Raw genomic sequence first — 52,655 nt, 5'->3', positions numbered from 1 at the left:
TATTACATTTAAGTGTTATAAGACAAATCGTCGAGTTACATTAAATTTATTTGCCTCCCTTGTGCCATTAATTTTGTAGCCATCTTTATACCTGCTCTAGATCGCCATCCTGTTCTTTCATATCAGTTCGTTGCAACGTCAGGTTAGAGAAGTTAGTAACGATATCGGTCGTGACTCGTCTTCCGCATAGAGCGCACCTCGCTTTGTCCGCTCACGAGGCCGCCGCCGGTCGGACCGTATCAATTGTGCGACGCGGCAGCGACACATACGCGAGGGCACAGCGCGGGCTTAGAAGAGCATGTGGCAGCGCAGGTTGGAGTTGGCTATTCCGTGGTGTGCGCGGTGAGGTCGACCACCGGCGTCGCGCTGCCCAGCGCGGCCGGAGGGTCGCTGGCGGGGAGGGACAGTAGATGTTAGGCCTCCAGAAAAATTAGAGCTGTCGGCTTTGGTTCCAGGTTTGATTTCTTTGCTTCGACGACTAAAAACTCGATCTCCTGTAAATAATTAATACACAATTTTACAAATACCATTTTACGCTTTTGTTAAGACATTAAAGAAATAATACAAAAGTGACATTAATTTATTTTCAAATATTCTTATAAGTATTAATTCCAACAAGGTTAAGTTATTACAATTAAATTGTGATTATAAAAATTCTATGTAAGTGAGCTAAGTTATGCAAATGAGATATACCGGTTTCTCTCTCTGAGCGAAGGACTCCGCTATAAGCCGGGCCACGTCCTGATGCTGCATGCCTTCCACCCGGCGCCCATCCACCGCCAGTATCAGTTGGCCCACCTCCAGGCCCCCAGCCTCGTACGCTGCACCGTGCTCCTGCAACATTCTTACATTGATGGAAGAAAATAATATACAGGACGTTACCACGACACGGATTTGCATTCGAATACAACAAAACGAGCACTTACCGTGGGTTTCTGAGACCAAATCTCCGCTTAAGACATTGTTATCTCTGTATTGTAAAAGATAATGAAAGGAATGACGATATGTTTTATGCACAGACTTGCTGACGCCGGCGACCCCATCCGCTCGAAAGTAAAAAAAAAAAACTTAAAGAGTAGTCTATGTGTTCTTCGGGCTATACTCTACCTCTATGCTAAATTTCATCGAGAACCATACAGCTGTTCTGGAGATACCTTCAAGCAAACATCCGTCCATCTATCTAAACATTCTCATCGCATTTATAATATTAGTAAGATAATGGTATCAGAAACCCACGGTTAAACTATCATCATGTAATGGAATAACAAACCTAATTACCGAAATACCATTATCGAAATTAATAAAATAATATTTTAATGATTTGCCGACTGATGTGAGGAGAAAAAACAATGAATAATTGTTGGACCTAGATTAACCGCAAAAGAAATATGCAACTAGCTAGGTAGGTATCCTAAATCCGCCAACAGTGGGAGAGGCGAGACTAAAAAAGTCTAAAAGCTACAGTCCAATAATTTCGCCGTCGAAACTTGAACGTCTCTATGCGTACGTTTTTGAAAAGTTTTACTTATTGCAAACCCACATGTATATTGATTATTCTCGGCAGTGGATGTTTTGTATTGGCGCCGCCCTCTATCGCGATCCCGAGTATCGGTTTAGTCTTCTTAACGGTGATGTGCAGGTTGCCGTGGTGGTCAGACACCACGCGCGCCGCGCGGCTCTCCTCGAGTTGCGTCTCACCGTGCGCCAGACGCTGCATCGACTGGTGCCGGCGCATGCCCGCGCGCTCCTCCGACCCCGCGCCGCCTTCTTCCTTCATGTCGAAACTTCTCGACAACTTATGGGCCAACTCCTGCAACAGTTACAACACAAGTCAAACCGTGATCAATCCAACCCCACACAGGGAGCACTTAGTGTTAAAATGTAAAACGAACTTAAAATGTAGCTTCACCGAGCGTCGGCCGTACCCGCGGAATGGGATTTGTTCGATTGCTGTGGCCTAACAACTAACTGTACCACATCCATACTATTTTGTTTGGCTACATATCTAATTACAGCGAGATTTGATTCAGCCTCTACTCGTCACAATCGAGTGCTCTAAGAACAATTGCAGAGGGTGTAGCTTGGCAGCGGGGAGGGCGGGGGAGCTGGGGCACGGCCGGCGCTGGCGGTGGCCTTGCGCCTTCGGTTACATCATGTAAGTGATCTGTAGTCGAGTGTGTCGACGAGCTGTAAGTGAGATGTGCGCTGGAGGCTGGAATCATGCGTATCGATCACTCGGTGGCGTGGTACAAAGGTATTCGATACAAGTGTACAACATGTTATGGATAGTCGGTAACCCAACCTTTTGAACAAACTGGACAGGTTATATAATAAGAACAGAAAAATATGACGCAAATTAAAAATTTACAAACGTAAACGTAACTATTTTACACATATACATAATATATGAAAAATAAAGTACCTAAACATAATTGTTTTTAATTCAATAAAATGCAATTACGTCAACATGCACTAAATTTTGAAAGTCCTATGAATTGCCTGGGATATTGAAAGATACGATTCGCGATGAATCTTATGATTATTACATCTAAAGAAGATATATTTTAACTAAATCCATCATGCAACATGTTAGCTCGATCCAATTCAGACACTTTACTTCTACACGCTAATGAAGTAAACCGTTACGACTAAATTTTGACGTGTGCTATCTACCTCTTAATAAAATGAAAAGAGAAATTTTGAAAATAATTAAGCTGTTCAAAACAAAACAAAATCAAGGTGCGCCCGTAACTGATGTGAGAAAACATACAATAAGTACAATGGAGACTATAAACACCAAGCAATCGTTTCCTTCGAAGCGCAATATATCCAATTGAAATAAATTGTAAAAAAATATGTTTTTTTGATAAAAGAAACATCGTGCAAAAGTAATAATTTTCAATGTGCTAGGACAGTTCGGTCGATCCGTCGGCGTGAGGCCGGGTCACTTACTAGAGGTCGTCCCCAGTACCACGACTTTACTTTCTGCGTCCAGCCACCGAGTGATGAGCGCAGGCCCTCGAGATAGCCGCACTGAAACATCACTCTCACTCAGCACCACAACAACTGCGACACTGCGCCTCTGCGCCTCTACACCACTCACTATCTCCTAACACCAAGTTACAATATCTCCAACGCAAGCCAATCTACTTGATTATAAATTATTTCATACCCAAAATGGTCTCAAAATGTTACTAAAACTATTTCAGTCAATTTATTTTTTTATATGGAAATTAGCAATCTATAGCTTGCTTTCTAAATCTCCTGGTTCTGCGTTCTTGCAAAGCTTTTGTCAAACATTCTATTTGGTACTTACGATAGACTTAAACTAAAATACGTCATTATTTACTAGAGTCATGAATTCATATGATTACGCTCTGGCTTACACAATAAATTTAAAATGTTTTTCTTTTGTACATACCTGATCCTATGGTGGTAAAAGCAAGCATGTAACAAAATAGATAAAAATTACACAATTAAAATTATGGCTATTGAAAGATTAGTTGATGGAAATCGGCTAGAAATAATGAGAAATATGCCTTATTTAGCCTTATAATAATGGAAACCTAATGTAACATAATAACAAACACACTTTCCTCGGTTAATTGCATTGTTTTTGGTTTGCAAAATTGATCTTAATTGTGTTTAATTTTTAAAATACAAAAATAAAGTATAAAAATGTATAATGACAGTGCCACCTATGGTTATATAACTATAACCGCGGGAAACTACTGCCCAAACACCAGATATTTTTAAATTCTTGTTATTCTCATTGAAAAAATAAAAATAACAATATGTAAAAATATGCTGGTATTCGTGAGTGGAAACTCATGGCACAGGCTGTGCTTCGAGATCATTATGCCTTTCAATTGTGGCGATAATCTCTCAATAGCATCGAGAGCGTCCGCCCGCTGCGTCTTGTTAGTGTGCTATAAATAAGAAGATAATCTTGGCTATCTCGCGCTCCCGCCCTTGATATACCGACTACAAACGCTCAAACTAACAATCACAACACTGAGAAAAGAAACAAGCTTTTGCTATATCATTATAACTAAGTATAGGCGAAGACCACATAGATTGGGACAAAGACAGCTAGATGAGTGGTCGTTGCCAAAAAATACACTACCGGTATAAAGATAGAAAGCGTAGTAGTAAGTAAATTGATATAAATATGAGTAAACTCAATTTATTTTGAATACGAACCACTATAAGGTTGCAAAAAGTCATAACGCCGTTCAATTGTGACCTCGTATAGCATATAGCTTAAGGTTATTCATGTAAAAAAAACAGACGTCTCGATCTCCAACCTAAACATGACCTGCCTTACTGAGCCCAAAATAATATTTAAAAATGAATATTAATATTCACATAAGTAGTAACATAATGTCTTCATCAAAATATGATTCATCATTCCGTTATGATTACGACATATAATTAACATGAACATCAGTGAGCGAATATTGTCGGCATCTATTTTCAAAGTACTCGTGAATTACGCTCATAACACATGACGAACTACCGTAACAGTAATCGCTTCGCAAAAGTCTCTAATTGATATTTTTCGGCACGTGAAGTTTGATCTGGTTTATAATTAAAACCCCGCAATTCATTAACTTAGCGGTTATAGTAGAAAGAAACACAGCTTAGGTTACATTGACATGTTTTCTAAGGGCACATTACCGGCGTGAATTCACGGCACCAAGTCATGTCCACCATATTCGCAGGATGTTCACATTACACTATTTAGATGTCCAAAGTTATTCTTAAGCATTGGAAAAAACAATATAGTGGATGATAGCATAATTCTTAATATCAATAACTATTAAAAAAAAAAATAGACTGGCACAAGGCCGTGAATTTGGATGAGATATCCGGGAACGGGGCACTAACCCTTTGTCGCGGAACACAATACCGACTCTGATCGGAGAGCAAGACGTAAACGAGCGCCAACACACGCGAACCCTGTGAAAACCATCCACATTCACCTTCACGTATGTTTTCGACACTAATGTGGAGCCGCCATAAGAATGAAAGGCGTAAGTTTATGGGAAAATTGTCACCTTCACCAACAAGCACAGCGAAGTTTATATTAGGAAACGTCAGCTTCTGGTACAATAAACCTGGATTACGGGTTTTTTAACTCTTTCGAACTTTCTTTTGCTATAATTAAAAAAATATTGCTCCAGTTATTTTGATCAAAATACAACCGTTAATAAATGGTTTAAATTAAAAAAAATCAATTTATCCCAACACGACAATTATTACACAGAGCGTGTATAGTTTCGTAAAGACTTTCAAATCGTACGTTTAGGTATAATCGTGTTATCCGTGTAGTTGTTTAGCCGCGAAAGTTTCAGATAGGAAAGAAATGGCCGCCTGATAAATGGCTAGATCGGGGCGCGATATCGGTTTCACTTTTACCGAGACCGAAGCGGCGCGGCGCGGCGTGTGCACGCCTCACTGATATCTGTAAAAACACTAATTAATCACCTACTTTCCGCAATGCAAGAAATCGTGACTATTTCTAACTTTGTTTTAAGATTTGTTAGACCAACTTTAAAGATTCCTGCAAGGCTTAAACATGCAAACTAAATAAAAATTACTAGCACATACAAAAGTTATTAGAGGATAAGAACATTCAGAGGATTACATTTGTAGGAAGAACCTTAAAAAACTTCACCGTATGTGTAACTCTGTGTTTATGTTAGACGCTTTTAACTTTCAAACTTTTTCGCTCACCTACGTATAATTTCCACCGTTTGCAAGAGAAACAATAATAATATTTCATAGTTGTAGCAATACCGTATATAGTAATATAGTTGTAGCAGTATTCCGTATCGAAGGTCATAAATCACAACAAAATTTACATTTAAACTTATTACAATCTTACATAAGTTTATTGAAATCTTTCTATTTATCTACAGTAGATAATTATTGTGGGTTTCATCTCAAACAAAACCTTATTTTCTTTCGACTTATACTTTCTGAAAAAAACAATAGTGTTTTTGTATTGAAGTTTTGTCAGTGCAAATCCATGTTAACACACTCAAAATGCTTACAGCACACGTCGTTACCTGGCGTGACACACAATACTTCTCACTTTCGGACAATGATCCTTTTTTAAGTGGATTCATGCAACGATTACGTAAAGTTAACAATGTCCGTTTCGGCGACGCGGTTTTGTAAAGTAGCTCATGTTATCTAATACTTCAACATTTTTATCGTTTGACATTTTTATGTTGTACGATATAGCTTGAGTTTAAAGTAAAAAATATAAAGATGGTTCATGTAGTTCTATTATAACTAATATATTCTTAGAACTTGTAGTACAACAGTGACCGTTCTTATTATTCCGACATATTTTATTTAAAACTTTAGTTTTAAATTAAAATTTTATATGTTATGTTAAGACAATCATAAAAAGATCTCTCTGTCCGTTTTATTTCGCGTAATAATATGGTACTTATGTGATTTAAATAGACATAACAAAGGTTTTAATTCAATAATAGAAGTTCAAAATTGGCCCAGAAGCAGGTTGTTGTGTCAATTTGAAAAAACCAAAGTGCTTTTGGTGCATGTGGTTCGATTCCGGTTTATCGTGTCGGCCATAGATGTCCACCGGGCCGTGGGAACTAACGGATTGGGGTTATTAATACCGTATACAATATTCAACATCCATATCCATTCTCTCTCTTTGGATAAGAAATTTAATTTCGTTGTCGTGACTCGTAATTTTCGATTGAACCGTAGATACGTTTCATACGTTTATGTCGACTTGTCTTTACCGAATCGAGACCATTTGAAATCGAGCAATAACGACCCGTACCAGAAGGTTATAGGAATTAAAATGGTCTGCAGCTGTAATTTTAATCATTTATATGGACCCCACGCTACTCGTAGGCATTGATACTAGGCCAGTTGCAAATCTGACATCTGTCTGGGTCCGCAAATTGTTTATATAACCGCTTGCTTTCGCAGTCGGTACAGTCGTAAGTTTATAAATACATACGCAAAACTTAAAAGGCCAAAAACCGTATTCATACTCTTGCGGCAACTTTCTCCAAATTCTATGTTTACGTAGTATAAGTAATACAAATAATCGAAGTAAGCCTTTTTCAAATATTAATATTTATTTAATTCCATACATCTCATGGATTCGTCGATATTCCTAATAATACTCTTGGTCATTAACAACTTGTAGGACAGATTGAAATTCAGTACGTTGATGCAGCAGATTTTTTAAAACTAAACTATTATGTTAATTTTTGGATGATCTAATTTTAATTTTTTATGCATTCTTTATCATAACTAAATAGTGTATGATTATTATTAGAGTGTTTAATCCAACAAACTTTGTTGTTTCAAAAACTATATGGAATTATAATAAATATGACGTTGAAGTAGCTGCAGTATACTGCTGATAAAATGAGTTCATGGATCTCGAAAAAACCTTGGTTTAGTATAATTTACTATCATGATGAACTCGATTTGCAAAGGACCAGTCTGAGTGCGCAGGCGCATGCTACACTACTCGACTCGCCTCAGTGCTCATGCTGTGTTCTGTCTCGCCTCTCTCCGGTCAGTTTGACTCCAAGAGTCATAGAGTGCGCACGTGTTTGTTGCGTTTTATCTTTATAAATCATTAATACATTTGTTTACAAATAAGAATAAGTGTGACTTTTATACAGAAGAGAGATTGAGTGGTGAGTACAGTATTAAATAACTAAATCCAAGCACATAAATTTCATATAACATGCAAGTTGACATCAATTTAGGCCCAAACAATGATTTGAGGTCTCCGTTTTTGTTTTTATGTTATTGAACGTATGTTTTGCTTATTTATTACAGACATTTTTCTTGCTAGATTTGTGAATCGATTGAAATAAGATATCATTTTAACCTCAAAAACCATTAATAGCAGGTGCCGGTATGATTTAGGTAAATCTAAGTGTTAAAACAACACCCTAATCATGCAGATGAATGTTCATTATAATTGAATATTTGGCTTTTGGATACATAGAAAATGTTAATGGAACTTAATATTTTGATTTTGGTCTCTTGCACAATCAACTAATCAACATTGTTACTTTTAAAAAAAGAACACCACTAATTCAAGTTCACTACAACAACGTACCTACATACATAACGATTCGGCGATTTGTTTATTGTTTGTTCACAATTTTACACAATTGTCGGTAGATAAAGTGATTGTTATCTTGCAATTTATTGCAAATGATAAATTGCGGTTTCTAGATAACAAATTGAAAAGAGTTAAGATTTCCTGTATTTGACTGTATAAAAATATTTTCATTTATTCCAAACAAATTGGAATGGACAAATTAATACATAAACGTTCAATTATATGACACTGAACAAGTTATTTAATAGAAATATCCATCTTTAAATATAAATGTAGTAAAATCTTATGAACTTGTTCAGTGTAAATAGAATTGATGTCAAAGAACTCCATTGTACCTATACCTCAAGAGATCTGTAAAGAAAGCGGTTTATCGCGGAGATTAATACTGACCCTTAGGGTCAGCGAGGCGCACGAACAAGAAGAGATTACATCGGACCTCTAGCTAATGATCTCTACTTTGCGAAAACGGACAGCAGCTTTTATAGACGCTTTTACATTCAACCAAACTGGTTGTAATTTAATGGACTTGTTTTTGTTATAACGTTGTCTATAGCGGTGAAGATAGGAACGGTACATATTAGTAATTTTCCCACCACGATAAATTAAGTATTCTTGTTGTCTGAAAATTACACATACTACAATATTAATAGGGAATACCATTACCTAAGTTGATTATTCTCTCAACATCTTTAAAATACATTACTTGGAATATATCCTCTCTCATTAAGGGATGCAGGTTCCATCTTCATCTAGAATGTACCTCTAAAAAGCTTCAGCAATAAACTGTGCAAGAGCCATGTTATGTCTGTAACTAAACCTGTGCAAGTGCCTTAGAAGACAAAGCTATCATCATAAACTGACTGCAACTAATCAAAGTTGCAATATTCCCCGTTTTCTTCTAAATGACAGACCAATCTAGTTGTCTATAAGTCTCTTCCTACCACAGACATGTCTCAAATAGCAACCTGCTCCCTATTTTCAGAACATGGCAATACGCTCTGGCTTGTAATTGAGCTTGCACAAATTTTTTAAGTAGAAAATTCTTATCAGCAGATTTAAGCATTTACAAAAAATAAGCTGCAGATTTAACAAATTATATTCCAAATATTGTATGCAGTATGTAAATTAACTATGATGCAAAGCACCATACACTAAAAAGCAATAAGTATTGAGCAATGAGTAGACAAGGTGACCGTTGGCGGTGAAACACACAAACATGTTTCATATCATCCATCGCTAACATTTTAATTGTAGAGGCGTAGTAAACAATGAGTAAAGGAAAATCTCGACGTCTACCTTTGAGTCACCGACCGGTGAAGCGAATGCTCAATTTCTATTGCCCGAAGATTAGCATTCAATAAAGCGTTAGCGGAGAAAAATTTAATTCTTAAGCCAGTTCCATTCAAAGCTAATTATTCCTTTTCATTCGCCATTCATTTATTTCATTCAACTCCAATTGAAAGCTTTCTTGTCAATTTGCGCCCCAATTAATTTAAATATATTTTGTTACTTCCTACTAAAAGTTTTCTGAATCCTAAATTATGAACATGTTTTCCGTTTCAAGTAACAGTCCTTCTAAAATAGTCAAAACACTATTATTTTCAAGAGACCGGATACTACCAGTAAATATTCTTGTGAGGTCTGAGCAGTTTACAGTTTTGGTGGCATCACTCTAATGGAGCAGCACCTTTCATCTGATAATTAGCGGTGCGGCGTGAGAGAGTTGCCTGAGCCGCTGCCGTGGCCGGTCCCGCTAGCCAAACACGCGGCCATTCACCGAACTATACAATCGACTGTTATCTTTACATTTTAATACCATCAAAGGAAAATTCTACATCACCCTTAACATCTCCAAACATTTTTTAAGCTTCATATTTTTATAGTTTGAGAGAAAATCTAAACGTGATATTGTAACTCAATCCTCGGCGACAGTGAAGTCACAATTTCTTGCTTCATCATATTACATATTGCTATTAAATCAAAATTTGATTACTTCTGCAAACACATTTTATAGTTGTGATAATGAAATCGATTATTAATTATGTAATTTTCACATTAATCAGTTTACGTAAAATGTTTCAACTAACTCAATAAGTTGATAATATAATTGATTACATAAAATTGTACAAAAAACTCAACGTGAGCGGAGGGAAGTGGATAATCGCAGGAAATTTCGGTTACGCCATTTAGATTACTTAGTTTACCGTCGTATGTGGGGATATTTTTTGATTATTTAATTGTCTTAATGTACTAAACTTTGTGGGAAATTATAAAAAGTTACTTTCAAAGTAGTAGCCTTCAGATTCTATTACATTTATAAGGCGGTAATTTAAATACTTATATTATCTAATAGGTATATTAGATCTTGGTGGAAGACTGAAGGACTAACTAATTTGTTAACCACTAGCATATGTGCATAGATAAGGGGAACAACCGTTCATAATCGTGTTCAATATTTCAAAATCTATGATATCTGCTTCACCTAATGGCTAACGGAACTAGTTGCTTATTCTTTTCTTGTAAATAGATTCTTTCTACTAACAAACTTATAAAAACAACACATAGACTACGGTAATTTTTCTCCGACCATTTCTCTTGACTCGTTACCGATTTGTGCTTGTCAGACATTATCAGAGTTGACGATTGCTGGAGAGAGTGTGCCATGAGATGTCATTATGCTAGATACAACTGGGACGTTTGTTTATCGTCGGATAACGGTATGCAATATTGTGATCGCTGCGCAACGCGTCACCTCGTTGTTTAACAGTGACCTGTTGACATCATAGTTAAATATTTGCTATTGTTAGTAACATTAAATTATTGTCGGTCCTTTTGTGATTGTTTGAAGACAAAGGTCAAATGAACGAAACTTATTGTCAAGTTGTGTATTATTTTGATAATTATGTATGTATTTCACACCCATAAATTCATTTTAACTGTTGACTATTACTCTTACTATTATTATTTTAAATAGGAAATAATAAGTTTGATATGAATCAACTTACACATTTGTTTTTTGATAGTAATATTCCGAACACTCAAAATAGTTCTAACAATAGAATGGTGAAAAAAATGTTAGACGCCATTTTAGTTTTGACGTTTTGTGTTAATATTTCACTTTTGTTGGGTATTCAACACTTTTAAATCGAAAATTTTCCTCCAAATTTTAAATAGTGCTGCAATCAAAAACTTTGAATTGCCTCTTTTGTACACGGTGTGTTTTTAAATAGTCCATTACAACTTTTTATTCCAGCACATATTGGACAAATTATTTGTAAAAATGATGTTTGAAACGACTATAGTTGGAACGATTACTCCCCTTTTGACGCATTCAAACCGTTTTTTAATTTTTTTTCGTGTCAAAGAAATATGTAACGTAATAAATCCTTTAACATAAGCTGTAAGCAGAGAAAGTGTACAAATTTGGATTCAGTTGTATTGTCACGTTGTCGCGTATATGAGGCGGTTCAATTTGTGTATAGTATAGTGTGCCACATTAGATCTAATGGTGGCATGTACACAGAAGTGAAATTTAAAATATTTCTTGTCGTAAATGTTAAGCACTTCTCTTTCTCTAATCGATTCTACAACGACTTCGAAACGTGTTATTAGAAAGCTATAGGATACAATCTTTCTTAATGACATATTCACCGTAAATATGGTGTTACTTTGTAGATCAAAATAAACAGTCAAAGAATTATCAATCTTATAGAAGTCATCGGATGCTGATTTATGTTTAAATTTTAACACAGTTTAAAAACTTACAGGCTCTTTCAAATTATCACGATGATATTATAGCTGCCTTAATAGTATGCATTACATATTTTAAAGCAATGTAAATTTCACAGTCCTGAGATTAGCCAATTAACATTTTTCCAATTTAGTATAACAGCGCGAAAAGACTCAGAAATCAACTGAAAGTAGGAACGTTAGTTGGTCTTGGTGCATTATGCTAGGGCTGTTCAAGATGTCTTCGTTCATTTTTTTTCGTTTCACATCTTTTTTCACAACAGGTATTTCCCCGAGGATTCATGGTTTCGAATTTAATAAATAAATTAAAAAACCATTTATTTTAATTTTGCTACTTTGAGTTATTTGAAAATTTGATAATTATAGTTAAAAGAAAATTAACAGCTGATTGTATGTTTTTTAAGCTGAATGTATCTTAACCAATTGGGATAGCTATAACTTTAGTCTTAATTATATCAATGTGAATATGAATTTATGTATAACTATAGCAATAGATTTCAATGAAAATATTTAGGTAATGTTCCTTTATAATTTTAATATAGTTCAATGACCTGATCCCATGAATTTTTCTACATATCGCGACGTCGTGTCGTGACGCACTAACAAATGTGAAACTAGGAACAAACGCATCGTGCGTTACGAATTTACGCATCAACGGTTTGTCTAATTCAAATGATATGGTCACTTGTGAGTAGCATTCACTTTAAGTTTTTTTTCAATAGACTTAATTTTTATTTTATTCATAATTATTTTTAAAACACAACTAATTAACCAGATTTTTAAATAGAAAGTCCCAAAAAATTCTACCGTACCTTGGTGTGCTTGAGCTCAATTTATAAATACTGTTCTTGTAATTTATAAAGAAAGTTGTTTACGCGGATATGTCGCGGGCTTGTCACGGTCCGGATTGAAAATACGAGTTACGAGTCCAAATTTAATAATAAAAGATTAAAATGAGAATGACTTTTTATGTGATTTTCCAAATCATAAGTAAACAGCTTCCAACAGGCTTCATGTTTTATTTAAAAGGCACTCGAACGCATAATGGTCATGAGTAAAAAATTTAAACGATAACAAAAAGCTGGATAAAACAACAAAGACCAAACTATTACTTATAAAGTATTGATACATAATTCTCACGCGCGGGTCGCTAAATATACTTTGAATTGTTTAATGTCAAGGTAAACTTATTATATATAAATGATATGATCCGATACTCTATATACTGAAGTTTATAAAACTACTAACTTTTGCCCCCGACTTCTTGAAAAAAAAAAACTTAGTAGGAGCCTATGCGCTCGTACAGACTATGTTCTACGTCTGAGCCAAATTTCACCGATATCCGTGTAGCGGTTTTGGCGATACGTAATAACATACACCCATCAAAACTTTCGCATTTATATCAGTATGAAGTATAATTCATCTTAGACTTTAGTTTATTTAATCTGTCTCTTATTAAAAATGTTAGACTATGAACAATAGCTCACTCATGTTAAGGTAATTTGTCTTTTGTTATTTGTATCCGAACAACAACATTGCTTTACAAAATCAACAATGACAAAGCCCACACTTTCTCTTTATGGCATGGGCAAGATTTAAAAAGTAAGGCAAGTTTATTTGTGCAACTTTGGCGCTGCCTTCGTTCGTTTGTGTTTTGTGCGTCGCCGGTGACTCATGTAACTTTGTCCTTTTTTTCTTCCGGTAGCGTGCAAGGTTTTGTAATAATCAATATTTTATTAATAAAATGTATGTTTTTATCATAACTTATCTTATTAAAATCTACTAGTCTTCTAGTTATTTAAAAAAAAAACAAAAAAAATGGGACCCATCTGCAAGCACTTCGCAGTAACACACATAAAAAAAATTCAGTCGAATTGATAACCTCCTTCTTTTTGAAGTCGGCTAAAAATTGACTTTTTTTACCATGAATAAAAATATTGAAGTTAGTAAAAATAACCTCGAAATGTTACGTTATATTTGTATAATTACTATAATAACTTATTACCAGTATAAGAAGCAATAATTGTGTCGACAATTTATATAAAATTCAATATCATATCGTAAACATTTCCCGTATCACAAGATAATAAACAGCCACATTCGTGTGATGCAATGAACAGTTCCTGTTCTAACATTCACAACATACATAAATAAAACAAGTCTATTTACATCGAATAGAACGGCTGTCTTTGTGCGGAAACAATAGCCCTTGTTCAGCACTTTCTATTTGAGCGGGCTTCGAGTTGTATTACTTTAAAACATTAATGTTATTATAATATTTTTAAGAGATCATTTCACTAGTTTTTATTAAAAAAAAGAACTTAATCTTAGTTCTTTAACACTCAGGGAAAGAACACGAATCGACTGACATTTCACTCGTCGAAATTACAATTTACCTTCCCTAGCAAACGAGCAAAAATATGTTGTTTAAGAACATATCTAAGTAAACATAGCATACTCGTATAAGCAATCTCTATAAATTACATTCAGATTGTTATGAAAGTAATCTTAGAAACTGCAATATAAATACGTAACTGTTATGAAAATAAACTGGTTGTTGATAAACAAATTTAATTTGTTGACATTTATAGATCATATTGTATACTATGTATGCGAAGAAACAGAAGTATACTAAGCAAGTTTGCTTCGATGATTTGGCATTTTGAAATAACAAATTGTGAAAGAATGACAAGAGTTATTGCGAAAGTGAGTGGCAGATTGGTTGTTTTAAAAATTATATGGGCCTGATTGGAGATCATTATTATTTTTTTTATTTTTTATTGTGTATATTTCCTTTAGATAAATGTATTATTAATGGATTAAGAAGGTTTTTTAATTTGGTACAATTTTTTTTTGTTTGACGGCCGATTTGATACGATCGCTTGATATAAACCGTTCACTTTTACGTAGTCTACAAACATGATGGTTTAAAAGTGTAATTTTTATGATCCCTTTTTAGCATATTTATTGAGACTGTGAATCTAGATTATTCTTAAAAGCACAATTGGAATAATATAAGCAGATCTTTATTTATCCGCGGTGTAAGCTTTTTCCAAAGCCGTAACAAATTTTCCATTGCGAATATATTTTTTTACATAGTTTAATCTGTTGAGTTGATCCCTTAATACATCTTAGACATATATGTTAACATTGCATACGATAGAGTTTAGATTCTATGCATATTAAGTAGACAAAACCATATATTTAAATGCAATGAAATCGAAAGCGTTTTTCCTCAATAGCCCATCACTATTGAAATGGGACTAAACTACATGTAAAAACCTATTTTGTAATCACAAGTTTCCATGAATTTTCTTTAAGTAAGAATAATAATAATAATTCTGGCGTGATTCACATGAAGTGGTAACTTAAGGTTTTACGGTCGTCATAATGTCGGAACAAATCAGAAGACATCGGTACGAAAAATAAAATCTTTGATATTCATATTATATACCGTGAGGACGTGAGAATATTTTAACATCAGAAGTAATCCGATTGGCAAAATTCGAAAGTGTTTAATAGAACTAATGGTATAACATTTAGTTACACTTTCCTCCGGAGAAAGTCTGTGATGCCATTTTTAGCATTTGATTATTGCTCTATGCGGATTGTATAATAATTTTCGAGTCCTGTTTAAATACAACTTTTTTGTTAAACAGAATTAACATAATTGATGTTCCAGCACCAGTTTTTGAAACTTAAAATACTTAAATTAAGGGCCAAGTACTTTAAACTACATCAACGGTGTTTTTTTGAATGACATGAAAGAAAGGATTACGGATATTATTACGATCGCCCGTATAACTACATCTCTGTGTGCAATCGACCTGACTACGGTTGCGTTAACATCAAAGATAATTAATTAGTGGCTGAGATAGAGAATTGCTGACACAGTTAGTCGTATTGCGAGACAATCGAACGTGTTTTTCTGCGATTGTGGTTTGTCATTGGCACTCATAGGCATTGTATGGACGACAGCGTCAAATGCGCGTTTCAAATTTTCTAACTTTGTGAACATTTTCTTAACCTTACATTGTTCGTTCTGTTGCTCAATCCTTTGTCAGTAATGTCTTGAATAAATAATATTATTGTTTTGTATTAAAATAGAATTGTTTCACAGTGGCCATATATAAATGGGTAAAAATTTATGGTCAAAATAATTTTGGCAACTTTTAACAAACGCTCTTCAGTTTAAGCATTATGCTTAAACTGAAGAGCGTTTGTTCAACTTTTTAATAAAACACTTCAAAATTGTTATGACTATTTAAGTGAACAAATTTTGAGCCATAAATTAAATTTACGTTTAATTTTTTACAGGTACTCGTACGTTTGAAAGAAGTACCACTATCATAAAAAATGGAAAGTTGGTTGGACGACGTCAAACGCGTGAAAATTCCAAGACCGAAATTCGCCAGCAAATATCCTGTGGAACCTCCGAAAGACTATTTAGATGACTGCAGTGACCTCAGTGGCAAGCCGCGGCATGCCAATAAAGACTTGACGAAAGCCACCGAGGAACTACGAAGAGCACTCCAGGAAAAACTATAACTTTATAATATAGATAAGGATATAGACTTAAAAGATATGGATATACCATAAAACAAATAAGCAATATTTCAATAGAGCCTGTAAAATTAAAGGCAACTAAATTTCAAAATGAACGCAAATTATTGGCACAGGGTATTCAGATAATGAGATTTGAGCCATTGCTGACCCATCAAATATCATTCAATCATCGTCATCATCGTCATCATCATTAACATCATTAACGCGATCATCAACATCATCAGCATCATCTTCAACATAATCATCATAAACCTATGTCAGTCCATTGCTCGACATAGCCCATGTCTGTCACAGTGTTCGGTACACTGCTGTCGCACATCACATCAATAGTCGTTGCCAAGTCCTATCGGGCATTTATTCATTGCGAAATATGATAACTAATAATACTTATTCAGCAATTAAAACCTCCTTTTTTAGAATAAATCTTCTCAACGTAAAATTTTATAAATCTAAGCTGTATTATGTTTAGGTTTCAAATTAAGGCAAAAACTACCATCGCTTGCTTTGGATTTTGCAAGTTAACACTAATGTTATTTACTTAAACGATATGTATTACTTAACCACTCCAAGTCTTGACAAGGTTTTTCCAAGTAATCATGCACAACGCGTAATACAAGTAACAAGCTGTGTTGTAACTTGAAACGATTAAGGCCGTTTTATTACTATGTTGGAGTATATCACTTACTCGAAGTTGTTTTATTTATTACATTAAATATTATATAATGCTGACCATATAACTTATATTATGACAGAAATACATAAAACTTTTTTTACAGAAATGTTTAACACTCCTGACTTTTACAGTTACTATAGTTCGTAGTTACTTCATGTACAGTATTAATATGATTAATATTACTACTACACACTTAGAATAATTTCTGTGACTGACAATAATTTAGGATAAGAAATGAATTTGAATCTCTGTAAGATTTCAAATAAATTATAAGGCAATAATGTTGTTTTTTTTGGGTGTTAACGATAATTTTATACACCATAGAAAATATAGAATTCATTCGATTACATTTTTATTTTTAGTTGTATTCTGAAACAATGTCTAAACTTGTTTGTAGTTGAAAAATGGAGGGAGTAAATATAAAAGAACTACTTAATAAAATTCAACTGACGTTATCTGATTTATATATTCGGGGAGATGCTGCGACGACAAAACGGACAGACTATTGTATCAAAATGTTGGCCTCTCGCCAAACTATACGGCGATTTGAGAAAAGTTCCTGCATCTTTTGAAACATATACCTTACCACTTTTGTACCTCACTGTCAACATATTACCAACAAATCCCATGTCGCCAACGTCGATATGTTTCCACAGTCAAAAACAACCTTACAAAACATATTGTTATCTCAGTTTTTCAAGGAGAAAGAGAAAGATGGCAATATGTTTTTGTTGCAAGTGTTTCGGTAATGTAAACTGGCCCCATTTGTCATGCTCCGAACTGTGACAGATACAATTGGCTTATCCATTTACTTAAGTGAATCTGAAAATTAATGTGGATAGACGTGGAAACATGTTCGAGGATAATTTATTCTTCTAGTTGGTTTCTCGAAAGCACGTTATTAACTACTAAAATATTTTGGAATCTCTGTACAATTTGCAATTTTTGCAGAAACATTCGATATTAGTGCTTCATAAGACAACTTAAAAGTTGGTTTCCTAATAAATTATTGACTAGGCAAATCCCGCTTTTACCTGACTCCATGTTTAGTGTCACTATGTTAAATGTTAACGATGACTGGTATGACACTCTTCTCTGTTTATTTTTAATTAATAAAAATTAAGGCAGTGATGTACTCACGGTGTCATCGTAGTGTTGTGTGTGAAGGGCGGTGGTGCTGCCCTCTCTGGAGTTGCACGGTGAAGAGTGCCGCCGCGACCGACGACCCTCCTCTTCGTATTCCTACACGAATTTAAAAAAAAAATTACTTTGCTTATAACGAAATGTCTTAAAAATTACGAGGAAAATACTTTCATTATCTATATTACGGTTATTACGAAGTTAGACATAGATACATCAATTAAAATGGATTAAATGTTAAAAAGACGGTGCAATTTAAATTAATTTCTCTAAGTTCATTATAATAAATGCAATAGTTAAAAGATTTTTTAATTGACGCAGCTATAAAAATGGACAAAGAAGTATAATAATAAGAAAAACCAATTAATATTTATTTAATATAAAATAATTTTACTTACGGATATAGTCTACAAAGCACAACAAACAGCGTTATAATGCAGCACACAACATCGAATCATGCAAGCGTCATTCAATAGGCAGGAAAATTAAAATTTAAAGCAAAACAGGAATAGAAACGACGTGTCACGTACTTTAGCACCTTGTATTACGTATTCCTGACGAGTAACAGTGGGTCTATGAACACGAGAAACATACAGCCTTATTATTATCTTTATAAGTACTACGATGGTTGTAAGGCAGCAACACAAACAGAGATCTTGAAGAGACTGCGAGGCGACGCTCCTATCTCTGCGCCATCATTGATTTACCGAACTATTTTTGTATTTAGCACGTTTTAGGTTATACAGATGTGACCTGTATACTAATGCTTATAGTCACTTTGAATTTTGATTGTCGAAGTACTTGTATAAAAACATATTTTCATCCCTCTCATCTCATCACGGTAAGATTGTTGTTATATTTTAAATGAAACAAAAAAACTTCTTTTTTCATCGACACCCATGGTAATCTGCAATAACAGAGGAATCGCTGATGCGTTGCCGGCCTTTGAGATGGTGAAATTCATCAAAAAAATGAAATTGCATTCTTAGAAATAATATGGAGAAGATACTGATTATAAATAAATTTATTAACATTTTAAATGTATTGCCGAAATCTTGTTTTGTTGTATTACTATACTTATATTCTTTTATTTTATGTGGAAAAAAGATGTTTTGCTATTTAATTATGATTTCTGAATCTATGTTACATGTCGACTTTCATAAAATTATCACAAAGCTAAACTTTTAAATTACTTTTTTCATATTCGTCTAATGTAGGTAATAATTTTTCAGCTCCATCAACCATTGAACGAGCTTCAATTTTTATAGAAACGTGCTTTATTTAATTATATGCGACATGTTATATGTGAGGGATTTATTAGATTTTATAAGTTTGGGTATTACGAGTATTTAAAAAAAAGTCAATACAAAGACTCGGCTAGTTAGGCCCCTGCAAACACCTGCTTGTACTCGTAGCATAACTCTCGCGTGTCATAATTTCTAGAAATTCTAGTTCGTGCAAATGGTGAGTGAACTTGTTAAAAATTATTATTTTTTATTTTTACTTAACGTTCATTAACTTTAAGTCACGCGATTTGTATTGAAAATAAAAAAAAAGTATTTATAATTACTACGAGGAACCTCAACTTTAAGTTTCAAGGTTTTAGTGGACTAATGCTTAATTTTAGTAAATTAAGTAAAAATTGCTATAGGTCTATTGGATTGCTGGCAAATGACATTTCTACGTTTCCTATTCACGCAAATCCGGTACAAAGTTGTCTTAAATACAAAAAATTCCGCATATAAAACAAAATACTAATAAAGCTTTAACTGATAGGAATCATAAAAACTATTCTTTAAAAAATACTGCGATATACATCATTACACTTGTCATTTTTACAAAATACTTCAGTTTTGTCTATCGCCCCTTTTACCTACATTTTTTTCGCGTGGCTACAACACTTAAATTGTAATAAGCTATCAGTTTAATTAGTGAAGTGACTACAGTGGCAATAAATTCCAAAGCATATGTATATCTGATATATAAGGGTTAGGCGAAAGGTCAAAAAATTTTTAAATAAAAAAAAATAAGTTTTAAAAAATTATTTTCAAATTTCGGATTTAATTTTTTTTTTTAGGTTTTTTTTTAAATAATTTAATTTTTAATTCCGAATATTGATTCATGTAAACATTGACTATAAAGACATACTTATGGCGATGGAAAACTGTTTAGAACTATGTTGGAATTTTTAAACAAAATTAACAAGCTGCAGAACAGAAATCGTGTCAAGATACTTTGAGAACATTTCAGAAGTTTCATCATATGCGTTTTTTTTCCAAGTCATTTTCAGTGCAAGATGTAAGATATTGTAGTTATATAAGACAATATAAAAACACTTAGAAACATTAGTAGAAAAAAGTAGGTCCTGGTTGTATTTTAGTTATAAAGAAAAAAAATTAATCATATTAACAGGGCAATGATGACGTAAATAATTTAATACACTACATATTATACCAATTTCTTAACAAAGTACATGTAAAGTAACAAATGTGTACATATATGGTTTAAAACGACACAGTCGGAAAACACCTGCGAGCTATTTCAAACACAACGCGCACAATTAATTATTGCTATTATTTTTCGACAGAGTTAATGTCCTATACACCGTAGGAAAATTTATATAATTTATCTTATTCGGAATTGTCAAATTTTTTAGTAACAATAATAAATATTATAAAATAGCGTCAACTTTAAAACAGTCATAAATATCTTCAGTCAACTTTAAAAATTCCACCTAAAACTTTAACCTTATGTAAATTAATCAAATATTTAATTTTAAAAATTAAGCTTACAATATTATACGATTTCAGAAAATTAATAACAATACCTTGGCCATGGCGCGAACGTCCATTGGCATGTAGTCGCAAAAAGCGACACGGTGGCGACGACGCGACATAACGAACATACGTGCAGCACACGCCGCGACTTGCCGCGCACTAAACTATAAGCAAAGTACTGGCACTGGCAATGAAACTTCACCGAGTACTGCTCAAAGTTCTATCAAACACGCACCCGCCCAACTAAGTTCCGCCCAACGATGCTTTTAGGAAGTACTATGAAAATACATTCGGTTGTTTTATCTCCTAATATCATAAACTTTGAACGTAAACATGTATATTTTATATAACCTATGATATATACCAGATAAGTCAAAGGTAATAAAAATAAAATGCTTGTTTTTAATTTTGCATAATTTCGTCAAGAACAAGACTTTCAAACTCTTACGAAATGGATAAAGGATTTTGGTCATCTTTTACGTCATAACAATATTCTTAGACCAAAAACAATGTTTAAAACATATTGTTATCTCTGTTTTGTCAAACATAATGACGGGGGTGACGATATGTTTTATACAGCGATTTTGGTCTCAGAAACCAATGGTAAGTAAATGATCTAGAATTCGATCCATAACTTTTAGATTAAAAAAAAAAACAATTACTTCGTGTACCAACACTATTATCATTGTTATTCTAAATATGTAGATAGGGACATAAAGATATTAATACACGAAAAACTAAGCTATTACCTCACATCATTATTAATTTAGTTGGCAACAAGTAATGTAAATATTAGTGATGCAACGGACCTCTGTTTCCGTTTCCGCAAGTGCGGAAGTTCCGCGCGCTTTTCAACATCCGTTTCTGTTTCCGTTTCCGCTACTTTTATAACGGAGATAAAACGGAACTTTACGACTGCTGAAAGTTCCTCATGCGCGGCGCGAGACGCGCAGTCCGTGCGCGGCCTTTCGCCACTTGTCGCATTTATTTGTAAGAATTAATTCTTAAGAATCTATGTTTTGTTAAGTTCATTTAGGTATATAAATGGTCACATAATGAATAAACTTGTTTCAATTATTTTATACTAAGCATGTGACAGAATTTATGACCTGACTAGGTATATTTGTAAATATGTTTTTTTTCATATTATTTACACTTCTGTTTCCGCCGATCCGTTTCCGTTTCCGTTTCTGCTAAAATTTATTTTTAACATCTGTTTCCGTTTCTGGTTCCGCTAAGACACTTCCGTTGCATCACTAGTAAATATGCTCTTTGGAAATACTTATTATAATTAAATTGAAACCCCTCGGGACACGTCCTTTGTACTCAGGGCTAAATTAAGTTGTAGTTAAGAAGGGTGATTCTCTAAAGTTCATTAACCCTTTAAATAAGGGACCAGAACTAATCTGTATGATTTAGCAAAATGACTACAAGATTGACTCTGTTAGAAAAATGAGTAATATTATTTCAATTAACTAATAAACCCGACAATTAAAACTTACTAAGAACACTTCTATAGCTAAAAATAACATTCGTAGTTAAGCACCCTTATCACATATATTTTCAATTAAATATTCTTATAAAAATATTACTTATATTATAAAATGTATTAACCATAGATTTCTGAGACCAAAAGCTCTGTTTAAAACATAGTGATATGTCTGTTTTGTCAAATATAATGACAGGGAAGACGATATGTTTTATACAGATATTTTGGTCTCAGAAACCCACGGTAAAAATTTTAAATTACTTTGAGATACATTAGTAACTGTTACCCCGATTTAGTATTTATTAGTTTTACTGTTTAGGTACTACTAAAATATCGAACTTCTTATACCTCAAAATTATGTCCTGAAAGCTTTTCAGTTATCTAGTGTAAAAAAAATCGTATTCATTTTTTAGCACCCACAGGGAAGCACAGTGGTTGCTCTCAGGCACCTCTTAACTAGAGGAGGCTTGTGCGCCCTGCAGAGTTCAACTAACTTACACAACGTAATAAGGACAACTGTACCGTGTAGAAACAAAGATAACAAAGTTTTTCTTAAAATTTTCTTATACACTAACTAATAATATACTAGTAGGTTCACGCGACTTCCACTAATAGCCTAAGGTCACTCCTAAGTCAAGGCCAAGGCCTAAGGAAAAGAAATGAGTGTCCGTGATACGTTAGTGCTTAGTGATACCGCGTTGGCCGCTTTAACCTAATTCAATTTCTCGTACTCCAAATTGACGTATGTAAACAAATGCCACAGGGTACTTTTAATTATTTATCTAAAATTGGACAAAATAAAATTAAGTTAACTAGTTTTGTCATTAAGTTAAATTAAACAAGATTATATCTTAAAGTGGATAGAAATGTTCTACGTCGAATAAATTATTTTATGTCGCACAGATAAGCTACGAGATGTTCTGCTGTAGCACAAATTGTTGCAATATAAATTTGTACCATTTATCACTTTGTTCTATTTCGTAGAACCGATTTCTCGATCTAAACTGCTACGTTCTCAACTATTAATAAAGGGGTGCCCAGATGACAGTTCTATAATGTGTGTCATTGTTAACTTGATGTTTTCGTTAAGAAAATGCTGTATAATTTTTGAATTAACTCTGAGTTGGTTTAAACAAAGAAAAATATAGTTGCAACACAAAAAGTTACTAGAGGCTAATTATTGTAATTGTAACTGTTACGATTTTGTTCACGAAGGCAATAAAATCTAAAATACTTGTAAAGTTTTATAAATATGTTTTCAGTAAATATATTAATAATGTACAATTGTAAAAAACAGATTTGGGCTCGTCCGGGATTTGAACCCGGGACCTCTCGCACCCGAAGCGAGAATCATACCCCTAGACCAACGAGCCGTTGTAAGCTTCGACTAAATTATCGTACCAAATTATTCGATTTATTCACGGCTTTTATCATCGCCTACGCAACTATGTCATTGTACAAAATATTTTATAAACATTTCATACTCGATGTGCTTTATATGTAAACAATTTTAAGATCGCGAAAGTAGAAATATTAGATAAAGGGTATATCGTATTTAAAACGTAATTCTCGAAGTTAAAGACTTGTTTACGTCTTAAATTGAAGGCAATATCAAAATTGAGATTGAAGCTATCAGAAAAACGTTTATTGGCCGCTATTACCGTTTCATAAGCCAATTATCCTTCTTATGTCCATTATGCGAGACTTAAATTGATTGAATTTTGCCAGCTTCACCCTTTGTATATTATAACATTGATACATAGGAAATAACGGCCGTATTCGTGTAACTTGTGAACTACTCACTAGCCGTCATAGAACATGCAAGGAACGTGAGTTACACAGAACAAGTGGTAGTGCCCAGGTGCCACTCTGTCCGCCAGCTCAGGTTCATTCGCTGACAAGAAGGGAGTAAGAACTAGAGACTACAACTAATACAAGTATTCCTTAAATTACTTCGAAACATTTATTCTAAAAATATAATGACATTCTAATAATCTAATAATCTACAAACTAAATGACTAAAATAGATCTAAAAAGAAGTGTGAATATTCCTAGAGTGACACCCAGAGCACAGAGAAGAGGCGTACAGAGTAGAGAGTGTGTGTTGGAGAAGGGCAAGGAGATTGAGTGTAAGGTAAGTCTGGCAAAATCACCTCGTGTGGTGCGTCGAGATCGTCCTCATGCGGCGGCGCGTCGGCCCTCCACGGCCGTCCGCTCCTGCCCCACATAACACGACACTGTCACCATCACTCAGACACAGTCTCAACAACTTTGTGTACGTCGCCTTTATAATTTACAGTACTAACACCAGATAACTATCACTTGGCCTGTTGAATGTCGCATCACTGTTATGGTAACACTAGACGAAGGTGTTATCATAGTGCATTGACATCATTAAGATACTATTATTTCTTTTTCTTGCTTTAGTCTTAGTTGTTTTAAAATTAAGGTAATTTTATTCAGCTATTTAGGGTTATCTGTGGTTTTTTTTTACACAAAAACATTTTCAATTTTACTCAAGTGTGAAATGAATTAATCAATGTTAGTTTCTTATGTAATTTCTAATACATATGGAAATTATATAACTAAATAGTTACTTTAAGATCGGGTCTAATAGTATAAGTAGTAATAGTGGGTCAACAAAAATTAATATTATTAAATACCATTACAAATTTCGGTTTAGTATTAAAAATTTATGATGAGTAGTGATCTCTAATTTATGACTTCTGTTACATAATGTTGAAACTTAGGTTGTTTTTAATCGACGATCGGGAATCGCTTTTACTGGCAGTTAATTTAAAAGAACCCTTACGGATGCTGGATCGTGTCGTAAACTGGCGATCATGGTGGATTCAAACATTTACGCAGTAATAAAACAATCGAGCCCGACGTTAAGGTGGGTACAGACTGGTGAAACGTAACATGAAATGTATAATTCTGCCTTTCATTGCCTGTTCGCTGCAAGCGTGGACGCATAGCGCGCTCTTAACGCGCATTCACTACGAACCTCCCGCGTTCGTTTGTTTCCGCCATTCTGCCGCGAACATGCCTTTTCCTCACTCCATGCAGTGTCGTCCTCCATGTTCGTTGCGTGCACGTATTGATTTCAAAACGACCGTCCACTTGGCTGCTCCGCGCACACTGCGCGCCCCTTTGTGTTCGTTCGAAAAACCGACAAATGACGGATCGCTCCGCGCGCGGCTTGTAATGCTCGTAGCGTGCGCGTGAAATGCACATTTCGCGCGCACAAGACGTCCAAACTATGAGAAATTGTTACAAAGTGTGTTACCTTTCATGATACATTGCAGCAATGTGTACGGTGAATTCTTTCATTGCATGACACATTGCATGTTACGTTTCACCAGTCTGTACCCACCTATAAAAGTTAGACTGTTGGCAAAAAGCCAATAAAATTCTCGCAAGAGAACGAAAGGACTTCCAAAAACCTAAGATTATGTTCCCTACAAAATGTAAAATAGGGTACGAAGACGAAAGCGCGAACATCTCACACTTAGGTACAGGGTACTTTTACACTTAGCGCTTCGTAAGTGTCATCAAGCGAAGTATTTACGCTGCGCTCATCAGAGCCCTAAGAGAAAAATGCTTCCGCCTCCCGGAATGCGACTACCTAATTACATAATTAGGGTTAACTTTCCCTTTTTTTTACAAAAACATGATTATGTTTTATGAAAATTTTACTAGTAAGTTTAAATAGCGTGTCACCTGTATGCGTGGTCGTGTGGTGGGAGGCCCAGACCGGAGTCCTCGGAGGGGGAGCGGTGGTCCACGACCAGCGGCGCCTCCGCCGGCCCCTCCTACAAACAATACCTCTCTACTCACCCGACCTTACAATACATTCTGTATTTTTATTAATTCCTTCGTATTGGTCTCGACACATTGGAACTTCTAAATCTTGAAAACTTTTTACAGATTTTTTTTCAGCATCATTTCGTGTGAAGTTCTCAAGATGTAATTAAAAAATGATGATTTCCCTAATAATGTAAAACAAAATTAGATAGATTAGCTCTCAATTTTGTATGCCAAAAGTGTTAAATTTTGACGACAAAAACCGATTTCAAAAAATAATTCGTAAAATATATTTGGACAACAAAAATACACAATATAAAGCATTGGCAACACTGAACACATAGAATACACTGCAAGCGCACAATAACGATCAGCAAGGAATTAGGTGTAACATGCATGTCATTAGTACGGACGTGCATTTGACTCACCGGGTCGTGAAGTTCGTGCATTGTGGAGGAGGACAGCAAATGACGCTCGCCACCGCGCTAAGAGAAACGTGGTCCTTCAGTGCACTTCGACACTATTATTGCTTTGTGATTCATTATGAAAATGCATTTTTTAAAATGAGTTAGTGAATGATATTGTACATATATGTAGATTTCAAGATCTTAATTGACCACAGTGAAGTTACCAAACATTAGTGGAAAGGTACTTTGCACCAGCAAAAAACGGAGAGACCAATTAGGATTGCAAATAACTATATTGTAAAATTTGATTAATGAAATTTTAAAACGTAAAAGATCATCTTAACTGCTCAAAACGTTAAAGTATATGTAAATATACCTAATGAGCATTTAAAAAAATCAAAAATTTAAGTAAAAATTATTTCCAAAAATATGTCCATTGTGTGAATATTACTCCAAACAAAACAGGTAATGGAATAAACAGCTCGAAAGTTATTATGATTGAATAAAGTTCTAACAACTTTAGTTCGTTCTATAGTAATTCGGAAATGTTGAGTTAATAAACTAACAAGTTCCTTTCAGACAGGAGCGGACGTAACGGAGCGAAAAATTGTAGTTAGTGCATTCGGTTGGAAGCGGATTGTGAGTTGTGAGGCGCCGGGATCTCAGTCTAATGAACAGTGCGAGTTTTTCTTACTAGCGAGGTACTGTTGTGTGTGTAAATCGTTTTGTGACTTAATGAATGTAATATATGAATGTGCACAATATCAGCCTTTCTCAAAGACTTACCTAACCTAACAAATATGACTTAATGTTTATAATAAAACTTTGATTAAATTTAACATTTATTATGACGAATTGATTTAACAATATAATCAAGATACATTTTAAATTGTTCCGCTTGGAACGGCTTGAAAAAATTGACGGCTCTTGATTTGGCACATCGAGCACAAACACTGGGTTTACGTGATATAATAATTTGAGTGATACCTTTGTATGATGTTCAGTGACATCGTCACCGCGCCTGTAGACGAGTTCGTCGAAGCGCGGCCGGTCCTCCGGCACCAGAAACTCCCGGATCTCAGTCAGTAGAGTGTACTGACAAAATATATTTACAATTTTAATTAAAATGCCCAGATTTATATACAAAATGACAAGTTTAGTTGAAATGGTTAATAAAAAGGTTAGATAATTTATTTCATTGTAACGACTTAATGATTGTGATAAAAACTTCAGGAGTCGATGAGATTTATTAGGTCGTAAGGAACGCGAAGAGGCTCACATTAACATGGGTTTTTTCAGACAAACTTTACAGACAACATTCAATGTAATGCTGATGAGAGATTTTTCAAATGAATACGGAGATTACATAAAATAAAACAACCTCTTAAATCCTGACTTTTTTAAGACATTATTTTAATTACTGAAATATATATATACATAACTTAAAGAGGTGTATTAAGAACAAGTCTAGCAATAACATAATCTTTTACATCGTGGTGTGGCAACAGGTTCCTAATCAAAAGGCGGTCTTACCTTCTGCGGCGTGTCGAGCAGGTCGCGCAACACGGTGAGGAAGGCGTCTGGCGTGAGGCGGCGCGCTGCGTACTCCTCCATGTAGTAGGCGAGCGCAGGCAGGTCGCTGGCCGGCAGCAGAGACCTCGCCTTCTGTTCCACCGCCACGGCCGCCGCGCCTCGACGCTTGCCCCAACCACTTATTCTGGTGTAACATTACATTGTTATTGTAACAACATCTTTCAATACATAGAATACCACGGAGGGGTAAAAAATGGTAAATTCTACTAAACAGTTTCGTTGATTAATTATTGGTGATATTACGGATTGTAATGATGCCAATTCGTCATAAGTCCAATTTCATTCTCTTTCCATGTACTTTATTTTTATACATTTAATTTGCCAACACTAATACTTCAAGTATTCTCACCTATATCTCTTGATTGTTCTAATATTATATGTTACAAGTAAAATTACGATCAAGTGAGCTGTTCTCCTTTATCTGTGCAGCCTAATTGCTTCCAGAGTCAAAAATATAGTATATATTGTAGAACCTGGGTGCGGCATCTCGTTCCCCGTAGGCGGTACAGGCGTGCGGCACCTTGCCGACGTCGCGCACTAACAGCGACATGCGCTTGTGGTACTTGAGCTGCGCCACAGCCTCGTCGTGTGTCACCTCCACGAACGATTGCCCATTCACCTCCAGGATCTGATCCCCCACCTGCACAAACACGAATAAAGTCACATTGGTGTCGTTACACAGTCAGCTTGTCTTCCTTCCGTATTTCACAATTTTCAACGGTTAATGCTCGTTTAGAGATACAAAAATAAATTATGATATTACTATTGTAGTTACTGTCTTTTATTTTACATATAGTTCCAACTCAACACTTACTTGATATTTAACAAATAATTATATGTCAGAAGAAGGAAAATTTACCCGAGAAAATTCAGACACGACGGTCCGAATGATAAATAATCATGGCAAAACAAACAAACCCTGCACGTAGCGGGAAATGAAAAACGACGACGAACTTGGTCTGCTTTCTCATTACTTACATGAGTTATTTTCTGTTGTGTGTTATATTGCAAGTTAGCTCTATATGTTATTTTAAGTTTATAGTAATTTTTGTATTAAAAGGAGAACATAAACCTCTCTAGTATTTTTCATTGCTAGGAAATAATATCTCGACGCCGTTAAACTTGGAGGTAATTTCAACTTGCAAATGACTCGGGGCGTTCTCTCAAGTTTCCATGGCTTGTACAGAAACAGACATTAATTTCTAGAAATTACATTTCATCCGCCATGACTAGCGCACTCTGGATTTCATTCCTTATGAATTACGTTGCTAATTATTTGAACTTCGTCTTTCTTGAATTAAGATGAAATAATTTCGTTTTTATCGAAATCGGGCTTTAAAAGTAAGTTTTAAAACGCTACCATGAGGCCCGCTCTGTCCGCCACGGAGTCCTTGTCAACGCCCGTGATGTAGATGCCCAGGTTGTACTCCAGACCGCCTCTGATCATCAACCCAAGCGACTGGCCTGGCTCTATGCACAGGTCCACCTAATTTTGCAAACAAAAATAACTTTAATACTATTTTGAGTAGTAAATTGAAAGATTAATAAGTCTGGGCGTCCTCGTGACGTCATCCGATTGATGGCCAACACGAGGGCAGCGATTACAACCGCTAACGTCCTCGTTTAATGGCCAATGGACAACGATTTGCATGCCATCGTGTTAACGCCATTCTGACTTCCCCCATTTTAGGGCGGTCAAATTGTGCATTCAAGAGTTTATGAGGCATGAAATACGAACCTTGTAATTACCAATTATTATGTGAAAGATGACTTCGTAATTATTGTACTAAATTGGAACTTATTACTTAGGTTATTTTGATGCGGCCGTTTGTAGACTATCTATTTAGAAAACAATTTCATTATAATCACTATTAACTTAGTGACAATATAAATTGTCGTTGAATCTTAATATTTTTGTTTATTGTTTAAATGTAATTTGTAACAAATACATAATAACAATGTTTTGTTTGTTGCGCCCAGCAGCACAATCCAATGCTAAGCTCATAGAGATGTGGGTCGCACAAACTAGGTAATCCTATTCACAACTGCTGCTTACTTACGCGTATATGAGCAATTGTATACTTGCATATAATAAGCTACTACAACCACGAGTACATATTTACAGCAACCCATGTAGTCCACATTAAAAATGTTTATTAACCTACACTTGTGCTCACGTACTTAGTGACAAAATATTGTAATCATTATCACGTAACATTACTGATACCCGTTTACCCGTCAGCAGCATAACCAGCCTATAATTGTGCGAAAATTCTTAAGATTCGATTTATAATTAGATTTTATAATATCACTACTACCTAATGATTAAATAACTTAAAAAAATCGCTTGATTTCATATACTAAAGGTGCAAGGACTGACCCTAAGTGCGATGGTAAGGATTTTTTTTTAATGGATATAGGGTTCATACCCTGCGAATAGAACGGTCCTTGCTGGCGGAGCGCAAAGGGCGTTGCGGCGGCGGCGAGGCGGGCCGACCGTAGCGGTCCATCCAGGAACAGGATGCACGGCCCACCAGCGCGCCCGCCGTGCGAACCGTCATCGTCAGCTGACGACACGACTTCAGCATCTACAAAACACATTTCCTTACTGTGGGTTCCCACAATTTTTATTTTTAATAGAAAGTAAGGTAAGACAATATATTTAATAACATTGGCCGTAACAAGAAAAATTGTATAGATCACGAATTTTAAAATTAACCACGTACAATTTTTTTTTCGAATCGGATAAATTGAAAATCAACATACCGCTATGAAAGGTACACAGAACAAAAGAAATACCTAACCAAACTGTTGCGATGTTCCTTTGCGATTAACTTTTTTGCGTTTTTGTACAGTGTTAAACAATAAACTGAAGCTTTTACGAATCCCATTATTGTCAAGGAACTTTTTGTAAGTATCGTTTTAAAAAGGTTTTTGGCGTTCAAAAACAATGTTCAGGAAAAAAAAATTTAGAAGACATCTGTTTTGAAATACGCTTAATAGTTACTATTCACTGAATAAAGCTAATATTTAAACGCATTTTAAAATTAACTAACGTTTCTATGACAAAAGAGATTGCATGTTATATAAATTTTGTTCACTATTATTATGTCAATTTGTCATAGCAGTTCACTTTACGTAATAAAATGTTTGCATGATAAAAGCTCATCTCCCGGACCTATTGAATATTCACGACTCATGTTGCGGCCGCACCGGCTCTATTGCATAATGCAAATTACTGACTCTTTTGATGAACACTGCATGTTGTATTAATATTGAAAACGTAAGTACATCTTGCACTCTTAATTGACTGCCACAAACAAGAACTTGAAAGTTTTTCAATCGTACGTAATGTTTGTATTACCTGTAGTATGGTATTAAGTACCTACGACATCATTTTACCGTAGACTAGAGCTGCATAGTTTTATTAACCCGTCAACAAGTTGAAACATGAAACGGAAGCTCTTATCAAATCATTAACTCTATTACACCGGTAATAATGTGAGCGAGCAACACAAGTTGCCACTAAATATATTTATGTCAGGTGAAATGCATTTCAAGCTCGCAATTCCGGATTACCTGTTTCAGAACAATTTGATTGTGCCCCTGCAAAGGTCACAGCGAGGACGGAAATAGAAAATGTCGCTCCTTTGAATTGTAGAAATAAAATTGTTTCGAAATTGTTCGGAAGTTGATGTTAATTTCCGCACGCGAACCATCTCTATTTTAAGTTGTTGAGTGAACTTAGTTACAAACGTTTAAGCTTGAGTTAGTAATTAGTTACAACTATTGGGAACAGTTGCAATGGTTGGCTATTTATAACGATCGGCTTGTCATTCCATTCAGTTCCATATTCAAACTCTATTCTGTACGGTGAATGATAGAATAAAAACGTGTCTATTGTCAGCACCAGCTCATTATCAAACGCTTGCATAACTGGACGACAGCGAGAACTCCGTCCGTTGCGCATTGAGAGAGAACTTTTTCAGGTCATATGATACATCCTTTTATTGAAATAAACTGGTCGAAAGCTAAGCACGTTATATTAGAATCATTATTCTGCTTTCTTAGATGGCTATATAACAATCAACAAGTGGGTTTCTGCTGTAAATACAACAATTTAAAAAAACGAATAAATTTTGCTTTTGCAAACATGGCACAGTGGACTCAAGTGTTTAAAGATTAGAATTTAGGTATTATATTAATCAATCGAATAATATTTTGCTAGTGGTGCTTCATTATGAAATCAATAAATTCAAATTAAGGTTCCGATGCATAAAAACTTAGTAATTTAAGTAGAAGCCTTATTTTGAAACCAATGAAGTAGGTACAAAATACAATAAGACAAATTGAAATTTCGCAGTCATGCTAAATTTGACCTGACCCGAATGCCTCGCGTGGAGTGTCATCAGGACGAGGTGTCGGCTTGACACCTATTGACATCTATCTTTCTAGCCGTCTCACACATTCCCGACCTTTTTCTGTAAACTTCATCGACGATATACAGGACAATATATAATTAACATACAACTTCATTAAATTCAGACTCAACTCACATTATCTTGGAAAACACAGACCATTGGATGGTGGACATGGATTGCCATCACTCATATAAATAAAAGACTTTCCAATACATATTAATTAACGTAGCTACTGCTTCTAAATTGTTATTGGTGAAAATGGAAGGCCAGAAAACTGTTTACTTTATTCTAACATTTATAACAGAGTAAAATAAAATAAAAATTTAAAAAAAATTGCGTAACAAATATAACTTGAATATGGAAAGCGTTCATTGTTACAACAAAAACCCGAACGAACGGAAATAAAAGCTGTCGATATGTCTGTCAATTTTAATGGAGCTAGTATGTGAAATAGCTCGCATGAAAACCCTACAAGATTTATCATTTCTGAACATATTATGATACATATTCATTAGACAAATAAAGAAGAATTTACTACGTCATATTTAGCTTATATTTATAGTAAGTTATCGTCGACATTTATTCATTTATCATCATATAATTATCTTTTCCGTAATGATCTGATTAGTTGTTTGTGAAAGTAATTGGATTTATAGTGGTGACATCGAAAAACAATCCATACCGTATTTATAGTATTGTTCTATAAATAACACGAGCTTACCTTGAGGGCATCCTCGTGGGAGATGCCGGAGAAGGGCGTGCCGTTGACCTGCAGGATGGAGTCCCCGGGGCGTAGGCCCGCGCGCTCCGCCACCGAGCCTTCCTCCACGCGGGATATGTACACACCCACCCCTAAACAAATTGATTTACTTTACCTGTTTGAAGAGTATAGTGGAAAAGGAACACATATTATTCATATTTTAATAACAATATGAGGAAATTACTATATATACTTTTCAAATTCTTCTTCTTAATGCAGATATGTAGAGCAGTAGCAGTTCTTTATATATTCTTTACCTACCTAAATGTAATTCAAATTAAATGTAAACTAATTCAAGAGATAAATTGTACGTAAATAAGACTTTTTTAAAACTGCTACGTTTCATCTTACTAATGGAAGCAATGAAAAATCAAATAAGTTATGATAAATCAAATGAAAAACACACGAAGAGAATGAATTAATCGTGTTTGTTGAAGAGCACAATTCATTGATTAAATGTCTTTGTTTGATCACTCCTCGTTCTATTTATATAACTCCCATTCGAGCTCAAAATCGATAGCCCTCCGCGTTGTTCGGCTGTCTCGCGAAATGAAGAATTTTTATTTTAAAATAATTTTGTTTCATAATAAATTCACACATAAAGGTTACAGATATAAATTTTAAAAAATGTAAAAATAGCGTTCACGGAGGATTGTTTTTAATATTGCACAGATTGTTCTAAATTCGTAAGTCAAGATCATCTCTGTCCCTATACTTAAACCCAGACTCGTCCAAAATTTCCTGTGTTGAGTTCGTTTTAAATGTAACCTGTGTATACTATATAAGCATACATGTACGTGGTCTTATTCCTTCAAACCACATAAAATTGATCGCCTTGATTATTTTCCAAAAGAAGACATTGCGAAGCAATGGCCGTTGCATACAAAATAAAATCGGATAACAGGCAGCAAGCAAACACGTTGCGAATGAAACGATCCTTACGCCATCAGAGAAATGTCAGGTTTTGACGGTTATAAAAGAAGCGGTTATAATACTTTCGCAGTGAACAGCTTGCAACAGAAATGCTAACTAACTGACCTGCTTCCTTACCGCCCTTGACGCAAATGCCGAAGCCGTGTGAATCTGCGGGGTCGCGGCTCATGGTGACGGTGCGCGTGGCAGGCTCGGCCAGCGCCGGCGCCGCACCCCCAGACGAGTATGGCCGCTCCCGCTCTCCGCCACGGTATATCGCCTATATCAATCAAATCTTACTGTTCCACACAGAATCTTTAAGTTATCACTAAGGTTGCCCCATTAGGACACACTGCTTAAATGCCCATTACACATTTCTCATTGGGCGATTAGAGTTATAAAATATCGTACTTAGTTATACACCCCAGATTCAAATTGTAGGACTATAAACCGGGATGTTATGACTTGTCACATGCAAAACAATGTTTTCAATTCATATTGATCGATCACGACACGCTCTTTCAAAGAACTTTTTTTATCTGAGAATTATTTAAAATAACTTCACGGGGTAACTATTGTCATTTAAAAAAACTTGTTTCCCAATACTAAGCGACGAGGAAAGTACAAAACTTTTGTTTTCATATTAAACCTTCCTTTGTATAAATAAAAACTTTCTACTTCAAACAAAAGCTTTCATTTCTTTTATAGGTAAGAATGAAGTACTTATGTATTAATCCTATACATATCCATTTATATATTACCAAGGATTGAGAGATCGGTAATATTTTGTTTAATGTAATGTTCCTGAGGAAACACGGGAAACCGTGTCATGTACTTTATATTTGTGATCGTAAAGCCCATTATTTTCGAAACACGACTATAAAAGTTTATTTACTTATTTATATATCCTAACTTTAATAAGTTAAGTGATGTACTTTTACGCCAAAAAGCATGATGATATTATTGTCATTACCTAGTAAGTAGTAAAAATAAATGTATAATTTTAAATCGTACAGCAAAACGTAATGTCTTTCTGATACAGAAGCTAAGCTTTTGTCTGCACATATATGTAGTTATACGGGACATTGAACAAAGCGGAATGAGGACAAATGCTACATACTTTTTAGATAAATACTTACGACTTCGTTGTAGATTATGCATTATATGTGTCTTAGAGGATTTATTAGATATATATAGTATATATAATTTTATATGTATATAGAAAAATGTATGTGTAGATAATAAAACATATATCTATATGAATTTATCAAAAATATTTTATGTATATTTTTCAAACTTATACATAACAAACCTCATATTTCGAAACGGTATCCAATTTGCCAACAAAACAGAACACAACTTATCGCACAAAACAACACATAAACTCATACCGCTGCACATATCAGTTAAAATAGCATTTTTATTTTATTAAAATCTTATACATTTCTTTACGAGCAAAGTAAATTTATTGATTTCGACAACAAAGCGACGCCGAGACGTTTCGAAATGGAAAAACCGTAGGTCGTAAAATTTTCTTTAACATAGGCACTGTGGGAAATACATATACGTAGGTTATATTTTACGTTTTTCAAATTTCCAAATTACAATATTATTATTAAAACAACCGAATGTATTTACGCAAAAACACGCACTGTAAATATAAGCACTAACTCGTAATCAAAGATAATTTAAATTACTTTACAAGACAGTACTTTTAAATTTATTTATTTTAAAGGTTAATTCAAACGATAGGCGTTCTTCCGTGCCGTGACAAAACGACGACTGACATTTTATATCAAACTTTCACATGCGATCGTGAAACACTGACTTAAGTAATATTAACTAACAGGCATAGTATCCAAGGATGTGTATGTATATTAGATTAGTATCATTATTTTGTACGCTGGTGGTAAACAACAATTGTTAATTCAATCGTAAGGCAACACAAATTAGCAAAATGTTCGGCCATGTGGGCTGGTCCGGCGTTCGTCAGTAAACGCTTACCGCAGCGGTCATGAATAAAGTAGTGATATCGACTGACTGCCTCACCCTGGAATTATTTACCGAGCAACAGCCCCACCGGACTTGCACTACAATTCACACGTTCCTATTTTTAGACTTAATAATGTTTTGATTGCTTTCATGTAAAATATTTGTGATATGTGGCGAAGAAAAATATATGTTTATAAAATATATTGATAATCTGGCTATTTTCATTTCAAAAAATTTTAAGTAACACTTTTTAAGAAATGTTAGCCCAATTAATGACTTGAGGCAGTCATTTCTTATTACCGTGAGTTTTCACATGCAAGTACATTTCCTTATGAAATACAATTGCAAGTTGATAAATTATTTTTCTATGTCCATACAATATAGATACGGTTGAATTCATAATAAAAATCCAAAGAATTTCAATTGAATACGTGCCATGAATGGTTCCACTGCACCTGGAGCTGCGAAGCGGGAAGGGGTCGGATAGGACGAGGCGGGGCGGAACACGTGCTACTCAAATACTTAGCTCGCTGGCGACATGTCCCTCGGGAATATTACTTCATAGAACGGAGTATTAAAAATTCAAGTCGCTTATATTGGCCTTGTGAGAAGAACGATTGACGTGGCTACAACCATTCCTCCGATTTCTTCTCTGCCTTAAATTCTTGTCTTTATAGATTTACACCGATATTTGTCAAGCATTTTCATTAAAAGAAAAAGCGAAGTAAAAGGGGTTATGGAATATGTTGTGCAACCAGGTACATCTCTAGGAGGGATTGTAGGTTATGTAGCCAGGGTAACTCACATGATGTGTTGTGCTACTGGGGCTACTGGCGGGCGAGTGCCGGCGGGCAGGCAGCGGGGCGGGCAGCGGCGCAGGCAGCGGCGCGGGTGCCGGGGCGGGCGGGTGCGAAGGCGGTAGCGCCTTGCCCAGCGCGGCCGCGCCGCCCTGTCCGAACAACCGCAGTACCTGCTCCGGAGATATTGGCCGCTTCTTGCCATTTGTTGCGCTTAAATGGTTTGTGCTGTTCCTTAAGCTAGTTGCACCTGTACAAAAACATTACATACTAACGTTTTTAATCAAAAATTTGCGAAATCCCATTACGATTGTTTGAATTTTTAATCCTGCACTGCTTTTGTCTGACCGACAAAAGGAAATTATTAGTGTATTGACTGAATCAGTGAGGTCGCCGTAGATTCGTATAACTAACTAATTGTTACTATTATTTTTACCAAAAGAAATATTTTAAGGCTCTCTAGTGTAATTTTTATTTATTTCCCTTTTACCACACGAGATGCGTCTCGTATCTAACCAGTGTACGACATATTACACTTTCATTACCCTATATGTTCCATTTTTATGCATTATATTTTATGATAAGAAACATTTTGTCGCTGTTGGAATTGTTCTCTACTTCGTGCGGTACTATTGTTACGTGCATGTTATACAACTCGATCCTGTTCGCTATTTTGTACCCGCTGATAAAGTTTTTATGGGTGCACATAAAAAGTCAGGGTACGTGCCAAACGGCTTCGAGCACCAAAACAAAACACAATTATATAAGCCATGTGCTATTGAATCTTTATTATTAATAATTTATTTTAATTTAATAATAGTAAATAATTTTGAGCTTAAAAATAATACATATATCTCTTTTTACCGTCGCCAGTATTATACAGACGCTTGTGTATTCACTGATCTAATATTACTGAAGGTGCACGTTATCCATAAACTTATCCCTAATAGGCTAACACTGTTCTATCGCAAAACAAACAAGTAGGACCCAAGCTGCCAACAGCAAATATTTGACTTCTGATAAATGATGGTCGGCGAGGCGGCAGGAACTTTACCTAAACGATTTGAGACTTCAGTTAGTATGTATAGTACATAAAGGTAACACAGTTTATGGCACAACCGTCCTTTAAATAATGACATGTAAACAATTTTATCGACTAATAAGATAAATTATTCAGACTTTGTCAAGAAACGTACGTCTATAAGACTTTGAGACTTACAACGTACACATAAATCTAATACTTAGAAATAACCTCGAGCCTACCTTCATATTATATATTTATTTTATCCTTTTATAAGGTTCTTTTACAAGATTTACAATTGAACCAGATAGATGGCAGTGTCTTGTTCCTGGAGTTTGCAATTTCTTGTCAAGCATGTCAAATTGATTGCAATATGTCTACAGTGTTCGTTAGTAGAGAGTTGCTAGAGAGAGTATACCTGCACTGTTTGCGATGGTGGAGGAACCCAGGTAGGGTGCACGGGAGAGCTTGCCGGGGTAGTGGTGGTGCGAGTAAGGGGCGTGGTGGCCGTGTGAAGAGGCCGGCCGTTCCACGATGGTGTAGGAGGTGCCCGGCGGCGAGTAGTAGACGCCGCCGCGCCCCCGCGCCCGCGCGTCCTCCGCCTCGTAGCTCGCCTGACGGTTGTCCTGCAACCACTGACCATTGCCAACGGATTTTAACTTACATATCCCCATTGGGGTTTTAAGCTGTCGCTTAGCTACCTTCTATCCCAGTCTGTAACTGAACTCAATTAGGAGAATTAAAGTTTTACCTATATGAAGAATGAGTCGCTAGTTTATTTAAGTCTTTTAAATAATAAATAATTAACAAGTATGACAAAAACAAAACTCTTGAACACTTTAAATTTTAGATGATTTATCCAGCGAAGGCGAATCAGTGCGTAGACGACGTAACTTCGTAGGCCAGAAGCGTAGAGCGTGTTCAATAAGACACCGTAGACGACACGACTTCGTAGACATAAGAACGTAGACGTAGAGGACAGTGAGGAGGGGGAATCGTACCTGGTGCGAGCGCGAGTGCCTTGCGAGGTGGTGCGCGGGCGGGTGCTGCGGCGTGGCGGGGCGCGGCCAGCCGTATCCGTGCGCGCCGGGTGGCGGCCAGCGCGCGCCGAACTCCGCCAGCTCCGAGCCCTCGCCCACCTCCCCCGACCTCATGCCCCCGGCACCTCTCTCTACAAAAAAACAAAAAAAAATTACTCCAAAAAAGTCATATACGATTAAATAAAACCCCTTAAATGAATGCTTACTTTATTATTATTTAACTACATTCTTCTTATCTTTAAAAGCATCAAAGAGGTATCAAAATCTAATATATTTCTTGCTTCTCCGAATCTATTATAGTGTTACCGTATCAGCGCTATATAATTCCAGTTTATGTTCGAGCGGGATAAAGTAAAGCAGTGAATTTTGTAGCGAATCAGGTCTCTACTTATTTTTATGTACCTGATTAGAGCTAATCGGCTATTAGAGTCGACAAGTTTTTTTTTTGAATAGTTCAGAATCGCTGTTAAAAAATAATTAATGCTTGAAGTTAGTATGCATATCCTACAAAACAATGTATATTATAATCCACCGAGCAAAATTACTTGGGTTAAATAATATCCCTATTTTTCGTAAATATTGCTTATTTGGTCTTTTAATAGTTTGATTTTAAAATTAAACTCCACATCTGTCGTTTGTGTAAAAAGCATAATATTATTCCATTCGTATTGGTAGTGTGTTATGAGCAAGCCATAAAATAATTTTATATTTCTCCCGGTAAACTTTTCGATGTAAAATATTATTCGGGTGAAAATATTCTTCCATTCCTATTTTACGACACCTTACTCATTTTCTATTCGACCTATTCGTTCTATGAAAAACATATAATTCTAGGCGAAGCTACTTGAAGATATCGTCACAATTCTCTTCCAAAAGCAGATTAAATTTGTTCACTTTCTGGAAACTAATTTGCCTTAAAATTATAGACGCAGGTCACTGTGCTCTGTCTGTCTCGCTTTCAAGCCAAATCTACCAAATCGAAATTTGGTACACAAATAGTCCAAAACCTGAGAAAGGACATAGACTACTTTTTAACGCGAAAAAGGATTGTAAGGGGTGGAATGTGAGGGTGAGAAATTGTATGGTAGTATCGTGATTTTTACAGTAAGAATCTTGAAACTTATTTTTTAGGCTGTTATTTTACTATAAATAAATTTGACATTCAAATTTTGTAAAAGTTTTACCCTCAAAATAACAACAGTCATAGTAAGGTTTATGTGATTTTTTTGTAAGCTTAATATGTTTTGTTGTAACGTTTTATAAGTTTAAGTAAAATAATTAGCCTAAATAATCAAAATGCTACCAGAAGACAGTATTTCACGCAGATGACATCGCGGGTATAGCTAGTATAATTTATAAAACACTTAAAGAAAATAAGAAAAAAACAAAATAAAAGAGGCACTACTAAAGCGAACATTCACAAAGTGCAAAATAGCAAAATGGACAAAAAGTTTTTTCAAACGAGAACTGCCTCCCTCTGTCGCTGCAAGTTTTTATTTTTAAGAAACTGCGTTTCTATGACACCCAGTAAGTTTACAATTAACTTTCTACATAATTTCCTTGACACATTTTCCGCTACTTTTAAATTGAAATTTCAATAGACGGAATCTTTTACACAGATTCTTTTCACAAACTTAGCAAAAATATATTCGTCATAATATGATGAATATATTTTTTTCAAGCCGTCGGCCGGCCTCAAATAATTAAGCCAAAACTTTAAGGTAAAAACCTTGTGCGCAGACCCTAAGTCAATGAGTTAATGCCAGGGAGATGATGGTGAAAATTTGTTTTTTGGTTTATTTCAGTCAATTCCGATATAATTATTTAATTATTTTACGGTGAAAATCAAAGGTGGAAATGAAACGATTGGTGTACGAGCGTCTACATGTGATAACACACACACATGATTGGTTCGATAGTTATTTTATTTAATTTAAGAAATAAAATGCAAACTTAATCTTTAGCCAGCAATGTGATAAAAAGTGGTCTGAATAATTCGCCACTAAATATTATAGCGGTAGGCGAGCAATTTAGCGAAGGAAGTCGTAACACCTGCACCCGCCCGATTTACGAGGACGTCGACTTGGGGCCCGATTGCGGCCACAATGGATTACGTTGGCTCATGACATCGCATCTACCTTACACAAGAAGCACATTTATTACTCTGCTGTCTAAGAATAAATAAACTTTATCCTCCTTAAGAAACTTTGATTTTAGACGCAGTCATGTTCTTTTGTCACAATACATATGTGAGTGATTATTGTAAAACAAACTATACGTTGTTGGTAGACTTCTAATGTAAAGGTGTATTGATAAATAACACCTATATAAAAAGTTAAGTAAAGTATTGATCTCTAACTTTTATATGTACTATATAATCGCATTAAAACGGGAATTAAAATTATTGCTATGTTTTATTTACTTCAAATCGATGATGCTTTAAGTTTACGTCCCGACCATCAATAAGCGATAAAGTCTCGATCGAATTTATCGTCCCATTTTCCGTTGCATTTTAAAGCATATTATTTACGACATAGGAATATATGTTATACGCTTCATTAAATTATAAAATGTTAAGTGAAATATGTTACCACCGTTATCCATTTTTCGATAAATATCTTACAACTATAAACAGAATATAGAAGAATTTTTAAGTTTTGAACAAAGATGTTCATGGTAAAAACTATTCTATATCGATATTCAAAATTATACATCTTTAAATTCTCGATATATTGTTATTCAAAACTGTCATATTGCAGTTGATTGATCGGTTACAATGACGACAAGCTATAGAGATATACTCCAGCGATCGTCCGCACTGCGGTTAGACAACGCATTATACCAGTATCTGTTGAACCATACAAGCTGACAACTACATTCACCTGTAAACAGTACTTTAATAAAAGTTATCATTCCAAACATACAATTACTCTTTATAGGAGCTAATAGAGAGTTAGGTTCATATGTTAAATATAATACAAAAAAAATTAACAGTGATAGACAATTTTCCAATTCTTTATTTACACACATATACATAACCTTACTACCTAGCTGTCTAGTTCCAATTGATTGACATCTCATTCGCCTATCATCTGACATGCGGAGTTAGCCTCCGCAGCGGAGTAACGCCACAGATGCCAGCAGCAACAACATCGGTTGGACGAATGGCCCGGCTCATCAGGTGAAATACTACGAAGTGGAATCAATTCCACGTTTCGTCTGATTGGAAGCAAAATTTTAGTACTCTTTCCAGGGGGATAGGGCAGTGGATTTGATGGAGGACGGCACGTTCCGTCGATTAAAGTTAGGCATCACAATTGCGGATGTCTATGGACAGCGGTCCCTTCACTATTTTGGCAAGATGGCCGCTTGATCGTTTGCCACCTTATAATATAAAAAAAAAAAATCTCCTCTAATGGGTGCATTTAATGAGGCGGCTCGACTGGAAAATACCAACACATCGTAAAATATAAAGCGAAGAAGTTGTCTAGAACAATTCGTAATTCCCTTTGCCTAATTAGATGTGTAGGACAATAACTGAAAAAACTAAGAGAAAAATCCTACTCCAAACACCAATTAAAGAGACCATTACGTCTCCAGTTGCAGACTGCATCTTTAGATCTTCAAGCTTTAAAACACTGCATCTTTTAGAAAAAAGTATTTGAATTGAAAAATAAAAATAATGATGCATTTATGAGTTTGAGTGAAAGTTCAAAGGCGAGTGCAACAGACAGACCTGTCCGTGACCTGGGCAATGGCCTTCAGTGTTCTTGGGAAAAGCTTCATTTGATGAGAGCTGCTTAGCTTATTGTGTACATTTTATAAGAGGGAGTCCTAAATTAGAAAGTAATTAGAAACGTTAATGAGGAACAGTAAAAAGTAGGTGGAGATAAAAAAAAAACATAGATTATAATTTTGAAATGAAAAACCAATTTTAATTTAAACCTTAACTGAGATTTAGATGACGAGAATTAGATCATGATTGCAAGACATCACGAATAACGGCAAAGCCTGAGTGTCCATAAAACACCTCATCCATGCATCCACATGTTCATGAGCGCATTGTACACGGTTTTAATTCCCAAAAAGCCTCTAAAATAATACTCTAAAGTCCATAGATCACTTTTGCGCGAGCCCGGTTAAGTCTTAATTCTTCTTCTGTACATAGTCAATAAAATCTATAACAAAATCTATATCAGGAATTTATTATCAAGCTTTGTTCAAATATAACATCTATTTTGCGCGGCCATGTTGGCGAGGCGCCAAACTGACTCGGCCTCCTAGCGGCCAACTCACATCCTAATTTTATCATTTATCCATCGTGACGCAGCGCTACCGAAGTATGACGTAGGAGATACGTACAAACATTATCTTAGTAAAAAAGCTATCGACTGTGCCATCGTCGTCGAAATTTCATTTCCATTTTATGTTTTTACTGATTTGTTCTAAAAGCTTTTCGGGAGAATATCGAAGCGGTACGAATTCAAATATTGTTTTAAAAACTAATTCGTATTTCAAGTTATTAAATTGTATCTGAAATACAATGAGGTGTAAATTGGTATCTCTTTTCTACTGAGTACTTAATGACTAAACACAGTCAGAGGCAACTAAACCTTGCAATGAGTTATATTTCTCGTTATAACCTCTGATCGTAAGACCAAATTAGGATAATATTCATCTAATTGTGACACATTTCATATTCTTATAGTTTTGTTTCATCTTACATAATTGCATGTTTTTATTTTACGTAGCCCTGATAGTAATAAGTTTATAAAAAACCTTTTAGCTTGAGTTACAACAAAATTGCTTTCATAAATATTATTATATACTAAAGCAAGCTGGGGCCACTTAGTAGATAAATAAAAATAAATTACAACTCTGTAACTTCTTCGTAATAGTGAATATTTACCGAGTTTTCTTACAGCATACATTTGAAAATTGAACTTTACTCATAGTGAAATAAGGATGAAGAAAAATACGTCGTGCACGTCAGTAATTTTTTTTTACATTATAGCACCTTCGTTAGTATCACAATCATTTTCTCATTAAATATTACCTGGATAAAAATCTAGAAATTTAGTGTGGATTTATGTTTGAAAAATAAGATAATCAAGACCATAGCTAAATTGTTAGATGACATGAGATATAGAGAGGTTACCTATATATAACATCGCGAACTTATGATAATTGCCTGAAAAACATTAATACTGTATATATGTAGTTTGTCGATAGAAGGCGGCGGCCTGGAAAATTATAGGAGACCGGAGACAACCGAATGGAAAATTAGCTTGACATCGACATTACGAACCAGCGAACCGGAAATGCATGCACATCAAAATTAACATATAGGACACCAAGTCTTATGCGAAGGTACAAGGAGGTAATAAGAGTATTATTACAACAGAATAATGTAAAACCAATCTATAAAATATAATCATAATTCGAGTGTTACTAAGTAAGTACACGCTTTCCTTTAAAGTTACCATAGTAGAAACTCCGAGTAATCTGGTAATAAATTGTCATACAGTGGTACATTAATAAGTAGCAAAGTACACAGTTAAAGACTATCCGATGCGAAGGGTTTTTATGACGTCACGGGAACGGCCCGGAGGCAGAGGGGTGTAGGGGTTCAAGGCCGAGAAAGTGGGTCAATGGGACACGGGCGGAGTAGTGCCACGCCAGTCACTACGGGACGTGCAGTCTCACAAATTAAAGCAGTCCTATCCCAGCTCGTCTTCTTTCATATTACCATCTATGTACACACGTAGGAAATCTGTCACTTGATAGCACAGGAAGAGATAAACTCTAAGAAACCATCTTCATTCATGTCCTATATTATAAAGAGACGGCATTACAAACACAAAAAATTTACCATATAATCCACGTAATAAATCATTTTCTTAAACCGTAATAATCAAATTGAGCACAGTCTAAATATAAAATTAGATAACCAGACACTTTAATGAGCAGTGTGTAAAAATCCTGCTGCTACGAAATGTAACCTCGTGTTCACATCAAAGAGGTCCCAGGTTCACGTAAATATCGCTGGGGAATAAATAAATTCACCTTTTCTTTTTTCTGTGTAACCTTGCGCAGCCGAATAGGTAATGAAGAGGTCGACAGAACGACCGCTTTGTAGGAAGTGTCATTCGCGGGATGTACCCACGTACCGACACGCGATTATTCTGACATGCGAAGCAATCATAAAGGAAAATAAACAGAATTAAATTAAACATAATTCCGGCAAGGCATTCGGAAATTATGAGTGATGGTTATTTTATTACACGAATATTTGAACTGATATCATAGTTATAGTTTATTTGCCATTATTGAGTATTACTTTATGTAATGAGAGTTGATACATTAAAATTCCCCTTTTATAAGACTAAAATTATTTATTGTAAAACTAATAATTTCGTTCTGCCATTTTTATGGATCTACAAAAGGGTTTGATCAAAAGGACATTTTCCACTCGATCAACAATTGGACGGGTGTCCAATTTTAGCGGTATTTATTCTCGACCATTTATATTATCTTTTTCATTCAAAAGCGGTATAGAGACGTTTATCGCGCAGCCTAAGTAATTACATGCCTTGGAGCGTCGAGAGATTTAAGTATTAAACGTTTTATAGCCCTTTCAGTTCCTAAATACGAAGCAAATTATCTCAAATTTCAAAGAGATCTCCTTACAAATTAATCTTAAAGTTTGTTGTAATGCATCAGCCGCAAGACGGTCAGCTCCAAAATGCTATAAAACAAAAAGAGCCTGAGACGCAAATCCCCGCCATCATACACCTACATACATTTTTGTCTCTTCGCGCGTATACGTTTTTGTGCCTCATTTGCCTCACAACTATACCTTGAACCACAGATATTATTAAAGGGACAGGCCATTTTGGCGCTGATGGTTGCAGTCGGTAGCGGTGGTGAGGATTCGAACTAATAATACAGATAACATTAACAGTTAGTAATGTCAACAGGTACGTTCAAAAAGGAACAAAGAAAATCTGTAATTTCTAAGAAATGTCCTATCCATATATACCGATCAGTAATAATATTAATAAGATCAGTGTCTTGAATTTACTTAACTCTTGCGCAATATTAACTTCACCATCAATTAATTTGAAGCAAACGTGTCAAATATGACATCTGTTTCTCACAACACTATGTATTTAGGTAGTTTTTTTTTTTAATTTCGGGGTAATATACTATGATAAATTATAATTGTGACAAATTGATGCGATAAATTGTTACGCAACGACTTTCATATAAAGGGCAAATCTATACATCGTATGGATTAAATGGCTCATTTTTATTCGCCTGATAACGTAACCCTTTCCTTCCTTTGGGTGATATATCCGTTGCCGGCCTTGGTATTCTTCCTTACATTTTATTTGTTACTTCGCCTATATCTCTCACTCCTTCTTATATTAATATGTATATACAAAAATATATAAATCTGCTTAGAAAAGTATTCTCCCGCCCTAGTTCGTAGAGAAATTACAATTTTTACTTATTTTGACTGTTGACTTTTTTTAGTATATTATAATTTTCTACAAATGGGCGCAGTTGTTTATAAAATATAAATTTAAGTTAAAATAATATTTACTTTATTAAGAACTTCAATTTTTTTTATTTAGTCTATTACGACTTAACCTAACAGAGAGCGTAATCTTACGTAAGCCTGACAATAAAAATTACTGTTGACGTTAATTATTTTTTTCTGGATGAATGATTTCTTGTTTCTGGAAGAATGAAAAAATACTATGTTAATTAAAAATGACCTGCAACATTTTTTTTTATGACAAAAACAAGTGACTAACTTATGAATGACGCAATATATCACTGCCCCTTGCGCGTATACGCCAACATCTGGTCTAGTTATATTTTAGGCTAAGCTATAAAATATTTCATTGTAATTACTTCCGAATCTGACATTTGATTCGAATGTTTCATCGTATAAAATGCTTGAACAAGTTCCATCGCAGATATTAAATCAGAACGTTTCAAATATTTAGGTATGAATTAAAACAATTCGGCATTCTACAACATAACTCGCTTTCGTTCTACATTCGATCCACGTGCGGTATGCCGGGACCGGGCTTGTTCTGAACAGAATGCATTCCGCCGAATATTCATTGCAAATGTTGTCGTTTAAAATAATTTATGTTTTAATATTTAATATTTTAAGTTAAAGTAATATTTTATATTTAGATAATATTTGTATATGAAAGATGATAATACAAAGCGTAAGTTTAAGAAGATTTGCTGTAGTAAAGTTAAAACAAATAATATTTCTAACTACAAGTTAACCAAAAACTGCAAACTGTTCTAAATAATATGAATGATAACTTATTACATATATCTTTGCAAATAAATCTACATATGCTTGTCACATAGTTATTACGTTAACTACAAATACAATAAATTAGTCTTGGATTCTAAGGACCATTATTTTTAAAACTTTATTCAACTAATAAAACGCAAACTGAAACTTTGCAAAACGAACGTTATTTACCACTTTTTCCTTTTATAACTTAACCTATAATTATCACAAATCACAAACTATGGCAAACCACTTTGCGTGTTAAACGACTTCTAAGATTATTAACGTAGCTTTTATTACAAAAGGGGAGGCTAACGAACAAAGAAATAGAAAATTATATGTCTTGCAACCATGAAAAGCGAAAAGTTATATTTACATTATACTTAACTTTGTAAAAATCTACTTAATTAACTTATTATTGTATTGTACAGGAACAAATGTTTAATTTGCCCCTGAATTAAATTTAATTATTAGTAATTTGAACGCCAAAGTATTATACACGAAGAATATTGTCAATACATTGCAAATGTAACTCTAAGTAATCAAGTTAGGGTAATATTTGATTACTACCACCCTTCAAACACAAAACATAATATATGAGATTGTCATCAAGTAAAAAAGTGTTATAAAAAAAATTAAACATAATACATATTTTGGTATAATAGCCTATATATTTGCAATAAGGATGGGTTTTTTCCTTCAAAGTCATGTTTACGAGGCAACCTGAGCTTTAATTTTCATATGTTGAAAACTACTACGTTGTTTCTAAATTAGGTAGAGAAATAGCAACTGCAATTGAGTCTACGTCAATCACATTAAGGAACTAATCTACGGATTGTATCGGAACGTCGTAACAGTAACTATAATGTTGTGATTCTAAAAACGGCTAACGCTTTATCTTACGAAAATTTGTAACAACGTGTGATTAAATTTTATAAAAACCTCTATCATCACTTGTAGTGGTTTGAAGTTAAATGGAGTAATAGTAAAAGGTACATTCTTTTTAACTTCCTTTATACGTCTGACCGGGATATTTTCCCACAATAAATAATATTAAATTGGATTATGTTGTTCGAAAACTTTAATAGTTGCGAAACATTGTTGTGATTCCAACTTAAGAATCAAATACAATAACTTTTCTCTTCGCCTTAGTTCAAGAGCATATAGAAGTTGAGTGCACTTAAAGTAGAGCACTGCTATTAAAGCCTTCTAAAAGTATTTCTATACCCTGAAAGTAATAAATATAAAAAAAATAATTCATAACCTGCATGTTAAAAGTTTTGGCACCTAAGAAGTTAATATTTTATCAAGTAATTTTTTCAAGTATTTTCCGTAGTCAGTTTATTATTATTTTCAGTCATTTTTTATTTATTAACTTTCGTGACGTCTTATAATAAAAGTAAACAGTGATTTAGATATATAAATCCAAGTATTATACTCCAGAAAGATATTTCTACTATTCTAATATGGTTATGTTCTTCCCGTTATAATATTTTAGTATTACTTTTATTTTATGTGGATTCCAACGTGTTTATTTATCAAGTATTTTTAAGCATCCTTTTCGTCTTTAGAATTCAAGTTTCTAAATGCTAACAAACAAAATCAATTTGAAGACAAAATTAAATTAAGGCCGCACAAAATAATGTACAAGCTTAAACTGTTTTCTTTATCAAGGTAACAGAAAGCTGTCTGGAATTTTCATGAAACTGAAAATATCAAAGGCACTGTTACATCGAAATTTTGTTACACCTAATGGATTACGTTCTGCTTCAATTAACCCAGTATTATATTAACGCTCATTGTTGATCTTAACTTATAGGCAGGTGGTTATTTAAAAAAAAGTAACTGTCAAAAAGCATTGCCACATTATACACAACTCTTTCTCTCTCTCTCAAGTTCTTTATTCATTACTAATAAGAATTTAGCGAAGAAATAGAACGGATGCAAACTTAAATCATATAAATACGAAGATAATAAATACATAAGTTACTTTACGTAATAAAAGTAATCCGTTATTCGTAGCAATACAGCACACACACCGGCGCCACTCTGCGTTAAATGAAGAGCAGAGATTAATTGCATTTGCTAACAGACTAATTGCATTCGTTAGCGAACTTGAAACGGTTCAGCTCTAGAATTAATGTTGGCAATCACAAGTTATAAGTTTCCGTTCCGTTCCAGGCACAAATTACTACATTTATTTAATAAAGAGTTCAATTTTAATAATTCAAAATAAAACTTTGTCTTAAAAAGCCAACTTTTAAGTAAATTAAAAGCAAAATAATTTTACAAAATATTCAAAATCCATAACAAAAAGCACAAAAAACTCATTTAAAAATGAAAATTTTGGTTAAAAAATATATTTCTTTAACAAAATATTCTCAACAAATATTCTTTAATAAAAACACGTGGAAAACATGTCGACATTGCCAACATTTACAAAAAAAATAGTACTCTAATTTCACCTTTTTAAATGTTGTGTGACAGAGAGACATTTCAAATTGTTTCCGATTTTTGGAACTGAAACATCAAGCTTTTTAAAAATTTGGTCATAGTTACTCCAGATTCCATAAATCGTGCGACCAATCTAACAATTTTTATTTTATTTGTCTAACCTGTACAATTAGCATGTTTAGTCAGGTATATATAAATAATGCAAACCCTAACTTAGCGGTTCACTGTTCTTTCAAGATTGACATGGATTCTGCAGTAAAAGAAATGATTAACCCAAAAGCTCGATTTTTAGATTATCGTAAAATACTAGTTTCATTCGTTGAATGGTGAAATCACAGCAACAGAACCCCATTAATCTAATTGGATCTCGAACGCGACGCTTTTTTTGTCCGCGTGCCGACATCAATGGCGCGATTAACTAATTGCCACAATATCCTACTCCGAAAATCGAAACTAATAGAGGAATTTTAGTAACCAGAGACATTGCAATAAGTCCAAAGTGCGTGTTACTGAGACTGCAACATAACACGCGACTTAGTCACGTCATTGATATTTGTTATACATTTTATGTCGGCTTGTTTAATAAAAATTATGTACAATCTTGTATGGTATTTAAGGATGAAGGTTGAAAGGTTTATTTGATAACTTCGTTGTCAGAAACCTATGGTGTAATTTTTAAAGTTATGTGAGCTGTATATATTCAATTAATCATGATTCGACCCGAACAGATATGGGAAAACTTTTGCATACTTGACTTTTTCAGCTGTATTATGACAATTGTTTCATCACATACTTGCCTTTAATTGATCAACTCCTAATGAAATGTAATGGCAATCATTTTATCGGTACCGACAGTTTCAAGCGCGATTCAACGTACATTTTATAAAAGCAACAAAGCAGCTGCATGAAGAACGTCAACTGCTGGTCGGCCAACAGCGACAGCTTGTATTAATTGTTCTATAATTATTATATATTATTTAATAAACCAAGGTTAGAACTAAGCGGTTATATTACCTATAATTTATCATGTCAACTATTAGTATGGTTTCAAACCGAGCCAATTTACTTGATAAGTACATTTATTTCATAGATAAATGGGTTAAACCGTCTTGATTACCTTTAGCCATATCTTCTACCTGTATACCTTCTTAAAAATATTACTCAGTGGTAAAATGAAAGGAATATTGTCGTTGTTATTGCTAGTTTGTATTACTAATTCTCTGTGTTGACGTGTCAAAGTAGATATTAGTGTTAGAGGGAAGCTTAACTTCCGTAGCTCAGTAGATGTGCCATAATCAGATTGCGGCACTCGTAGAGCTTCCCCGTACACCTCGGCCGCTCCCACCAGCCGACTGACCCTAATCATAAATATGGGCCAACACAATAGCTTTACCTTAATCTTAGGCGACACCTTCTATTACTTCAAATGTTATGAATTAAACTCACCTGGATTTATACTTTCCTTTTGATTATATTCTCGACTGCGAACAATGTTCAATATCTCCAAAATCTTTACAACTATTGAGAAAAGTTATCAGTTTTAAACTCACCTTAGGGTCGCATTTCGCCGGTGCCCCCATCGCACTTCATTTAAATACAGGGGTAAATTCACATATCAGTTGTGTACTCGACAGATTCAGGATCACGTGGTGAGGCACAACACGCAACCGGCACTGGTGCGAGCGTACAGCTGCGGAACGGTCGGACGCGCGTATGCTGTTGTTGTTGTTGTCGGCGGGCTACTGACGGCCGAACCGCCAAGGAAGGGCGCGCGGGGTGCGGGCGCGGGAAACGGGGCGCGGCTGCGCAATCCGCCGCCCTTTCGCTCAATACGATGGCCATGAAAATTTCAGCCGAGCTGTCAACCGGTGGCGGCACGCAGGTCGGCCCGGCGCGCGTACCTTTGCTCGCGCCGAGCCATGCGCCCCCTACATACCGCTATTTCTCATTAACCTACCGCTATGTCACTATTAAATTGCGAACACATTCTATATTTATATCACAAAGGCGGCTTAAGTGGTCTCCTCCCTAAAGGATAATTATAACTTATCTATTTACCAACATCAAGATATGGGACGTTTAGCGAATTTATTTGACGAGAATTCAAGAATATTGGCATCCTCTTAGTCATTCTCTTGAAAAACTACCAAACTATAGATGTACCATCAAGTTAATTTTGTTATATAGAGCCTAATTTGGCAAAACAATAACAAACAATTATTCTAAGTTGCAACATTTAGCCATGCAACGGCTTCCTACTCCACTGCATTTGGCGTAATCGCTTGGCAGGCATCCAGTGTCGTGGTGTATACTGAACTGCCATGATTATGCATCCAGTGATAACTAGGATTGATGATTCATCAAGATTGAGAGTATAAATTTGATAGACGGAGCTTGACTGCTAAACAACTTGTTACCGACTGGTACAAGTCGTGACTTGGTTCTTTATCCCCCCGTCTATTGATACAACCTAAGTTGAATGTTTGCAGTTCTAGGGTTCCAATAAAACAAAAAAACTAATTATTATTAAATTTTATTTCACAACTAAAACATGTTATTTAGTCGACACTGGTGGAAAACTATAAAATTA

At 34.8% G+C, this 52,655-nt stretch overlaps 1 protein-coding gene and 1 non-coding gene across 2 annotated transcripts; both read right to left on the bottom strand.

The window, feature by feature from the left end:
* Window positions 1-335: 335 nt before the first annotated feature.
* LOC106713298 (whirlin) lies at window positions 336-51,776 on the bottom strand. The gene is made up of 20 exons (XM_014506067.2): window positions 51,616-51,776; window positions 39,247-39,416; window positions 38,664-38,880; window positions 37,233-37,474; window positions 34,562-34,715; window positions 33,485-33,615; window positions 30,772-30,930; window positions 29,703-29,828; window positions 28,816-28,982; window positions 28,283-28,466; window positions 27,737-27,844; window positions 26,771-26,827; window positions 26,259-26,350; window positions 24,689-24,752; window positions 18,270-18,371; window positions 3,422-3,427; window positions 2,953-3,033; window positions 1,541-1,810; window positions 694-834; window positions 336-494 (listed from the first exon to the last, which is right to left on the bottom strand). The coding sequence occupies exons 2-20, from the start codon at window positions 39,397-39,399 to the stop codon at window positions 414-416; spliced, it is 2,535 nt and encodes an 844-aa protein (XP_014361553.2). The 5' UTR covers window positions 39,400-39,416; window positions 51,616-51,776; the 3' UTR covers window positions 336-413.
* On the bottom strand, window positions 23,837-23,908 carry Trnap-cgg. The gene has a single exon. It is a non-coding gene; the product is annotated as a tRNA-Pro (tRNA).
* Window positions 51,777-52,655: the final 879 nt, after the last annotated feature.

This window comes from Papilio machaon, chromosome 1, assembly GCF_912999745.1.
Source record: "Papilio machaon chromosome 1, ilPapMach1.1, whole genome shotgun sequence".
Taxonomy (NCBI): Eukaryota; Metazoa; Arthropoda; class Insecta; order Lepidoptera; family Papilionidae; genus Papilio; species Papilio machaon.
Note: the sequence above shows the minus strand (reverse complement) of the source record. Positions and strands in the feature narration are given on the sequence as shown.

What these genes read in the sequence shown, in the direction of transcription:
- LOC106713298 (XM_014506067.2), bottom strand. Translation starts at nt 39,399, where the DNA reads ATGAGGTCGGGGGAGGTGGGCGAGGGCTCGGAGCTGGCGGAGTTCGGC. An exon ending in AGGACCGTTCTATTCGCAGG is followed by an intron (nt 29,829 to 30,771) that starts GTATGAACCCTA and finishes TTGCAAAATTAG; the next exon opens with GTGGACCTGTGCATAGAGCC. An exon ending in TCACTGAACATCATACAAAG is followed by an intron (nt 26,828 to 27,736) that starts GTATCACTCAAA and finishes CGTTTCTCTTAG; the next exon opens with CGCGGTGGCGAGCGTCATTT.